The sequence below is a fragment of the Coffea arabica genome, chromosome 1c, assembly GCF_036785885.1.
Source record: "Coffea arabica cultivar ET-39 chromosome 1c, Coffea Arabica ET-39 HiFi, whole genome shotgun sequence".
Taxonomy (NCBI): Eukaryota; Viridiplantae; Streptophyta; class Magnoliopsida; order Gentianales; family Rubiaceae; genus Coffea; species Coffea arabica.
In genome coordinates, this window is record NC_092310.1 from 49,442,526 (window position 1) to 49,514,614 (window position 72,089).

Here is a 72,089-nt window from a genome sequence, read left to right on the forward strand (position 1 = left end):
AATCTTTAACCTGTTCTTGGCTGCTTTCTGCTCATACTTGGTCTTTCCAATGAAACGTTCTAATTCATTTTAAATTTCTTTAGCAACTCATCTTCTCCAAAATGGTCGTTAGTGAATCCCTAAAGTTGATGGACAGTCTTTAAATTTGCCCAATAGAAGAAACGAATTAGTCAAAAGAACTTAAACTTGCATTCTACTTTGTGATAAGAACTGGTAGAAAAATATTTTACCTAATAATACAAAATGATAGATATTATGCAGAAATAGATAAAGCACCAAAAATATAGTGTGCCAGGTTTTTCATATCGTGAAGTAGAAGGAAAGAGATTTTGAAATTCTAGAAATTTAAATATCAAAAAAATAAAATTGAAAATAGACAGCCATATATATACCTAAAATTCACCTAAACTACCATATATATACCTATGTTTTCAGAACCGGACCGGATATCGATTTGGTCAAGCTCAGGGGTCAGGGGTCAATGGGTTCAACCGGGTTCGATAGGGGTTGAATCGGATGACATCATAAATAAAATTTATTTAAAAATTAAAATATTATATGTAAAATACTTAATAACATGTTAATATTAATAATGGTATATTCATATATATATATATATATTTGATATTTCAAATATATTTAATAAGAAAATACAAATAAATTAGAGCAATCAAGTAGCAATTTATATTATTTAATAAGCATTAACAAGTTTAGAATTAAAATTATGGACTTAATTAAAAAATAACACCAAACTTTAAGACAACATTTATAAAGTATGAAATATTTGAGGTATTTTAATAATTTTTAACAACTTAAGGATCAAAACATCATATTAAAAATATTCTACCCTTTCAAAAAAAGTAAAAAAAAAAAAAAAAAGACCGGGTTCATTTTTCCGGTCAAACCAGATCAAAACACGGTCAAACCCTGGTTTTGACTTGGTTTGACCCAGTTTTTTATTTCCCGGTTTTAAGGATTAACTTGGACCGGCCAACTTGCCGGTTCTCGGTTCAACCTGTCGAACCAGCCAATCCGGTCCGAGTTTAAAAACAGAGATATATACACATAATAATAATTTATTAGCCTCTCTTGCATTTACATAATTTTTCTAATTAATCTTACCTACCCTTCCTTGTACTTATTTACTTTTCCTAATTAATCTTACATTTTCAAAAATATGACTCCTGAAATATATCACAAACCTTAACAGTTTTAGGAATCTACATGTTCTCTATCAACAATCACTTTCAAGAAGATAAACTTGAGGAACTAAGCCAAGTTTGATTTGTCTCTAATACATCTTCTTCTTTTTTTCTTAAATTATTTTCCCCCCCTTCCAAATGGGAATTAGGAGATAGAATTGGTAAGATAACATAATAGATTAGCAGCTACCAAGTGCTTGGTCATCTTTGCAGCACAATACACTCTAAAGACTTGGTGTGGTTAAGATTGCTCATCTTGAAACTGTACTAGTACTTCTGCTTGTACTAGGTCTTGCGGTAGGAATCTTCTAATACAAAGCAGTTGTTCTTGGCATCTATTCATCTCCCAATAGTGAATTAGCGTACTATATTGAAAGGGTTTGATGGATAAAAATAAATAAAGGTTCCATTCTAGTTTTCCTCGCAAGACAAAGGATTTTGTCAAAGACATCTTGACTTAAGATATGGGTGAAAATTGTTATGAATTAGTAAAACAGAAACTCATACCATCTTCTACAAATTAAATTCTGAAGTCCACAAGATACGTAAGATTGTTCTTAATCCCAGAAACTTCAAATCACTAAAACTTGAAGTATTTAATGCTGAAATATAAGTTCATAAAAATCTATGTATTATATTAATACCTGTCCGGGAACTCAAACTAAAGCAAATGTTTAAAATTTGTTTGTCGTTTGACCTTTTATTGATTTTTCTCATTGTTGAATTGGAAATCTGGATGGTGAGAAACTGAGAATCGAGTTCATCGAAAGATAATTAATTAATCATTAGTTACATCAATTTCTTATTAGCTTTTACCAAGTATTTTAACTATTACTACTAGTTCTTTTCGAAAAATTCAATGCTCCCACGTATTTGGTCATCTAGGCAACAAAAGTCGGTCCTCGGCCAAATTGTTAATCTTAATTAATGACAAAGACCGCGGTCACATGTCATGATAATCACATACGTTTAACCAAAGTTAGTCAAACAAGATAATACTTACTATAAGTTAATTAATCCTCATGAAGTGATAACAATTGATTAAAATGTCAAGGAGGATTTAATCTAATGGTTAAAATTGAAACTCCAGAAATTAAAAATTCTGAATTTAAACCTCCTACTTTCTCCTGATTTCTTAAATCTCACCCCTTTTTATTAGAAAAAAAAATTTGGAAAAAAAACATATCTTTTTTTTTTAGATCTCATTCCTTCCATGCTGAAAAGAAAATTGAAAAAAAAAACCCATGTGATTTTTACTGTAAGATGTCAAACATCAGTAATAATTTAATTCCATTAATGGTAAAGGACGAGCCTTTTTTCCTCTGGCAAAATGCTAATGGATGAGCTAAAGAACCACATAAAAGAGTGGTAAGCACTAAAACCCTCATGCAGCAGCCAAGAAATGCGGGTGAAGCGCACTACGACTTGTCGACGCTGGCAACTGGCATGTGGCACCATATATGACCATATCTATCAATATACAGCTTGGACACACAATATTTGTCAATAGAGAAAGTCAGAGGGGCTTATAAGTAAAGGAGAAATTACGGTTCTTATCCCTGAAGTTTAGCATAACTAGGATTACTTTCTACCAAAAAAGAAACAAAGAGAAAAGCATAACTAGGATTACCTTTATCACACCTTGCAGACCTACATAATTGTCTGCATTCCCTTATTAACCATTTTCTTCATACTAAAGAAAATTGTATTTCTTCTCAGTTGTTTATAAATATTGATGATCATAGTTTTTAACTATTTCTAATAGGAGAGTACAAGCAGAATGAAAAGTGAACTTTAACATATTATATTTAATTTGTAAAAAAAATTGGAATACTGGAAAGAAAAAATGAAGACTTGTCAGCATGATTATCGATTAGTAAAATTGTTATTTCAGTCAAATTCAAGCTCAATTATTTTAACCATGCAAATTGTTCCTTACACTCCTAGGGTAAGGATTCTTACAATACCAATGGGTGTTGGTGTAAGTAGAAGGGCCTTGTGTTCTTTAATCATGAGATTTTAGATTCGAAACCCATAGGAATATAAGAACAATGTTGGAAGAGTTTTCCTTGCAAGAGACTGGACCTAACTCGAATAGAATTAGTTGCAAACTATAAACGAATGCAAACATTTGTGGGTTATACCAAAAAAAAATTTTCTTACAATAACATGTTTGGATATATGACACTCAATTGCTAACTAAATTTGAAGTTTAGTTTTGTAATTTGGTGTACATCCACACCTGCTGATGTATAAGAGATAGTCACACAAAAAGTGTAGAAAAAATTAATTTTCAACTATACGCTAAAAATTGAGAATTTCACTGGTGGATTATCATCCTAAGTTTTACCCCATCATATCATTTCTTGTAAACATTATCAGTTGACCCTAGTTTAGAACATAATGGAATAGTATTAATGTCATTTAAGAGGTAAATTTTATACTTCAAATTATTATGTACTGAGCACATGCATTGATAGGGGTACCAGTGCAAATTGAAAAACTAAATGAGAAATTTCTGTAATTTTTCCCAAGCTCATGGGATGCGACCATAATTAACCTGAGCAGTCAGCACGCAATGCAACACCGACTGTGATTCTCAACTATGTTCCTCGTGCATTAATTCATCCATCGAACAAAGTCATCCTTTGAGTTTTACTTCTTCCAATATCTATACATAAACCTTAGAAAAAGTCCAATATGAAACCCTTTTACTATTATTTTTTCCTAAGTATGCCCCCTCTTGGATTTTCCGTGTTTTGACTTCCACATCTCAATAAAGCAACTTGCACTGCACCATCTTCACATGATATATATAAATGGAGGAGCAGAAGCATACGGCTCTTCAATCTACAACAACCAATTTCTTCAACTCTATAATCTTCAACCCAATTATAGATTGTCAACTCCTCTCCCTACTAATTCATTACTTCTGAACTATTTATAGCCCCTTTTCTTGATTCAGTTTTTGATAGTCTTAGCTTACCTTTTGCTAGGATTTTAGAGCATTTTCAGCCATGGATGAAATTGAAATCCCTTCACAATTTCTTTGTCCAATTTCTATGCAACTAATGAGAGATCCAGTTATAGTTGCAACTGGAATGACATACGATAGAGAGAGCATAGAAAAATGGTTGTTTACTTGCAAAAATTCCACTTGTCCAATGACAAAACAAGAGCTACAAAGCACAGATCTTACTCCAAATCATAATCTTCGACGGTTGATTCAGGCGTGGTGCACCCTCAATTCTTCCAATGGGATTGAGCGGATTCCAACTCCAAAGCCACCAGTTGAGAAATCCCAGATTTTGAAGCTCATCAATGAAGCCAAGAATTCAACAAATACTCAGATCAAATGCTTGCAAAGGCTCAGATCCATTTCTGAAGGAAGTCAAAGTAACAGAAAGAGCTTGGAGGCTGCTGGTGCTGTTGAATTCCTAGCTTCAATAATCGAGAAAAATGATGAAGCATATGATGAAGCATTGAATCTTCTATATCATCTTGATGCATCAGATGCAGATTTGAAGAAACTCATGAGCGATGATGGCAAATTTGCGGAGACATTAATGCCAGTCTTGAAATGTGGAAGTTGCCAATCTCGAGCTTATGCAATAATGATGCTGAAGTCTGCTTTCAGGGTGGCAGATCCGGTGCAATTGATGACTGCTAAACCTGAGATTTTCATCGAAATAGTCCACATTTTGAAGGATCAAATCTCACAACAAGCTTCGAAGGCTGCATTGAAGCTCCTTGTGGATCTTTGTCCATGGGGAAGAAATCGAATAAAGGCAATCGAGGCGGGGGCAGTTTTAGTCCTGATTGAGCTACTTCTTGATTCATCAGAAAGAAGGGCTAGTGAACTTATACTAACTCTGTTGGATCAGCTTTGCAGAACTGCAGATGGACGAGCAGAATTGCTGAAGCATGGGGCCGGATTAGCTATAGTTTCCAAGAAAATCTTTAGGGTTTCTCAAGTCGCAAGTCATAGAGCTGTGGGAATACTTTTTTCAATCTGCAAGTATTCTCCAACTTCTAGGGCTCTTCAAGAAATGTTGCAAGTTGGAGTTGTTGCAAAGTTGTGCCTTGTCCTTCAAGTGGAGAACAATCAGAAGACAATTGCGAGAGCCAAGGAAATCTTATATTTGCATGCTCGGATTTGGAAAGACTCCCCATGCATCCCACCTGCTTTGCTTTCTTCTTATCCAGCTTGAGAAAGTGCAAAATTTTTCTTTTTTTTGGCTTTATTTGTATAGTTTTCATTGGTACACAGCAAAGGACTAGATGTAAATTGACAGCAAAATTATCTCGGAAAGAACCGATTGAACACATTGGCAGTTGTGTAGTGCTTTTTTTTTAAGCTAAAATTTTGTCCTTTCCATTTCTTGATCTTTGCACTTGTTCTTGTTTTTTTCCCCGATTTAGTTGTTTTGAATCCTGTCATCCGATATTAATTATTGGCCTAGTACACCTTACTCATGTAGATTGAAAGTGATCTAGATTTATCATTTTCATTCCCTTGGGAAAATCACATTTTTGCATTCTTTTTTGGTCGAAATCATTTGATTAGTTTGTAGTAATCATGTTTCCATTTTCCAATACATCTTAAAAATACTGAAAATTGGTGAAGCTCTAGGATTTAAGGATCAATAATCACGTAAGATGCCTGACATGATTTCAATAAGAATTTAAACTGAATTGCAATTTTAGGTTTTAGAGCAAACGTTAATCTTAAGTTGCCTTTTGTTTTGATACTTTAGTTGAATATTTTCTTATAGCCCAATGTTTTAAGCTGATGAATGAAGACACATTAAATGCTTTAAAATCTTGACTTTTATGCAATAGCTACAACATATATCATGTAAGCCAGAAATTACAAAACCTGGCCACTAGGCAACCAAATTATTATGAAGATTGACATAGACACTTGCATGTCCATAACTAACCAATTTATGTACTCTGACATGCTTTTAAAAAACGAATAGGATCTTGTCGAGAAAATGTTTGTTCTGCACAAATATTAGAAAAGTATGTTCCTTTTATCTTTTTTATGTGAACATATAATAATTTTTGTTTGAACCTTTATTTTCAGAAAAATTCAATCGGGATCATGAACTCTCTGGATTTAGTCCTGTCCCTACTTTGACCAGTATAGAGTGATGATGGATGCCCTTTAATACCATCCACTGCTTGTCGTTGGCCCAAAATATGCCATATCGCAGACTTCTTTCCTTTCATTGTTTTCCCGGTTGAATAATCCTTTTCTAGATGCACATAACTACAAATCTCAAATGGTATTCTTTTTTACACATCTTTTTCTCGAATGAAGACCTGTTAAACAGGGAATGGGACAGGTACGGTTAGAAATAGGTACAATTGGTGAGGTTATTATATATATATATTTTTAATGATTTAGTATGCACTCACACAATAATGGCCTCGTTTGATAAGTGAATTTTTTAGATATTTGTCTAAAATTTTACTGCAACTTACTGTAGAAGTTTTTAAAAAATTTTTTGAGTTGTGTAAATTTTTGAAAATTTTGAAGTATTTAGTTTAACAATTTTGAGAAATTTTGTGAGATTACTGTAGCTAAAATTTTTAAAAAAGTACTTATGACAGATAAATTTGGCAAAAAACTCAAGTGCCAAACAGGGCCAATTGTATTTCATGATATGATATACACTCGTATAACTTTTTATTGTACGTTATAAAGTACAATAAAGACGTGTAAGTGTACACAAAATCATTAAAAATGTAAAACTAACGCACCAACTGCATCTATTCCTAAGTGAGTTTCTTTAAAACCTACCATGACACAGGTGAATGGTTATTTTACTCTAAGGACAGAGAATAATTTTATTAAAAATAGGAGTAGGCCAATTATAATAATAATAATAATAACTATTATTATTGTTATGAGAGTAACTTCGGTCCCTAAATTGCTTACGTCTCATCATAGAAAATTAAAATTTTAGTAAACAAATAAATATCGAGCCTATCTTTCATCATGCATCTTTTAGGGCAGAGGATAGAATATCACGAATAAATTAAATTATTTGCAGACTCATCACCAGTTTGATCCTTTGCCAAACGTATAAGCAATTGGAGGATGGTAATGAAGAAGAGAAAGATGAAATCAGAATAAAGAGATAAAGAAAAGGTCCGATCCTCCCTAAAGGTACGTAATTAGTGGAGCGTTGAAAATCCAGACGCTTCAAAGTTGAATTTATCTCCAAGCCACAAATTTTTTTTTGTGGACATCTTTGCTTCCACAGTAGTCGACATTTGTGCGTTCAATGTTCTTTAGATTTACTTTTCTCAAATTGAAGCAGCTGATTATTAGCATTTGCCCCATGTTTCAAAAAGTCAATTTGTTTATATCAAGAAGGAAAAGCAAAATGAAAGAGGGAAGAAAAGTCCTTTTGCATGGCTGCCAAAAACGAATGATTTAATACTTTTTGTGCTTGAATTGTCTAAACATGATTTTTTTTAAGGAGAAAAAAAAACGTCTAAAAAGTTTAATTAAAGGTGAGAAAAACTAAAAACTTCAAGGAAACTACCAAAACAAGGCAACGATAAATTGAGTTTCTAGCAATTTATATGAAACCAATGTAAAAATTTATTTAATACTGTTCATTTTAGGCTTCTTAAATCAAACATAACTTATTGTGTAAATTAATATACACGTGATTATTTCCTTTATATTTATAAACATTTCAATTTAACTTTATTTTAAAAGAAACTTCAAAACTTTAATTCCATCTCATAATGATAACCATGATGAACCGATTTCTACTAAAATAAAATAGCACTTAATTAAATATACTCACATGAAAAATGCATGAATTGGCATCATCTTTTGGGAAAGACTCGTTATAATAATTCTGAATGGACATAGCATGCACTTTTTGACCAAAGAAACTTTCAAAAGAAACTGAAATCCACGTAGGCTCATTGCAATTTCCCTGCCGTTTTAAAATAATTCGTATTTTTTTTGGTCTCTCTCAAAATATAATTTCAAATAAAGATTGATAATGATGTGCCACTTTTTTCTGGGCGTCCTTGAATTGGATTGAAACAACTCGAGCTTGGAGGGACCACGGGCAGGAACGGTTATAAGTGCAATTGTTCTTAGTGATTTTGTGTATTTTATATACCGTATAATTTTTATTTACACACGATATAACTTTATTTGCACAACGTGTAATTATAGAATAAATTTTTGTGAATTTCACACATATTATTAAAAATAAGATACAAAAAATGAACTGAACGATATAATTTTTCTGAATCAAATTCTGACCGTTAATTGTTCAGGGACGGTCATTCCGCGGCTCGAAGGTAGCATAGACAATAAAGTGGTACAAAGATCCAATCAGAGGGAAACGCGTATAGCACCACTCAGCCATATGTTTCTTCAACAGCCACATTAACTCAAAGTCTACTGGTTGAACATTTGCAACTGGAAAAAGTTATTATACATTGATAAAAGAGGAAGTAATACCCGGTTTTGAAAAGAGGAAGTAATACCCGGTGTGAAAAACATATCGAGTTTAAACAAGTTATTTCCAGAGTTTACTTTGTTAAAACAAGTTATATATATATATATATATATATATATATATATATATATATATATATATATACACATATATATATACACACACACATAGAAACATACATAAATATATAAAGTGCTCAGGGTGAAAAACAGACCGAGCTCAAACAAGTTATTCCCAGAGTTTACTTTGAGTGTGTTTGGCTAGAAGAAGCTTATTTGGGATAACTTTTTAAAAAATTACTGTAATATTTTTTTGATGTGATATATGTGAAATAAAAATATGTTGATCATATAAATAAATCAGTATATATAAATAAGGTATAAATAATGTGCGATCCTAATTAAACTCATTTTGATTCAGTTTCAATTGAGTTTAAGCACTTCGAATCGAGTAACTTGACGAGTTCCCTACCCATCTTTCTTGCAATAATAAACTCAAGGAACAAGCACTTCTGTGCTTGCGCGAATCCTACCCATTTTCCGAAAGCTCCGCTGGACCACCTACCACAAGTCTCCGGCTGGAGGGGTTTATTCTATGTATGTATGAAATGTCTACCTTAGCCCGAGTTAGAAATTATATATAATATTAACTTATATAATTTGAGCTGGATTAAGCTCGAATAGTGCATTATTTAAGTTCATCTCGACTCGTTTATACTGCTATTTTAAGTATTTGCGACTTAATTGACATTGTGGATTTGTGAGAGAAGGAGAGACGAGGGAATAACCATTATTTTGATAAAATAAAATTTAGAAATTGATACTGTGTATATATAAAGGTCTTCGATTGGTCTAAATCTAAATTTTGGAGGCTTAAGCTGAACAAGAATTATAGGCATGCATATACATTATACATATTATATATAGAGAGGGTGATATTGTATGGAGTTTCTCTATTTTTCTTTTGCCTTTTTGATCAAGTCTATAGTCAGAAGATTGATAAAATAAAATACACGTAATTGAAACATCCCCCCTGAGTTTCATTAAATTCTGACAGCAAAATTCCAGTCCAAAGTTACAAGATAAAAGCTCCAACCGAAAATAATGCAACTGTTGGCCATCACATTAATTATAGAGTGGGAGGTTAAGAGTTTAAACCTTCCCTTCCCTTCCATCAATGTATCTCTATATGAGATTTGTTTTAAATGCATACAGGTGTGTGGTGCATTCGTATGATTTGATGGTGATTCAGTTCCATCAGATTCTCTCGGATCAGTTGGGCCATCCCATTGAATAGGCTCCCCCTCCCTTAGGAGTAGGAGTAGATTAAATTAGGTTAGACGTGCTATTATGTAAAAAATTAAAAATAAAACAATAAAGAAGGCATGATCCCTCGTCCAACAATCCAAGTCATTAACTACCTCGTCTAACCTCATTAAAGTTGATGAAACCTATACATTGTCCCCACGGAAACTCCAGAAGTAATCAGCCAAAGGACCACATCTTGCCCATCTATCACCACAAAAGCATCCCAAAAGTGGAGGGACTTTGGCCAAAATTAAATGCACTTCAATTTCCAAACAAATTTGAGATGACCATTTCGATTGGCTAGAAATGGTGTTCAAAGGTACAATGACTTGTATTGATTTTGCGGGAGCAAATTTAGTTTCGCTATCACTATTGCACCACATATATGATTTTGTAGCTAAACAATTTGCTTTTTATTTTATTTTTTGTTCTTGGGTCTTGACTCCACGAGTTTGACGAAAGGATGCACAGGAGTAGTTGGGGGCAGAAAAAGTGCCGCGGCCAGTACTTCACTATACACCCCTTTAACTACGTTTTCATTCCATATATCACGTCACAAAATTATTATTCTCTCCGTTCCATTAAAAATATCATATTTTTTATTTTAAAATATCCCAAAATAATTATCATGTTAAAAAAGTCAAAACATATTTTAAACTCTCTTTCCAATAGAACCTTCTTTTTAATCATGTGCATGTTACTATCCAAATTTAAAATTTGAATTTGTGAGAGTAAAATTGAAAAGAGAAGTACAAATATCACAATCAAACAGCTGTTCTTAAAAAATTAAATTCCCCAAACATGATCAAATAAATTGGATGGAGGGAGTATGAGTTTAATAATACAAAGAAATTTAAAAAAAAAAGAGAAGAATATCCAAATTCCAAATAAACTTTGAATCTGAATTGTTCATTTTATCTGCTGTTCGTGAAGTTTGCCCAACACGGTTAATAAGCTTTGTAACTAGGCCAAGATCGAGTTACCGCCTGAGTTCTAATACTTCTTGCATATGAGCGTGCCATAGGCGTCTCAAAATGGGTAGATCCTAGCTACGTAGTTCCCAGTTCCAGTCCTCGCAGCTGATCGAGTTATCTTAGTACCTCGCAGCTGATTTTTTTTTTTTTTTTGGTATAAGTTCGAAACTTACTATCTAATCCATTATTCTTCCCCAATGGTTAAATAGTTCCATTTGAGTTCTAATTGTTAGTATATTTTTTTTTTCAATTTTATAAAGTTGTTTGAAATTAGATAATTACCCTCGGGCATGGAAAGCATTCATACATTTTCTCCATTTTTTCCCTTTTATTTTTACATTTTTTTCCTTCTTGCTCCAACATGTGATACACGAGTAACAGACAAGACAAGAGAAAGAATTCCATGATGAAAGGAAAAAAAAAAAGATGTGAGGGATAGACAAATTGAAAATTGGCCAAACGTTTATCTTTGCAAAGTTAATAAAAATGCGATGAAACAATTTAAATTGCAGACTGTGAACTATGGAAATTGTGTAAAACACCTTCTCTACTTCCTTTTTTTTTTTTAAGTTGCTTGAATTATTTTTCAAAAACTCTATTCTCTAAGAAAATTTTAACATGTTGTCCAACCACATTGTTATCTCACATACACCTATTTTAGTAAGTTGCTACGGTAAAATTTATTTCTCAAAAAAAAAAATCCCAAAACTAACTATCCAAGCGGAATATGACAATAATGGGCGTTAACATCTCCAAAACATGAACAGTAAACACAAACTCAAAAAGTCCATCAACAATTCATTCCATTTCTTTTAAGCATCGTTGCAGTTTTATTTAGGATTTGTTATGCTCGTCTGATCACTTTCATTTCTTTTAAATATCCCTTGAATAATTTGAATAGAAGAAACTGTACAGTTGGTTGAGATCCAAGGAAAAATTATTTCTGTCAACTATCATAATTTTCAAAAAACAAATATATTATCCTTATATAACATAATTAATTATGATAGTTGATTAATTGATTAATTAAACATTTATGGGGACATAGATTTCAAGTAAACGCTAGAGTTAGTAAACTTATCATAAGTAGACGGTTGTTGGTTGTTATCAATTAATTATATATCGGAATAAGTAAGTTCAAATTACCCCAATTGTACGGTACAAGAAAGTATAGAAACTAAAAGCTTTCTGCAAAATCCACGGGCAGTCTCTCATATTCAACTAACTTCAATGAGTCCCATTGTTTGGAGAAGTTTAATTGCACATTTTAGGTTTCCAGTGTTTTGTAATTTAGTACATTCCCTTTGTCTATTAATGCTCAAGTTAGGCCCTGTTTGATAATCTAATTCAGTATTTAAACTTAATGAATTCATATCTTAATATATTCAGACGCATTTAATAACAAAAAATTGAATATCTGAATTAATTAAGTGGTACTGAATTTTCTAGACAAAGTTTATTCTCAAAATTAAATGATAAACTATTCACTTATCACTAAATGTGATATACACTCAAATATTCCTCTTCTCCAACATCTCTCTACTGTTCCTTTTTTTTTTAATCCTTTCCTCTTTGGAAGTGGTCTCCCTGATCTTCCTCTCATAGGTTTCGTTCTTGTTATTTTTCTAATAAAGTCTCCCCTAAATTTTCTTAGTAGGAGATCTCTGTTTCTCCTAGGGTTTCTAGTGAAAATTTCGGTTTTCCTAGGAGTTCCTAGTGAGATTTTGTGTTATTTTTCCTTGTTTTGTTGTTTAAATTTGAATTTACTTCAAATCTGGTTGTCATCAGATCTGAATTTATTTCAAATTTGGGTCCATGTCAACAGATCTTATCATCTTTGTTGGAGCTTACAACTGTTGATTAACAAATCTGATAATTGCAACATACATAGAGTGGGCTGCAGCGATTTATTCAATGAGAAAATGATTTTAAAATTGATGACACTTTTTAGATATGTTCTTAATTTATCGGGTCTTTTGTATTTGTTAAATTACAGATCTAAAATTTTAGTGCTTGTTTTTATTTGCCATCAAGGCAGTGACTCAATCGTGCTGGACGGTTTCCAACAATCCATTAATTAAATATATTTTGTTATCAAAAGATATATACTCAAATATATTAGATTTAATACTTACCAATTAAATAACTTAATGGATTTCGATTTTAGTTTTCAGATTTCAATTTTATCCAACACACCCCATTAATTAATGCTTAGTTTAGAGGGTAAGCAAGTAATTTTACGTCAAAAAGACTACTCAAAGCCTAATAATCACTCACGTGTAGTATAAACCAATTACATATGAGAGGGTACAATAGTCAAACTCCATTGAAGTACATATCACAATGTCGTACACTTAGATTAACCACTTGTATTTGGCTTTTTTTTTTTTTGCCTAAATTTTCAATAGTCATCTATATACTCTTTTTTATATAAGAATAGGGTGCACTGCTGATTATTTTGGAAATACGACAGTATTTGGAGCATCGTTGGATCAGTAGGCACAGGTCATGCTAGCTTTAGTCTTACTATTATTACTAAGATGTCCTTTCATTCATTTAAAGGCTGTGGGGTCATCTTTAGAATTAAATTAGCAGTTATTACCAGCTATTCGTATAAGGATTTCAATACATTACCTTGTGCAAGGATTTAAATTAGCAGTTATTACTTTGTTTCTTGGTTAACATTTTATTACCCTCATATGAGTTGTTTTGTTTTCTTCCCAAAACAAGAAAACACTTGGTTTTTAGAAAAGTTAATGATTTAATTAATATAAGTTTTATGTTCGAGTAACAGTTTTTAGAGTTACATAGACTTGTCTGAACGGCTGCTCTTCTAACAAGCCTTGCATCTCTACTCGGCTTGACGTGAAGTGAATGGTGTGTGCGTTTAACTTGATTCCTAATTTGGCAAGCAATTCACTAGTGGATGATAATCATTGAGATGAACCATTTCGAAGGTGTCGAATATTTGACAAAGACAAACCTTGGCAAAGGCATTGATTACCACTTAAGTGCTAGTACTAATTTTTGGTTTTCAATTGCATTAAATCAGTGACTAAAGCAAATTAAATAATAATAAAAAGAGTAAATTTTATATACATTGACAGAGTATCCATCATCACGATTGGATGCATGACACATGAATAAAATTTAAATTATAAATTAAAATTCAGATAAATTGTCATACATCTAATAGTGATGATATATATATATATATATATTGTCAGTGTATAAACGATTAATTCTAATAAAAATATCAAAGCCCCAAACTTTTTGGTTGGCATCTTTGCTTCCATGTTAAGGATAAACTTAATCGGTGTTAGTCAACACTTCAGCGTGGATTTCTACGTTAGAAGTTCTTTAGATTTACTTTTCTCAAATCGAAGCACCTGATTTGCGTTCCCACGTCTAAAAGGTCAATTTGTCTTTTATCAAGAAGAAAAAGCAAAATCAACGAGGGAAGAGAAGTCCTTCAGCATAACAACCAAAAAGAAGCAATTTACCTCTTTGTGCTCGTATTATCTGAACATGATTTTTCAAGGGAACAAAACAAAAAGAAACGTCTATACAAGCAAAGCTTAATCAAAGGTGAGAAAAACTAAAATCTGCAAGAAAACCGTGAAAACGGGGTTGCGAAAGGGTAATACAAGTGTCGTGCTGCTAGATATCAAACTTGTGCATAAAGGGCGCTAGTTGATAATAATGTTTATCTAGTAGACTTCCCGCCAACTGCAGTAAATAGGAATCCCATAAAAACTTCTTTTGAAATAAAAAATACTATATGAAATTTCAATTTTTCCTCTTCTTTTATCTCTATCCCATAGGTGCACTGACCAAAGAACTTTCAAAAGAAATTGACATCCACGTAGACTTATTGAAATTTCCCTGCCATTTCAAAATAATTTGGGTTTTTTAGCCTCTCTCACAATTCAATATCAAACAAAGATTGAAAATGATATGCCACTTTTTTGGGGCTTCCTATTGACAATTAAAGTGGTTGAGGGATCCAATCAGAGTAAAGCACGTGTACTTTAGTGTAATCTGACTCCTAGACATTTGAAAACGTATTTCCATAACTCAGCCATCGTCCTTTCAAAAGGAAAAAAAAAAAAAAGACTCAGCCGTCGTGTCACCAGCAACCACATTTGACTCGTTGAATTAGGGTGCAAATAAGTCCAACTCAACACAAGTTATTTGTAAGTTTGTTGGCTAAAGTTTGAACTTAAGCTCACTTTGATCAAGTTTGAACTTGGTTTGAATAGGCTGAATAACTCGACGGGTTTGAGTTTAAGTTATATACAAGAAATTAAAAATCACGAGTATATATATATATATATATATATATATATATATATATATATATATATATATATATGCGCGCACACACACACGTGAAATGTCTATTTTATTATACATGTTTAAACTTATATAAAATATAAACTTACATGATTTATGCTTGTTAAATTCGATTGAACTCGAACTCAAGTTGGAATAAGTTGAAATAAATGGGAGAAGGATAGAGACAAAGGAACACTCATTTTTTTAAAAATAATTTAGCAAAATAACTGAACTCATCCATCTTACTTTTTTAATAGTAAGATTAAATAAAAGTAATAAATTTATAACGTGTATAAAGGTCTACAATTGGCGTAAATCTAAGGGTGCGTTTGATAAAACTGAAGTTTGAATTCATTAACTTATTGAATTGTTAAGTATTAAATTTAATACATTTGAATGCATATCACATTAAGTGATAAGTGAATAGTTTATCACTTAATTTTGGAAATAAGTTTTGCCTAAGAAATTCAATGCCACTTAATTAATTTAGATATTTAATTTTTGGTTATCAAACGGTCTGAATATATTAAGATCTGAATCCATTAAATTTAAATATTGAACTGGGTTATCAAACATGGCCTAAATCACGGAGGCTAAGCTGAAATAGAAATATGGCATAGCTACATACATAAATATATAAACCATAATATCATTGACTTTCTCCATTTCTCTTTTGCCTTTTCGAGAAAGTATACAGCTAAATGCTAAAACAAATTATATATGTTAATAAAAAATCCCCTCTAGGTTCATTAAATTCCGACAACAAAATTCCATGCGAAAGTTACTGCGTAAAAGCTCCAATGATCGTGGAAATAATGCAACAATAAAGGAGGTTTGATCCAAAACATCAACTAAACCAAACCCATATTGTCCCTAAGGAGACTTCCGAAGTCATCGACCAAGGGCCACATCTTGCTCATCCATCACCACAAAAAGTATCCCAGAAATAGAAGGGTAGAAGCCAAAAATTAAATGCAAGGGTAGACTCCATTTTCAAATAAATTTGAGATGACCACCTCAATTGGATAAAACTGATATTAAAAGGAACAATAACTAGTATTGATTTTGCCGGACCAAAATTAGTTCGATATCACTATTGTACCAGATATATGACACTGTATCAAGTCAATTTTCCTTTTTTTTTTTTTCCAATTTTTTACTCTACGAACTCTAGGAAAGGCTTTACAGAAGTAGTAGAGGGCAGAAGAAGCAACTCAGCGCACGGCGGCCACTATGTTTACTGTACACATCTTTAATAAAGGATCCCGGTTGGAACTGTTAGCAGTGAAACCGTTCGGAACAGTTTCATGTATTTGAACAAAATGTACGTGTATTTGTTCAAAATGTAAATTATTTTGAACACAATGTACATTTAGTTCATGTTTTGTGGATTCCACACACATTATTATTAAAATCGATGTACAACTTGTAATTTGAGCCGCATAATTTTTTCTTGATCAATTAAGGTCGTAGCAACCGTTCCTACCCTAAATTCCTTTAATAAAAGTGATGTATTTAATGTCATGTTTTTAACTATGTTTTTTTAACCTTTTAGCTACGTTTTTATTTCATACATCACATCACAAAATTGTTAAAAACTTAACAATGCAAAAGAAAAAAAAAAGAGAGAAAAAAAATACCCAAATTACTTTGAATCTGAATTGTTCATTTTATTTGATGTTCCTTAAGTTAGCCCAACAGAGCTAAACAGCTTTTGTTAAATAGGCCCAAAATACTTCTTGTATATGAGAATATCATAGGGCTCTCGAAATGGGTAGATTCTGATCAGGTAATTCCCAGTTACAATCTTGGCCCGAATATTTTTGTTAATAAGCCTCGCAAAAGATGACGTGGATGCCTCTCTTTGATTTATTTATTTATTTATTTATTTTTTACTTTTTTGCTTCTTACTTCAACATGGGATGGGAGACAGAAGTAACGGCGAGACAAGAGAAAGAAGTCCATGATGAAGAAAAAAAAAATGCAAGTGATGGACAAAATTGACAATTGGCCAAAAATTTATCTTTGCAAAGTTAACAAAATGAGACGAAACAATATAAATTGCAACCTGTGAAATATGGAAATTGTGCAAAACACCTATTTTTTTAAAAATTTATTTGTTTAGATTATTTTTCAAAAACCCTATTTTCTAGGAAATTTTTAACATGTTTACCAGCCATTTTTAATTAAGTTGCTAGAGTAAAGTTTATTTCTCAAAACAAAAATCCCAAAAACAGTTATCCACAGAATTGAACAATAATGGCGTTAACATTTCCAAAACATGAGATCGAGAGTAAATCTCAACCATTTTAAAATTCTGTCAAACAATTCTTTCATTTTAGGATGTGTTGTATTCATCTGATCACTTTCATTTCTTTTAGATATCCCTTGAATAATTTGAGTAGAAGAAACCGTAGAGTTGGTTGAAATCTGAGGAGACATAATATTATTATTTCAGTCAACTATCATAATTAAATACTGGCATGGACTTGGTTATGGGCATTTCTTGTGATCAGTGGCTCTATCCATCATCTAATTTATTGGAAGCCAATTAAGGACCAGTTGAACTAGTCGAAAATACAGAGATCAAATTTAAGATAGACTCCTAGTTTGCCAAACTCTTAAGCCTTGATGATTTTTCAAAATTGAGAAACAACTAACCGAAAAAAAAAAAGAAAACAAAAACTTAAGGTTTGATGCTTTGACGTTTACTGGATCTTTGTCGTAGTTTCTACTTCACTGTAGGATGATGTACATGCGGCTACACTTGAATTTCATGGTCAAAAGTTTTTGCAGAGTTTATTGAAATTGAACTGAATCAAATTTTGGGGTGATTGAGACGGAACCTACAAATTCTTCGTCTTCATCTTTTTGGTAAAGAGCAACAATCTCAGTTATATATGGCACAAGGGTTACAGTTTAGTAATTAAAATTGAGATTTTAGGAATTAAAAATTTTGGATTCAAATCTCTCTTTTCACTATCCGCTTCCCTACTCAAAATAAAATTTAAGAAAAAATTCACTGATGCCATAAGGGTATTACTTTCTAAAAGTAACGTCGCAGTTGAGTTTCTCTCAAGTAGAAAAAGAAATAGTAACAGTCTAGAGGGCATCAGCACATAATAAACAAACCACTCTTGGTAGGGTTTGAGAAATTCAGAACCTATCACCATTACCATGCACCCTTTTTAATAAAGAACCTTACGTACGTACATATAAGAAGAGCATTAACCTATGATTCGCTAGTCACTGACTCGTCAAGATGAAAAATATTCATCAAAGGAGAAAGCTGCATGCAAAACCAGTTCTTTTTAAGACATCACCAGTATGAAATATATGCCTGAAATGCAAATAAAATGACATGTTCTTGAAGGCAAAAAAAAAAAAAAAAAAAAAGAGACCTCCATTCTAGCTAGTACTAGAAACTGCATGAATTCATTTGGGAGCAGACCCACGACTTGGTTTATTTTCCTTGTATTTACAGATTTGAAGTACCAGGCACGGCTAAGTATAGCAGCTTCCACTTTAAACAAAGTCATTTATTTTGAAAAATTTGCACTGTGTCCACTTGGTATATCTGTTTCTCGCTTGGAATGAAATAGTACTGACTTCCACGGAGTATTTGTTCCTTCTTAGTTTTAATTTAGACCGTGCAATTTTTTTCTCCTAAACTTACATCTTCTTCAGCTTATTTTGTTCAATTTTTTCTGCTGTCAAGTATGTCAGATTCATCTAAAGTCCATGGTCCATCGAATTCATATTTAGTACTTAGCATTACGTGACTGCGGACCCCAAATAAGTGAAATCATGCAGCTTATTCAAATAGCATAATTAATTGATGACATACGTTTGCCCAAATATTTTTGTCATCCCATTTATCTAAGTTTCAAATATATGATCCTTATGATAGCAACCTTTTTCCTCTATGATAACTAATAATAAATATGTTAAAAGAGATCGATCGAGTGGATCAGTAAGCAATTTTTACTTTCTTTAATTATTATTTTAAGCGTATTGGTGAATGTTGAGTATTAGGATGGCTTTTTTGTTAACGTAGGATTTCATCCAAAGTTTTTTTAATCATAGGATTAGTTGAATTTCAAAGTTCGGAAAAGTTATATAACACGATAGTAGTCCCATATGTCAGCCAGATGCGTGCACTGAAAACAGACGGGCAAAAGTCTAATTCTCCACAAATACCGAGGAAATGATATTTGACTTCAAAAAATGCAAGTGGAGTGTATAAGAACTTTGTGGCTTAGAATTTGAAGAAAATTCAATGGTTTGAACGGTTTCGAATCCAACTCACAGGTGTTGAACCTGTGCAATAATAATTACCTACTCAAAAAAAATATAGATTTTGTATATAGTGGTGAGTAGGGTCGAAACTACAGGGATTGGGGAGAAATTTGTTTCCTTTAGAGTCAAGGTAAATGGGGGGTTTTAGGATTAAATGCTAATGAACTAAATAAATCAAATGCAAAAATAATTTAATTAACAGAAATAATTGGAGAAACTCTACCCAAGGATACACTTCAGAAATGGTTCATGCACTGATCATCGATTCATAGATAATTTCAACATTTATTAATAGATTGGTAATAGCTGTCATACACGCGATAAACAACCAACCTTTCCTTAATTTCTCGACAGTTAAGGTACGACCGTTAACTATTTCTCTAACTCGGAAACAACCCTAGGTACGACCGAAGGATTTAATTTCTAGATTGCATTAATAATTAGAAAGACTCGATCCTAACTAACAAACACGCTATGAGGGTTTGTTTATATTAGATCGTATGTTTCCCTAATATAAATCTAATTATGCTAGTTGCTACCGGGACAGGAGTAATCGAACAATTACGGATTCAACTACCCCTAATTAGCAAATAACCTATTGCGCACCTATTCAATTATACACGATAGCTATACCAACAATTAAAAGCAGAAAACACACAAATACCAACAAATGAAGGAAGTAGTTAAAATAATTCAGATCTCACGGTTATTATTGAATCAAATCTTCTGTTGTCCCCTTGACTAGAAAACAAGATTAGTTACTCTCCATTGAGAGTAACACGCAAGTCCCCTGCACAAAATTGCGTCAATGTTCGATAGTAAAAGAACTACTCCGCAGAGCAGAGAGCCAAGCAGCCGCCCCTCCTCTTTTCTTATTCCCTGGCCAAGTAGTAATCACATGAGATCCCTAGCTGAGTCCTCATCCCGCAGGATCCGGCTTTTTTTTCTCTTATTTGCTTTGTTTCCTATCAAGTACTAATATCTTGGCCTCCACTAACTAAAGGCCCGCAAAAGAATTAAAACTCCAATTCTAATTGAAAAAGGGAAACCTTCTAAAAAAATAATGCTAATTATTCCCTAATAAAACATCTAATAAAAGGTGGCAGTTTCCTAATCTTCAACCAATGCTCCACGTAGACTCCATCTTGAATTGGAACACTTGCGCTTGACAATCAACTCCAAGAAAATTACCTCTTTTTATCACTTTTTACTCCAATGCCCTGCAATTAATATAAAACACCAAATATAAGTAGAATCCGACAACTAAAATAATATTTGGCTAAAAATCAAGGGAAAAATAATTATGAATTTAGCAACAAATTATGACCCATCACCAACTGTTAATTTTTTGGTTGATAGAACCTCACAAGGTAACGTTTACAACTACAAAATTCGGTTTGAACCTCACATAGATTTGCCTGTTCTTTTGTAAGACTCAGACCGTGCTTTTTCTCGTATTTTTTCTATGTTTATTTGTTTTGATTGTCTTTTCTCCTGAAATCGGCAGTTAAATATGTCATGTTTATCCGAAGTCCATCCCTGTCAAATTCCGTATTTAGTACTTAAATTGCGTGCCCCGACCGTATTTCAGTGTAATCATGTAGCTTGTTGAAATAATATGTAATTAATTAATGAAATTTTTATGAAATTTGCCGGCTTTTGAAGTTACGGTGGGGATTAGGTTTATTTACATAAATTCTTATTTCTGTAAGAAAATGTTAGAAAAAAAATTAATGAAATTTTTATGTTTGACGAATAATATACTTGGTATCCTATTTATTTAAGTTTCTAAGAATATGATCTTATGAAAACATACAAACCTTTTCCTTTATGCAGTTGTAAGTCTCTATCATTTTCTTTTCTTCATTTGACAATTTGAAAGTTTCTCGACCACGATTACCAATTGATGCCGTAGTTGACCTATCCTTAGCAAGCAATTTTTTTTTTTTTTAAAAAAAGAGGTTATTTTTTAAGAAAATACCTTCAAAACTATGGTTTCATCGCTTTCCCCCAAGAATTAATGTTCAATTGCATCAATTTCCCTTAGTAGTACGTATTCAAATTTTGTAGATTAAGTACAATTAGCAGTTAAAAGTCCTAGTTACTCTTTCATTTATTTGCTCAAATGACATGCACATGCCAGGGGCAGAAAGAACCTCCAAATATTTCAAACCTAATTTCTTGTCCAAAGGTACCCCTGCGCATAGTGGACTTTTCTGTATACAACGACAACCCTTATTTACTCCTTTTTTGGGGGGGGGGGGGATATGTAAAAGAATTTTATGTATAGAAGTCCATTAGTTTTTGAAAGAAAACCAAGCCTGAAATATTTAGGGGCCATTAGTCTTTTTTTGCTAGTATATGCATATCATGTGGACAAATGAAAGAGAAAATAGGATTTAGAACTAATTATCTGTTAATTGTTTTTAGTTGAGAAAATTTAAGTGATGCAGGGACAGATTGATGCAATTCAACATTTATGGGGGCACAGGGAGAAAACTGTATTCTTGGAGGGGGATTTTTGGATATAACAAAAAGATTTCATTGACCGGAATCATTAAGTCTGAACTAACTCAGGACCACAATTAGTTATTGCCTACCAACATCACAACTAGTTCTTTTCAATACATCATTTTCGTGCCAATAGTAATTCTTACTAGTATGTTAAAAGAAAATAGACTGGATTGGGTAAGCAATTATCACTTTCTTTTTTGTTTTGGATCCAATCTGGAGAGACATTTGATGTAGGGTATAAACGAACCTAATTAACCCAAACACTCAAGTGTTCATTCTTGTTTGATTATTTTAATGAGTTTGAAATTTTGTTTATTAATCTTGAGTTGTTTATTTATTGAACCGAAGTTGAATGAACTTTTTTCGAATTTCAATATTATCGAACATAAAATGCTGTTCAATCTTAATTTGATTAATTGACAAACCAAACTCGAACGAACTCTTATCAAGTCGAACTCGATTTAAGTATCAAATAATTTGTTTCATCTTTTAACCCTAATTTGATGGATGTTGAATGTTATGATGGCTTGTTTGTCACCATTGGATTCATTCGCAATTTTTAATCATAGGATTTTGTAGAATTTCAAAGTCTGGCAATTTTTAATCATAGGATTAGTAGAATTTCAAAGTTTGGCAAGTTCTATGACTCAACAGTAGTCTTATTAGCCGTTAATCCGTGCATTGAAAACAGATTGGTAAAGCATAATGCCTGAAAACTGATCAAGAAAAGGAAGGTTATCTTTATAAAATGTACGCGGATATATAAGCATATGGTGGCTTAGAATTTAGCGGGTCTTCAATGGTTCTGACTGGTTTCAAACCAATTTTTAATTATTTGGTGGAAAGAATCTCACCAAGTAGTTACAACTGCAAATCCAATTTGATGTACAAGTTACAACAAGTTATGTTGGAAGTCTTAAGTATAAATTATGTATACCAAGTTTAATTAAAATGACGATCTATTTTATGAATTAATTTTTTCTGTGTTGATAGTGTACACACTATATAATGATTTAAAATGCACGTTGTGTATGCAAATTTTAAAATTCATTAATTAATATACATCCAAATTCGCTAGAAAATAAGATATTAGTGTAGACATATAAATTCATACTTTCTTCTTAAAAAAATTCCATTTTGATTGTGAAATTTTTTCTAGGTGGTTATAATATTCGCAACATACTTACCCTTTCATTTACCAATATGAAATCTAGTATAGAGATGTGGTCCTTCCCTTTCAAATGGTATTTTTTTCTCCTTATGTTGTTCTCTAGTTCGGGTTTTAAATCTATGGACTTAGTATTTTAAAAATTATAAGTTCTGAATTCAAATCTCCCTAATGCCGCCCTACTTTTTAAGTTTCATCTCTTCCATGTTGAAAAAAATTAAGAAAAAAAAGAGTGAAAACTGTAACAATTAAATATTACTATTGTAGTTAGAATGTCGATGAATTATAATTGAATATTTTGGATTCCATCATTGTGGACTTATTGTAATCTGATTAAAAAACATGTTTGTATGTACCTACAATTTCCTCAAGCATTCTGTTCAACTATTGTACATAGAATCTTCATATGCTAGCTTCAATGTGTACTTAAACCTCATAATAAACAATAATCGCTTTAAAAGGACTTTACATGTATGAAATAGTTACGGTGAGAATCTCACCAATTATAACATGATTGTACGATTAGGAATGTACACAAGAATTAAGGATCCAGGACCATTTTACTTCTCAGTCCTCAGGCAATAATAGACTGAAGATTTCTATGGTTTTTCCCCCCTCATATGATATTAAGGTATGCAGTAACCCTTTGAATTTCTCTACAACTCTAATTTCTAAATTAAATGAATTAACCCATGTTATGATGTCAAAGATTAATGAGAAGACAGTAAAACCCAAATTAACTGATAGAAATTATTACACTAAATAAGCAACACAAAAGACAAGATTTTAGGAAGAGCTAAGAAATTTGATAACAAAAAAAAAACAAACTGCTGTATGTACTTACTTGAACATGCCAGAGTGCCTGGCACGGCTTGGTAGCAACTTGCACTTTAACAAAGTTATTTAGTACTTTGAAAAAGTTGTTTAAACCTCATACCTTAGACTTGATATGATTGGACTCTGAATTGGAATGAAATAGCGTTGACTTCCACGGTCTGTTTGTTCATTATTTCTTTTGACTTAGACCATGCATTTTCTCTTAAATTTTTTTTTTGGAGCAAAAATTTTCTCTTAAACTTGCTCCTTTTGTAACTTATTTTGTTTTGATTTTCTTTTTCCGAAATTCGCCAGTTAAATGCATCATAATCATCTAAACTCCATGCCCATCAAATCTCATATTTCGTACTTATATTGCATGTGCCGACCCTAAATCAGTGTAGTCAAATGATGTAATTAATTCATGACTTTTGTGTGTTTGATGACTTATGTTCATTATCCCATTTATCTGAGTTTCCAAGATATGAATAGCCTTTCCGTTTGTTTATTTATTTAATTTTTCATCTGTCAATGGCATTTAACAAGTTAACATGTTCAAACCGACCTTGTTGATGCTTGATGGTATCTCCAATGTGGCAAGTAGTAATGCCAACTGCCAAGAAATACCGCATTTTTTTAATTTATTTTTTCCAGTAGGAAAGGGGTCGAATTTAAGAAGCGGGGAGGGAACAGAGAGATTAGAATCCAGAATCTCTACATTTTGGGATCTAAATTTTAACTATTAGATCAAAGCCTTCTTGACAAGTAGTAATGCCACAGTTGATCAATACTTAGCAAGCAAATCATTAAAAAAAGAAAGGGGTAAATTCCAAACAATCCCCTTCAAATGTATGATTTCGTCACTTTGCCCCCATGAATGTTCAATTGCATCAATCTTCCCTTGTAGTATCTAAAGTTTCTTAATCAAATACAATTACCAGATAAAGTTCTGATTGCCATTTCATTTGCTCACATGATAAGCATATACCTCTCTAGCGAACAAACTGAATAATCCGCAAAAGTTTTATGCCTGAGATTGTTTGTGAGGGTATTTTTCTTGCAACGGACTTCTATGTATACAATTCTTATCCAGGCATATTATTTTGGGGTAAATTATACAAGAGTTTTGTGTATAAAAGTCCGTTACAATCGAATTATTTTCTGAAACAAGACCAAATTTGCAATATTGAGGGGTTATTTAAGTCACATGAGCAAATGAAAGAGGAATCAAAACTTATCTGCTGAGTCCATTTGATTGAGAAGATTTAAGTACCACAAGGGAAGATTGATACACACAATTGAATATTTAGGAAGGAGAAAAGTGATGAAGCTGTATTTTAAGAATTTTTTTTAGTATGAAATAAAAAAAAAATAGTATATAAAGAGATTTAAGTGGCCAGAATTTTAAATCTGAAGGAAGTGATGACCGGCATCATTGCTTGGGAGCAACAAATCTGGTTGTTTCAACACATCTTTCAGAGCCAATAGCAATTATTACTAGCACTAAACATTTTAAAATGGATTGATTTGATTGGTGAGCAACCTGGGGAGACATTTGGTAAAATGTTGAATATTACGATGGCTTTCTTCACGCCCGTTGGGTTTCATCTAAAATTTTTAATCATAGGATTAGTTGAATTTCAAGGTCCGGTAAGTTTTATAACTGAATAGTAGTCTTATTAGCCAAATGCGTGGATTTAAAACAGATCAGCAAAGTCTTTTTCATGAAAACTTACCAAGAAAAGGATGTTTATCTCTAGAAAATGTAAGTGGATTTTGTCAGCTTATGGTGGCTTAGGATTTAGAGAAACTTCAATGGTTTGAATTGTTGTAACAGTGACAACTACAAATAGGTTTTGAAGCACAAATTTTGACTACGAATTATGTGGAAGTCAAACTGCTAGACCAAGTTTAGTTGAAAGAGCAACATATTCAACTAATACACTGGCTGTATAAGCTAATAAATTTAGATGCATGCAAATTTGAAATACAAATTTGAATTGAGATGAATTATCATGCATCTAAAACCACTAGTATTTACATTGTTATTGAACGAAACATTTTCATGTTTTGTTTTCAAAGAAAGAAAAGTTCTCTTTTTGATAATAGAATTAGTTTAGGTGTTAGTAATATATTGGATAGTGGATTATTTGCACAAATTTATTTACTTGCACCATAAATGTATTTTTTAACCATTTTTTATCTCATTTACATCACGTTAAAAAAGTGCTATGGTATTTGGTTCAACAAAATCCCAATTAGTCTACAATCCTATTGTACAAATGTGGTCATTCAATTCCGATGGGTAGAATTTTTTTTCAATCCATACTTTCTCTAATTCGGGTTTTAACTCTGTCGACCCAATGTTCAAGTGAGTAAAAACTATCCTAAATAGTCTACCATCCTATTACATCATGTCAAAAAAGTGTTACAGTATTTTGTTCAAAAAATTATCCTAAATAATCTACCATCCTATTGCAGAAATGTGGTCATTCAACTCCAATGGCTAGATTTTTTTTTTTCCTCTCCATACATTCTCTAATTCGGGTTTTAACTCTGTCGACATAATGTTCAAGTGAGTAAAAACTATATTAATTAATTGTAGTATATATACCACAATTAAATGTGAGCATATTCTAAATCCATGCTATTGTTTATCTCACCATCTATAAATTACTAACAGTGTCGATGGATTATAATCAGATTGTATTGATTCTAATATAGTGGATTAATGGAACTCTGACTACAAAAAATGGTTGCATTAATTTACCCATATTTTCTTTACTTTAAGCAATGTGTTAAACTGTTGTAATTGGAAGCTAGCACTGATATTGATCATTGCATTCAAGCTTCATTGTGTATTTACATCTGATAAAAAATTATAATCACTTTAAGAGGACTTTAATTTCCATGTCACTTAATTAGATACAGACCATACGGTAGAATATCTCCAAGTGCATGAGTTAATTAAGGATATAGATACTCTTGAGCATATTCCACCTAGTACCTACCTTATCCTTATTTGACCGCAAAAAAAAAAAAAAAGGATGCTCGACCATTTTACTTCTAGTCCTCATGCAATACTAGACTCAAAATTTCTATTTTCCACTATATTTTCCCCCTCTTTATATTATTAGGCTACATGGAGACACTTTTAATCTCTCTTTACCTCTAACTTACAAAATTGAAAAAAAAAAATAACTCATGAATTGATGTCAAAGAATGAGAAGAGTTAAAAAAAAAAGGGGTTAACTGATACAAAATATTACACAAATTAAAGAAGATGGAAAAAGATTCTATTAGAAAGGTAAGAAATTTGATCACAAGATCTTCAAATAAAATTTGGATCTGACCTACTTTTTCAGCCAGCCATTCTTGTATCTGCACAATTGCTTATACATATGATATCATATAAATTACTCTTTTTTTTAGCTACCTAGCATTTCTTGTTAAGAGATAAACTTGTATACAAGGAGAATTATTCCAAACATTGGAATGCAACCTGAGGATCCCTTGTGCTATCCTCTTCAAATGTGCTTCACAATGCGCTTGAAGAATCATGCAGAGCTTTGACACAGCTCCAACTCTCAGCATCTCAATCAGAACTTCATTTGTGGCTGAAAATTTCGTGATCTGAGCAAATATATGCATCGACAGATCATCGGTCGCAGCAGAAATCCTGAGGGTTCTTTTGGACAGCATTGCAATTCCAGCACTGTGCTTCAGAAGCTCAGCTCTTCCATCAGCACATGAACACAACTGAGCCAAAAGACGGAATATAAGCTCAGTAGTTTTCTTCTCAGGGTTGCTTAATTCGAGCTCGATCACGTCAAAAACAGCCCCGGCTTCTATGATCTTCATCTTGTTTGTCCCCCAAGGACATGATTGAATCAAGACATGCAATGCAGCCTTAATTGCTTGTGGAGAAAGTTTACCACGTAAAATACTAGTCATAACCATGAAGAAATCGAGCTTTAGCTTCCCGATTAGGCTTGAACTCGCAACTTCTGTGGTCATCTTCAGGATCTTAACAGCATGAGTTTTTACCACGACATGATTGTCAATATCAATCCTTAAAACCCATGTTAGAGATTCGAAAAGATCATTATTTTCTGCAACCAATTGCTTATTTTCCGCTGTAGGACTCCATATACGATACAGTATGCTCAAAGCTTCCTCAAGGCCTTTAGTCTTACCTTCTTTGAAGCATCTAATGATCAACAAAACCATCACTTTCGTCACGCCGGCTTCCACCATGCATTTTCTATTCCACTCAATATCCTCATTGGCAAGTTCGTCCAGTTTCTTCAAAGCATTTTGACTAAACTGAGCGATTTTCAGGTCCCGAATGAGCTTGAAAATATAAGATTTCTTCAGAGGCGATTTCGGGGTAGGAATTTGATCAATTCCATACTTAGCGTTGGTAGTGCACCAAGCCTGGATCAGCCGGCGGAGCATGTGATTTGGTGTCAAGTCAGAGTCCCTTGGAAGAGGCTGCTTTGTAACAGGACAGGCTGCATCTTCAGCTGTCTGCAGCCAATGTTCAATGCTTTCTCTATCGTATGTGATCCCAGTTATTGTTGTCACTGGATCTTTCATGATCTGAAGAGAAATGGGACAGAGAAAATACTGAGGAATATCTATGTCTTCCATGTATAAAATCAAAAGATGTTGTTGATAGAAAGAACAAAAGAAAAAAAGTAGCACTAACTGCTAAGTTTTTGGTATAGAACAAAAGCTGAGTAACTGATATATTGTGGGGTTTTGGCACAACTGCACAAGAGAGAAAGAAGATGGAGAGATGATTGGGAGAAAAACAATGGAGATTTTGAGGTATATCTAACAATGAAAATGGTAAAAGAAAGCGGCTAATTTAACAAGGCTGGGTTTGAATCCAAAAAGGACCGAGACCAGTTTGAAAATTCTAGAGGGGTCACTGTTTTTGATTAATGAATTTTCAGAAAGTAGTGTATTTTTTTTTTTTGGCTCGTTTTACCGGTCAGAGTTTCTGATTCTTCCATGATGAGTTGGACTGGTCAACACACGATAAACTTGTTATTAGATTGGATTGACTTTCCAAGTATGGCCACTTCTTCAGACACAGCCTCGTGGGGGGGCCTCTCCGGATTCAAGAAGAATAAATCAAGGCCGGACTCAATTAATTGCCTGACCACTTTGGAGGGGGCCAATTGCCTGTCAAGATTAAGCAACGTGAGTATTCTTTTTGTTGGAGGTTGGAACTTTTGGAGGTGTTCAAATACCGGAGAATATGTATACATCTATCTACCTGCCGCCAAGCTTGCCATAATGGATCTTATGTCAAAACATTTTTATGGTTTAATCTTTATGGCACCACCAAGTGTCTTCCAAGGTTTATTATTATTATTATCATTTTGGATTCTATGATAAACTGTCTAGGTATCCTCTAAATTATTTCGACTCTCAATTAATTGTTGGTTCTTCATCTATTTCAGCTTTTAATTAAATTGACTCCTAAACAATAAAAAAAAAAAGTCAAAGTTTGATCCCTCCGTTAATTTTCACCGTTAAAGCTAACGAATCTAAGGGCAAAATTTGATGGATGTAAGCATGAAAATTGATTAAAGGACCAAAATTTGATTCTTTTTTTTTGATTGTTGAGAACCTAATTTGAGACTTAAAATAGATAAAGAGCCAAAGGTTAACGATTGAAATAGTTTCAGGACGCCTAAAATAGTTTACCCTTCTCATCTAATTGTAAATTTGGCATGTTTATGAATATGGATGTGTTACCATGTCGAGGTGATGAATATATTTATATAGGCAATAAAACGAGGAATGGCTATTAATTTGACAAATTTTCAGCGGAATTTCACTGAAATCTGGTGAATATACCAAAATACAGGCGTTTCTCGGCATTAACTTTTTTCTTGTTCTTTCTTTCTTTGTTTGCTTTGTTTAGAAAAGAGATTATAGTAACTCTCATAATTAGCTTAATATATGTACTGAACTTATCTTTATTTATACGTTAATAGATGGTTTTACATCTTAGTGAGTAACGTCAGTACGCGTGTGACGTGATATGAATACTTTACATATATAGATAATAAGCTAATTTTGCACTTTCATAGTATGTATTATCTGGAGGTGTCAAAATGAGTTATTCCGACGAGTTTGGATAGATCATAATTGGGTAATAGGCATAATTGAGGCAACTCATTTATATTTATTTAAAAAATAAATGGGTCAACTTATTCATACACATTTAATAAATTGGTATAGTATACGTAATTATCCATTTATGACTTATTTGAAATTCTACTCTTTTTTTTGCATGTTATTTGACAAGAAATAATGATATTTTATTGTTATTAGATCGGTAGAAAATTCAAATTTATCCAACTTAATGCCCACTAAAAATTGAGTTTGAATGTATAATTATTTTTAAATAGGTATAAATTGGTGAGGCGAATCAACCACTACCCATCAATTAAATGAGTTTTAATTAGATTACCTATTTACACCCATTCAAGGTTCATCTTGTATCCAAATCCTCTTCTTAATGGGGAGATTTTGACAGGTCAACATAATTGGATTGTAGTTGCCACCTCGAGTATTATCTATAATAAATTTAATTTACTTGATACTCTATAAAAAAAAAAATTTCCATTTCTGAATAAGTCCTACATTTTACCCCTCCAATCTACACCAACCTTTGAGTATTTTCTGTTAATATAACTTTTAGTTTTTGACTGAAAGATATGCAGTTACATGATTAAAAAAAAGTGAGACTCCCATATGAACCTATACATTCTATCCCAATGTACCAAATTTCAGACCATGATAAATTTGATTTACTCTGTAACAGTGCATCTAGCCAATGCATCATTCACCTTTCCTGGTTCGAATGCAAAATTTGGTTGACATTTCCATTCTCATAAAGTCATTTTACCAAACCAAATACACAAATTCTTCGTATAATTTTGACCACCTGCCCCTTCTTTTGGCTGTTGATAAACTGGCAAGTGTTTGTAGGCCATAAAGTAGTTGAAAAGTTCTACCGCGTGCAATTTGTGCTTCTGCAGCTATACGCCCATTCCTATTCTAATGTTTTTCTTCTATTACCTTTGCTGCTTCTTTCATTTGTCTGCTGTATTTATTATACCTACTGATGGTTTTCATTTCTTGATTTCTTTTTTTCTTTTCGAGTAAATCACACTCAAAGCCCTCCAACCTTATAAAACCTTCTACATATTTCTTGTACTTTTACAAAGTCATAGTATGCGTCAAACTCAGTTTTTATTGTATAATAAAATCATAATTTATTCATGAGATCTGCGCTAATGACAAAAAATGTATCATAAGACATGTCACGGATACTATAAATTTGTAAGAATCAACAGATATACCAGATTCGAAACATCTACAGATATGAGAAAATAACAAATGGAAGTATCACATTTTCAATCTCCAATCTATTCCAAACTTGAACAGATCAAAACTTGATCCCTTGCTTCGGTTACAAATTTTATCTTATCTCAGCCAATATCCCATGAAACGTCATAAAAATACATGCATGCATGACGAAAATGATTGATTTGGGAATTCATTTTGGATTAAGAAAACATTATTTACATACTAATTTAGTTCGATTTTTTTACCTTACTTGCAAACCTAAATTTTAGCGTGAATCAATTCACTCATCATCCTAATTATAGACCTTGAATCAATTGTAACAGAAAAATACACAACCATGTTCACAAATTAACCAAATCCCATTTAGATGTGCATTCAAAATCGCTTAACACGTGTGCATGGGGTCCTCCAAAAAACTTATACGAATGCTAATAAGAAAAAAAAATAATTTCGTGCATTAAATTAGAGGGGGAATCTCGCAAAACACGATGAATACTATATTCTTCAGGTTTGAATATGACTTAAAAAGAGATTTCTTCTGCCTGGCATAAGATGCTTACCCTTCCATACAAGCAAACATGAATTCATACGATTTACTTTGAATCTCGTTTTTTTTTTTTTTTTGGAAGGATATTAAATCTTGAAACTTTTCCATAGTACAAAACAAGCCGAAAGATTTTGCTTTTAGTTGGTCATGACCGGCAAATTGACTGAATAAGCCGAAAACACGGAATATCTCTCAAAATCTTGAACTAATATCCTAAGAAATTGTTTGGAGTTAATTCTTTAATATTGAGCTAAATTTGAAAATAGACAAGAAAAATGGGACAAAAACATATGCATTTTATAGTGTTTGACCACCCCTCTAGAAGGAAGGAGATGGTTCGGAAATGTCCCCAAGTGGAGACAGTTTGTTTCTTAAATCTATGGAGAAAGTTGAAGATTGAATTTTGATCACATAATTGTTCGAACTAGTTGGATAATTGCGATTTTGCCAAGTGAGTGTTTGGTATTTACTAATTTTATTGATTTATTTTTAAATATAAGCCAAGAACAAGACAATTGAAGCTGCAAACTTGAAGCAAGTTTAGGATGTGGCTACAACCCACCACAATTTACAAGAAAATTGAGTCTTTTTTGGAAATATTTTTCTTGATAAAACATCTTAATTTCATTAAAATTTACACTAATGACAGAAGTTATATTACTGTCAAACATGTACTGTGATATCTAAAAAATAGATATTACAGAACTGAAGAACAGAGAAAAATTACCGATACTTTTACGTAAATTATAAGTAGAAAGGCCGTGGGAACTAGAATGAATAGTGCAGTAGCAATAAATGCAAGAATATTTACTTCCATAAGCTAATCTTTTTTTATTTCGCAATAACTCGGGATTTAATCCCATAGAGATGTTAAACCTTTCGCCTGTAAATTCAATGAATGAATTACCTCTCGATGGTTTTGAATCGGATCAATATCATGAATAACAATATACTATCCGATACCATACCATTTCTGCAAGTTCAAAATACATGGCTCAAATTGATCTCACTTTATGTGAATTTTTTTTTTCTTTTTGGTATAAGAGAAATGGGTCGTCTATTCCAATTGAAACGCACAAAGATGGAACACGAGTTCAAATGAATTGCATTGGTGAAAAACGAAATCAGGATTTCGGCTTGCTGATTCCGTATTCGATCGAATTCTTACGAAATGAGATTGCGGGCGTTTCCATGTTTCAGACGCTGTTGAACATATGGAAAGTGGATAAGACAAAGATGGCTGAGCAATTATAAGAATAGGATATGAATCCTCAAAATCCAACATTTTTCACGTGCAAATCTGGCTGTAAAATAAACAACAGAGAATCTGAACAAAAACAGAGAATCATTATTTGCAACCACGGAAAGATGAAATTGGAAAGCGATACCGTGTGGGGGTTTCGCGGCTTGATTGTCGATAATAATGCATCCTATTTGTTCTTATCTCATGAGATGAATGGACCATGTGTACACTTTTCCTGAGAGTAATTCTATGGAAAAATTAAATTTTAAATTCAAATTTTACATAGTTATTATTCATTTAAAACTAAAAGATTACAATTATTATCCTTCTATAAATTTATGCATTTATTCTGACTAATTTTAATTTTTCAAAAAATTAACACTTGAAACACATCTTAATCTTAACGAGTGCTAATTGGGCACCCGTTAAATAGCCCGTAAGAGTCGCGTCTCAATTCATCACTTCCATTGGACTAGATATTAACGAAGAAGGCAATAATTTGGGAAGCGACAATCAAGCTATCGCTAAATGAAATATAGTGATTGTAGGTAAGATAACATAAATAAACGGTTTCAATCGTAATGATACAAAATGTTTTTGTAAATCTAGTAGAGTTAATTTTAAATCTGTAGAAAATGTGTTGCTCATCCCTGCTGAGTCATTGTTACGAAAAATTTAAGTAAGTAGTATATACATTTCACCTAAATAATAGTGTCAAAAGGCATAATAAGTTCAGAAAGCTTGCCTAAGGTACGTAAATGATCTAAACGACTGTAAAAGTTCAAAAACATAGAGTAAATTGAACTTTGTTTTTTTTTAATTTTACTTTTTTGGGCAGGAAAAGGTTCAGGTAAGTTTGTCTCGGGTCACCACATCGATCGTAGTCTGGCATTGCCAATGCGATGTGGTGTGTTCTGTCACCACATCGATAATGATCTAAACTTTTAGTAGGAAAAAAAGTTTAGATAAGTTTGCCACAATTTGTTTACAGGGTTTTTATAAATCGTTCGTCAATGCAATAATCAGATCGATAATGTAACTCAAACACAAGATTTTTTTTTTTGAAGAAGTGGTTCGGCATTACCAACTTATGTTGACAAGTTATTAAACAGTTCCGGTCCATATGAATAATGAACTGATTGGTACAGCAAGAATGCAATTTTCATTGAATATTTAGTGCTATTAATAGGCTTGACGCTGATGTTGTTGCTTACAAATACAAGGAAATATGGAAATATGCTAATATATCATACATTAAGTTGACACCTAAACCCAAAAAAAAAAAAAAAAAAACTCAATTCATCAAGTAATTTGATCAAGAATTATTGAATTAACTCATGTATCACATATAACTTTTTTTTTCCAACTAGCAGGGGAGGTTTGAGATTTAGGAGATGAAAAGTGACAGGAAAATTGATATCTTTAACTTGCACTTATTTTAGAAGTATATTTGTTGGTCTTATCTATTAGTTTGATGCAAGTGCAATACACATGGTAGACTTAAATTTTGTTGGCATTAAGACCCATAAATGGAAGCCTATGCAAGTCATGCATTGAATAGTTGCATTATCAGGACTTGGCAACAAAAAGTGATTCCCTTTTTCAAGAAAACCATGCGGTGGTATAGGGAATTTTCTGTTAGGTGGTAATTGACCTTCGAGAAAATTTGAAACCATACCTTTCAATTTGATAAAAACAAAGTAGAGTTCATGATTTGAACTACTTACATAATGGATTTCATGCCAAACGAAATAAGCCAAAGAACTTTATTAAAATTGACAACCACACTTACAAAAACAAGCTTAGCAATCTAGCTTTCATCGATCTACTCGCATCAAGAAGTTGTACCACATATGTTACATTTTTGACCAAACCAACCTTCCCACATATGATACAACTTCTTTATGACTAGATCAAGGTAAATAAAATCTAACCTAATATTTGCCATGCATGATCAAGAAACAACCTAATTTTCCAAACGGGCTTTTTTTTAAAAAAAAAGATGCATGAAATAGTCTCATCATCACCCAGTGTTACTTTTTCTCATGGCCTCAATTCCATGGCTCTAAAGAACCATAATAATTTCTTGCACAAACTCCTAGGACCATTGGAGGAAATATTGGGTCAATTGGGAGATTTCTGAGCCTGCACGAATTCACAATCTTGATCACAGCTTTACAACATTTGAGATTGATAATGCCATCCCGAGGTCCCACGAGATACTTCAGAATGTCAGAAGTGCAAGCACCACTGATTCCGGGAAGTGCTTTCAAGCATTGCTTCACTTGATACATCCCAATTGGAGGTGGAAAGGTAGTTGGATATTCACATTTTACTGGAGAAAGCATGATAGATGATACCAGAATCACTAACAATAGTGGGAGTCCATGTACTTTGGACGAAGAGAATGCAGTCATTCTAGTGCTTTTGAAAAACTAAAATCTAATGCTGAAGTTGAGATTTTTTTTCTTGTGGAGGTTTAATCATGACGATAATAGAAGTGGGGTGATGATTTGTGGTTCCAATTTTTTGGGTCTAGAATTTATAGAATGCCGGCATATGGTTATGATCAATTATGGCATAGGATATGAAAACTGATAACATTATAACAGCCTTTTTTTTTCATTTCTTTCCTTGTATATGATTCCTTTTTTTTTCTTGGTAAAATACATGCATACATATTTATTTCCATGTTTTCCTATAATTTCTCCCGCTTTTACTCCTCAAATTTCTCCACTGATATTTACATATTTTATTGTCGGTTACCAATCCTACTCTCCTCTTCCAATTGTCTCTTTTTCTTCTGCATTCTAGCCCTTTGAGCTTCTTGTCTCCCTAAATTTAGCCTAATGACTTAGCAACTGTTCCTTGTATGTTGCCCTCAAAAAATTCACCTCCTGATGTATGGATTTCTGGGTTCTTTTTTTTTTTTTTTTTTTATCATCACTATATTTATGCAAAATACCCCAATTCATTAAAAATTCTTTGACATTTAAAAACCAACACTTTCCATGTATTGAGTTGATATATCTGATAGCCTGCCTATGTTCTGCCAAACTCGGAAGGTGCTATAGTAAATTAGCGAAAGAGAAAAGACTATTGCCGACATATAACTTGGCTCAATTGGTAAAAGATTGATCATTTTCTCATGAAAAAAGACATGCCTTCAATTCGGTACAAGGATAGCATGCCCTGACCTTTGATAATGATCGGAACCGAACCACTCAAATTTTATTCATACAAGAAAACAGAGAGAAAGAGAGAGAACTATTAGTGTCATGCGTAGCCACATGATTATTTTTCCTTCAATCCATAGAGCAACAAAATTGACCAAGAATATTAGACTGTGTGTGCATTGGACGTGGAATCGAGGGTATTAATTGGTGCCTTCGTAAACCCATTAAGCATTTAGATAAAGAAGATAAGTATAATCATAATCAACTAACTAATAAGCTGCTCTGACTATTATATGAATTGAGATCCTTATTAGTTTTCTGATGATCTTTTGTATTTAATCAACGCCCATTTAAAAGATTCTTGGATCACTTCTCACTACTCATCTGTTCCGCTAAAAGATTTTTTTTTTTTTAATTTCTGATGATCATTTTGTACTAAAAAAGCTCTTCTTATTAATTGTCTACTCTCTTGTACTTAAAGAATTTTTTTTTTTTGGTCAAGTTAAATCGGCTGCAATACGTTATAATCCAAAATGATTCCTAAAATCATTGTTGTATTATAATCCTGTCAGTGAATGCTTGGGTCATGTCTAAAATATGAGTAAATTGCTCATGGAACATTGTGACAAAAGAATAATAAATTTTTTTTATTATAAAATTTTGTTCGTGTCTAAAATGTGATTATAGTGGACGACCAATGATTTCTTATTACTTCCTCAACTCTTGCAAGGCTCACTCAACAAACCATTTTAAATTGGATCAGTTTTCAGCTAAATGGAAAATTGTTTAATAGTTTAAAGATAACATAATCAATTAGTTGTGTAATTACTATTTAAGCTGTCCATCCATATTAAACTCAAAAAAAAAAAAACGAGAAAAAAAAAAAAGCAATGATATTCCATTGATCACAACAAAACTCATCAATCTTTGACCATCACTATATAGAATGCGTAACATTTGCAATCTTTCCTTCTTTTAGCCCACAAACCATGAATACAACCAAATAAATAGATCAAGTTAACACATAGAATCCGCCAAATTAAAGATTTGAATGAAATTCACATGGCAAATTCTGAACAAACTCTGCATTTGAATCAATCCCCCCTTTGCTGGTGACTGGTGAGTAACTTCATCCACCAAAATGAGAAGTCTGAAAATTCAATTGATGCAGAGACATGAATTATTGGGCGCAGAGAAAGTTTCAAAATCTCAACCACAAAATTCTCCTAGTTAGCTGGTCCAAGGTGCATGCTCAGACTATGATTCAAGATTGGGACTGAAACTTGTCCTCTATTCTTCTATATGTTGTTTTTCTTTGTCCTATACAGGTCATCCCTGTCCTGCAATACATGCATGGGTCAGGGTCCTCCACTTACTGCACAACAAAGCCGCCAAAATAGGCGCCATTCGTTGGTAAAAGGGGATTGGAAGTCTTCCTAGTCCATGCATGCAATGGCAACCAAACACGTTATTGGATGTATATGGACAAGTAATTCAACAATAAAATAAAAACACTACCCATTTTCTAAAAAAATATAAAAATCACCTCCAAAACTTAAGAAAAACCATACCTAATAAGTGTCTAGCTTTGAGTTTGCCATCCTTGTCTCATTCAGTCCTAGGTAGCACGAATGGACCGATGATGAAAACTGAACTATCATCAGATTAAACGGATATATCTCTAAGCAACCTCTGAATTTTAGCAAAAGCCATATACTGATGATAATTGATGAGAGACAAGGTTCAAACCGTCACAAAACTAGAATCTCGAAGCATGTTAACGGAGCATTCAAAATTTTGTCATCAAATTGCTCTACAATGTACATCGAGTTGCACGTGTAATACCGACCTATTCTATCTTCAGAGTTGGATGGTCAAACTCACGAGTGAAGATCACCTGGGGAATTGTCTAAACTTTATTTGAAGTTTCTGATGCAGCGTCTATTCAGATGATGACAAGAGTAGGGCGGCGGCCAGGGGAGGGTGGAATGTCAAACTTCGAGCGAATAGAGAAATGAAACTCTGAACTTTGACATCGATGTAATTTCAATTTAGTGCATTGCTAAACAACGCGAAAGTACATTGTAAAATTTAGAATTGTTAACTAACGCGAGAATATATTGTTTGTGAGATATCTTTAGAACAAATTAAAGCCGTTAGATTTATCAGACAAAATGTGTAGAGTTAAAAAAAAGAAACAAAAAGTAAGAGCTATAATCTTTCTATCTTATTAGCTTACAGTAGAATGTCATGGTTGTAATCACTTTGCTAATCATTGGTCATTCCAATTCCAATTAAAAGCTTGTATCATTGAATTTGTACGCTAAAGAAGCAAAGAGCAAATCGATTTTCCCCCACAAACTGGAAGAAGGCAAAAGCAGAAGGGATGGTCTGTGATGAAATTGGTTCTTCCATGGGGGGAGGACAAAGAAAACACAAATAATCTACGAAACAAATCTGCAGCCACCATTAAAAACCCATGATGTTCTATAACAATGATGATAAGGTGCAGCAAAATGTTGCTACAGTAAAGAAGATGACTTATCAGTTCAAAGGCTATGATTAACAAGTTAGTTATCATCATCCCCCCAAGCATCATCCTTCATGTTTTTCCTGTAAACTATACGGTTCCTCCTGGCTTCTTCTTGTTCCCTCAGTTCCTTGGATCCAAATGTTGTAGAGGACAACTTTATTCCCATACTTTGAGCAATAAGTCTTTGAGCAGTTCTTGCTGATGTCTTGGGCCTCAGACGAGGAGGTTCCAGATCTGAATTACATGAAGGTTTCCATTAGCATCAACACGACTAAGAATAAAAGTAATTGTATTTATGCTTTGCTAATGTAATCGATCGCAACGCCAGAAAGTCGGAAGTTCAGCTAAGTCAGCACATAAGCTTTACTCAGAAGCCGCAGTCAGCGGAAGAAAGTTTTTCAAGAAATGCAAATGCAAATTATCCTCCACAAACAAATCCCTCTCACCCTCTCTCTCTCTCTGAGATAGGCTTCTAGACAGGCCTCTTCAATAGTAACTACCGTCCAACAATGTTAAATTTCTTAGTGAACAGCAAAAGAAAGTCAAATTTGCACCCGTCGTGCTTTGGCAACCCATGTAATTTTGAAATTCAAGCTGGCTACCAGCCAACCAAGGATCTCATATATACTAGGAAAGTTTCTTTGCTCCATACATGCGAAAGCTTCAAATCAGACTTGATTTTGAATAATATCAGCAGTTGTACTGTGCTTCCCAAAGTAATGTTTGGGTCCAGAGAAAGTAGCTGGTTTTGAAGCCAATGAATGGATGCTGACAGTCGAACGAGATGACATGCTATGCCTATCAAATTTTACAAATTATCAAAGAAGAAAATATGCCAGAAGAAAAGATAGAAGAAGGTTGAAAAGAAGAGATATCATAGGGAAAAAGACAATTGAAGATGAGTTACCACTCCTCATATTTCATTGCTCCACAAGTTTCACTATATCTTTCATTAAACATCGATCAAATCTGAAACTCTGGATTTCTTAAGCCAAGGTAATTTAGTGCAACAAATTGCAAAGGATTCAACATCTAGTGACCAATGATCCAGATCTCTATTTCAACTATAAACAGTAACTTGATGTTAATAGGCAGACAAACTTTGCAGACTTCAACCATAAAGCATACATGTGATATATATAATCAAGCTTCAAGCATAAAGAAACCAGATCAATTTATTTTTGTGTTGCCAAACATTAACAATCAAATAGATTCTTCGCTTGCCTCTAAGGGATAGCCAACAATTACCTCTCAATGGAATGGACCTCAAGAGTTCATCAGTCTCATCAAGTACACGCACTGTAAATGGACACTGCATGCACATGCTTGCCTCAAGAGCTGTTTGCACAAAAGTTCAAATTAGAAAGCACAAATATCAACAATAATCTAAGTTCAGCAGATGAGGAAACAAACTTAAATCTGTGTATTGAGAAATTTATAGAGAAGAATTTGAATGGGACTAGATTCAACTGTAAAAATATCCCAAAAATCAGAATAGAGACTGAATAAACAATATCTGCATTTACACATGCAGAAAAATTATAAACCTCTGCTGTATAGGAAAGCTACCAGAGGATTAGCGTATTGTCTGAGGAAACAAACTATAAAGCAAATATTTGAAAATTTAAGTAATACCATGGGTAGTGAGAGGGTGTGTGTGTGTGTGTGTGTGAGAGAGAGAGAGAAGAGGCACATGCCCAGCTATTGGCTCTTCTTTTTGGAACATTAAGGTCGTATAAATTCAAGTTTTACTTTCCTATACAAGGTGGACAAATGTCAAAAAAGTTTACCCAATTCTGGCTTTCTTAAGATTAGAAATCCAGCACAATTACATGTATCTTACTCAAAATAAACATCCACTCAAAGATTAAAAATTCTACAGCACGATACCGCCAGCTCTAAGTATTGTTTTAGGCTTTTGTATATATAAAGATTTTACGATAACCATACTGCACATCCTAATATGCTGTAATCAGATTCACGAATGTAGCATTAATAGATTAGAATCCAGCAGTTTTGAGTAAAAATAATGACATGGGCTCCGAATGGGCCTTCAGCTGCTAAAGAATTGAAAATGAAGAACAACTAAGAAATTCCTCAGTACCAAGTAATCAGTTCCAATGTGGTGCACACAATATTTTTCTGATATAAGCCATATAATCAAGGGAAAATCTTATCTATGTTTGCCCAAATGCACCTCAAAACCTTAGGTATAATATGGGGGAGTCAATTTTTTTCTCCTTTTTTGTTTTTTTTGGGGAGTCGGGGGGGGGGGGGGGGGGGGGAGATGGAGAATTCCACTGATAAACAAATGAAAACCAGAATGTGACAATTTACTATGGCTTCTTATTTCGAGGCGCAAATTCTTACATGCATGTTTAAGTTGGCCAAGCAGAAATAAGACATCAATGCAGATGCCTGGACTCCAAACCTATTAGTCACCTTCTGCATTTTTCCTTAACTAGAGAGCGACCAAGTACCTGTTAATAGCAAAAACCTATTTGCTTCAGGACATTCAACTCATTAGCACCAGTAAAGTCTTGGATGATTTCGGCTTGCCTCCTTAAAATGAAAAAGACTTCTTCAAATATTAACCAATAGAATTACTGCGCCTTAGATAAAGTTGGTTGTTGCTGGATTTTCTCTGAAATCAGACTTGTAGAATCAACCCAGTCAGCCTCTAATTTATCCCTAGTATTTATAGCCTAGCATCCCAACCATATGCAGTCAAACCCTAGGAGCAAAGCACACAATTGGTCATCATTAAAACCCCACAAGGAGGAAAAAGGGGAAAAAACAAAGTCATCAGCATGTGATAAATCGGATTCCGAGTGCTTAAGCATTGGTATACTAAAAAACCATCAATTATGAAACTACCAAAAAATCTAGAAGCACAACAACATCAAATGAGCCACACATGTAGGTGTTTCAGTTCGATGTGTCAACTGCAAAAAGATGTTAAAAATAGTTTTTAATGCAGAAAGGGGGGAAGAAAAAGAAAAGAAAAAGTTCTTCATTTACCAGTTGATGGTGATCTGAATACTGCAAGTGCAACTGTATCATTAACCCAACGAATCGCAACTCCTTGATCCCTGAATCTCTCCAACAACTTCTCCAGGTCACTGGTGGTTGTGCTTGGAGGGAAGTCAGCCAGCACAAGAACATGCCTTGTACCATAATTCCCTGAAAAACATTAACAGCACAAATGATAAGCCACTATGAGAACTTGGTTGTAGTCATCAACCAAAATCTTCAGAAGGGAAGTTTCAGAACCAGAAATTCCCAGCCACATAGTACATAACCTGATAGGAAGAGTTCTAAATATCATGTTAACCCAAAAATAACTCATAGTTAAGATCAAAGTGCGAAGTATTATTAGCTAGTATATCAAAAATTGGTTCTAATCTTCAATTCTCTAATTACAAAAGAAGTAAATATGAATTGCTATATACACAGATGCAGGCAATATTGACAAAAGGAGCAAACATGAATTTACAATCTTTTTTTGCATTTTCCGCTGTTGATGACCGGGAATCAGCTTTGTCTTCTGCATCGTCAATCACTGGATAATTTGATTGCTTATCACTATACATGCCATGTCTCCCATATGAAAATGTTCCCCGTCCACGTCTCTTCAGACCTTGAACTTGGGCATCTTCCAATGAAAGCTTTGACACTTCCAGCAAGCTTTCAGGTGAAAGTAATTCATCCGGAGCACGATCTGCAGCAACTTCCCAATCTGTACACAACGGCAACACTTTATCATATATGCAAACTGAAAGCGTAAACAATATGCCCTTGAAGCCAAAAAATAGAATACGGCAAAACAAACAAACCTTAAGAAAAAAAATGACCCTAATTTTTATCTAGTACATCAGGAGAATTGATCAAAACTGTAAAGCCTAAGCTATATCTCACAATCTTGTTTCAATCAGTTTAAACACAAAGGTGCAGATGAAAATTAAATTACATAATCCAATTGCTCAAAATGTTGGTTGACTAACAACACAAAGATGCAATAGAACCCAATAAAAATTCTATAGCACATCCTTTTTCAACCTCATTTTATGTCATAGTCATTGTCGAAAACTTGTTGTCTATTTTAGCAGCCATTAGAAGCTTAAATGAGATGAATTTAACATTTTCTTAAGTGATTTTAATGACAAACAACAATGAGAATCACAGGCATCCAGGTAGCAACTTTGTATGAAAATTTTCATGTGACTTTCTTCTTGCTCTTTCTTTTCCCCTCTTCTTGCAATTTCTACCAAGTGGGTGGTTTCAAAAGCACACCTATGCCAACAGAGAATTCACAGCTACAGGATTAGAAAGAGGAATAAACAATCAAGATAAGAACCACATTGTCAAGTTAGATAAGCAAAAGAAAAGCAACATGAAACTTTGTCAAACTAACAAGTAGAATTTCCATCAGTACTTTTCTAAAAATTACTTGCATCTGACAACCAATGTGACAACATGGTTTTTCAAAATCATGGCACATACCAAATTCCAGGGTACGAAAGAAAGTTCCTGTGGGAGTTCACAGATAACAATTTTCTTGCTTGTCTTTATTAAGACAAAGAAAAGAACGGAAAATTACCGCATGGTAATGCTACCCCACATTAGCTTATTTTCTGCTGTGGATGGTTAGAGAAAATTTTTATTTCTGTATAATGTGACATATAATATCCAAACAGAATATGCCACTATTACCAGAAAGAAGACCATGCTTTGTAACACATATCATCAAATGAAGAGAAAATCTATTTGCTATTCTACTGTCCTTCCAAATGGCACGCCCATCACCTTTTGGAAGACGCAAACCACATAAACAAGTCTCCATGTTATTATCTGTTGCAACTTGCTTTTTTTTTTGCTATCAAGACAAATTCACCTCCATATAAGCTCAACAAAATTGTTTTAGCTAATACAACTCTGAGCTTAAAACCTCCCATGAAGGGCAAGTTGAGTGCTTGTATTTCCAGTCAACTACTACAGGAATTCTTATACAAGGTAGTGAATCGTGAGGAAGGACTAATTTGCAATTTATATGGTAAACATTTCCAGATATACCAGTGAAATACCACTACTTAATAAGGGCAATTGTATATCAAGCTTCACCCCGAATATCTAAGTGCAACATGCCAAATCCAAAAAGAGGAAATTTGCAATTTTGACATGTATGCTTGTGCCCCTTGTTATATAGGATACTCCCATCCAGGCCCCAATATTTCAGACTTGACTCTTTATGATCACTTAGTTTCAAAAACTATGCCATTTTCGACTATTGAGCTCTTACTAACTCCACCAGCCACATTAACGTAAACAAAGAAATGTACCAAATAGGGAAATGGCAATTCTAATAGCTTTAATACATAACATAGAGGGCCAAAACTGTTGGTCCCTTCAAAAACTCATTTCTACAGTAAAAAAGGAACAAGGGGATATATGTGCACATACCATCATCAGAACCGCCTTCTTGTGCTGCCACATCCTTCAGCAAGCTTGAAGATTCCTGCTGATATTCTTGAAAACAGAAAGCAGTCCAATTAGATTTTGATTTACACAAACTAATATCAATGCAAGCAAGAAGAGAAGAAACTTCTCCTATAACTAATTGGAAAATTATAGAACCAAGAAAACTAAAAAAGCAAAAAGAAGGGAATACAAACCATCTTCAGAAATTTGACCACAAGTCGAAGCCTCATTTCGTTTATTATGGCCTTCTGTAATTCCATCACAAGATGACTCCTTTACTACATTTAAACCTCTGAAAATGAAATCTGACATCAGTACACCTTCTCCAATTGGCCTTAACCAAAATTTCATTCAAATTAGAGTAAAAAAAAAAAAGGAAAAAGACCAAACTTCCATTGTAAAAGGTCCAAATTTGCAGGAACTCAATGAAACAACTACATCCCACGGGGCAGGGGCACGACATTCCTTATCATTTTGCATGTTAGTACCTCAATTTAATGACAATAATTCTCAACAAAACACCAATCAGGACGCGGGTCTGACTCAACTTGAACAAACAACAAAAACCCTTCCTGCCCCTTTCCCAAACAGATATCACAAAAATCCGAAAGCTACGATTTTTTTATCAAATAGTCTATCAAACACCAATGAGGAAAACAAGGTAAAGCAGAAAAGAATCTTACCCTTTTGTAGGCAGTCCAGTAGATTGAGATTGTAAATTGATTTGGAATGCAAGAGAGCGAGTTTGATCAGCTTTGAGAGATAGACCTTTAGATGAGTAAAGTTTAGACAAGTCCAAAAGAGCAGCGGCCAATTCAGAAGAAGAAGAAGAGCCCTTTTGGGGTTTCTTCTCTAGCTTTGACATTACAGTTTCAAGAACAGAGATGGCCTTGTCTATCTCTCCGCCATGGACCAGGTCCTCCACTTCCTCCGTCCAGTTCCCATTGCTGCAATCACTTTCCATTTTACCCCCCTCTTTTTCACCGGACCTCCAGCTCAGAAACACAAACGAAACAACAACAGCTATACAATGTTTGAATGTTTAATAAATTTGTAATATATTTGTTTGTTATTTTTATGAAATCGTCTTTTAAGACTTTTCCGGATAATTTGTTTGAATGTGAAAAATATTTATTGAGCATTGTGTGGATTTACTTTAAATGTTAGTAGTAAAATTCAGTGACTACACAACCTAATTAATTTTAACATAATGGTGTTACACACGAATAGGGCTGCAAACGAGCCGAGTTGAGTCGAGTTTTGAACTAATCGAGTCGAGTCTTGAACTAATCGAATCGAGTCGAGTGTCAACTAAATTTTATCAAGTTCGAGCTCGACGAACCGGTAATTTTCAAACTCGAGCTCGAGTCGAATCAAGTCGAGCCGAGCTCGAGATCGAAAAAAATAAAATAATTATTTATTTTTTAAAAAATAAATAAAATAATATTTTTTTCTTAATAAATAATAAAATATTAAGGATATATACATAATTTTACTATGAAAATAAAAAATAAAAAAATATATATTACATATACGTAATTTTATTATTAAATAAAAATAAAAAAAAATATATATATATATATACTCAAGCTCGCAAGTCGGCTCGCGAGCTAACGAGTTTAATATTCTGAACTCGAGTTTGACTCGAGCCGATCGCGAGCGGTTCGATTCGTTTGCAACCCTACACACGAACGTAAAATGACTCTATCAAAGTTTGACCCAATCCCAATCAATAATGATGAACTACAGTCGATTTCTAATCGATTTGACGAGCCAATCGAGTGAAGCAAAGTTTGAGTTTACATGATTTTTAATATTTTTATTAATAGTGACATGTATGTTCCTATATTTTTATTATTTATTAAGAGAAAATTTCAATTTTAACTACATTAAAAAATATAAAAAATTTATTAGGTTTAAACTCTAGGTGAATTATATTGAAAGCTTGTCGAATTCAAACTTTATGAAAATGAACAAACTTAGATCAATTAAACCAAAATTCGATTTGACATGATTCGCTTATGCCTCTTGTTACCCATGTAAAGTTCCAACTCTTTTAGGGAAAATTGTCAAATTAATTTATCACATTTTCGAAAAAAAAAATCTGTTTAGTCCCTCACATTTAAAACCAGCCAAAATAATCCATAAATATAAAAATCTTGCGTGTTTGGTCCTAAAACTTATTTTAGATCAATTTTCCGACCAAAAAAAATGCACGCTTATCTCATGTGCCTATAATTTCAAGGTAAAAATTATGAACAAAATTTGTTTCCTTTCACCAAAAAAAAAAAAAAAAACCTCCCCTTTCCCTCAATTTTCATCCACCAAAATTTTTTATGCATAAGACCATTGCTAATACAATATTTTAGAATCCTCAATTTGGTCAACCAAGTGTGGAAGCTTTTAATCGGGGGGTTGCTCCTGACCCAATAAATATTACATATTCTGTTGTTTATCAGTAGTTGTACATAATCAGTTCATGCACCAATGAAAATCTTAATATTGGAGCTCCTTTCTACCATCTCTTTCAGCCATATTATTAATAGGAAGTTGGTTACATCTACAATCAAAAATAAATATTGAGTGTTTCATTTTGCCTTAGCAATTATGAATACACAAAGTAGGCTTATGTTTTTTGGCTGAAACTTTGAGTAAAAATGAGCTCTGGGACTAAACCAGCAAAATTTTTATTTGATAGACTATTTTGGCTGATTTTATATGTGATTGACTAAAACTTTTTTTTTTTTTTAAATGTGAGGGACCAAACTGGCGGTCTCCCCAATCTTTTCAATGTTGTTTACGTTGAGATTGTTTGTCACCAATTCTATAAGAATTATATCATTTTTTTTCTACAATTACACGGAGGATAAGAAAAGAGATGGGTTGAAACTTGAAACAGGGATGTCACGATCATTTAATTAAGATTAATATTTCTACGAGTTAAACAAAGTTTTAAGACAAGAATTATATCACTTACGAGATTTTTATCTGTGAATTAATAAGTGAACATGTGTTTATTCTTTTTTTTTTTTTTAAATGTAAGCAGGGGGACTCGAACCCGAGTACAGTACTTTTATTTTTTATTTTTTCTTAATAATGCAAGCTTTTTAAAACTAATCTTATTTTCTTTTAAGAATTAGTTTTTTGTACATTGATGGTGTATATCCTTTAATCATTAGATGCATGATACATAGTTTGAATTTGAATTTGAAATATACATTTTGCATATCTATATCTATATGTATTAAAGAACAGGTTTTTGGCTAAGAGCTTTCACAGGCATTAGAATCTGAATCAATCTGAATCCCTTTATACTATAATTTTAGATTTATTTTAATTCAATAATCCTTATCTTCTCCTTATCTCTTTCCACTCTTCAATTTACGCGACCCACTAACCCATAAGATTAAAACTCCTAAATTTTAACTAACAAATAGCAACCACCCTTGCAAAATGATATCTGCAAATTATAATTCACATCTTACATTTACTACTGACACATATCATATCACTGATATAAATAACTAACCGTTAATTTAAGAAACTCACAACTACAAAATTCACATATCCAAAATTTAGTAGCTTTGAATTACAATTTTCACAATTCTACGTATCTTATTGTCATAATGTATTTTACTCTCATAATCATTCACAAAACTGATGATCACTGACCTATTTTACCCATTTTCATTTGTCATCACACAAATTAAATACAGTAAAAAAAAGATTATGTATTTTACTCTCGCCATGGATGAATTCCACTTACAAACATTTCAATCAGTGACAAAGACAAGATTTTTTTTTCTAGAGGGGCTAAAAGTTTTCTTAACATAATTATTTATATGTGCTATGTTCAAAATAATTTTCATCTATTTAAATATATGACATCTAAAAATATCAAATTTTAATTTTAATTATAAAGGAATGTGAAAAATAAATAACTTTTTTAAGAAAAAATTAATTCAAAGATAGTTAATTCACACACACACGTACACATATATACATACATATATATATTCTCATAATATAAACTAAAATTGTAAAAAATTAGGAGGGCCAACTTTATTTTACACAAATATTTACATAATATGAATTAAAATTTTTAAAACTTGGGGTGGGGGGACTATGGCGCCCATTAGTGCCCCATTGGTTCCATCATTGATTTTAATAGCATTTTAATTCCAAACCTGCAAGATTATAAAGGAGAAAATAGCTGATCACAAATCGAATCTTACACTATAGTGATCCCACTAAAATATTTTAAAAAGATTAAGCAAGTTCACTTCTAAGAAATACAAGTCTCACTGAACATTTTTTTTTTTTTGTAGTATGAGCTCCACAAAATTCAACAGAATTAATTAAATCATCAATATTGATTTTTAATATTGATTTTCATATTAAAAATTGATTGATTAAAAAAATGTTTGCATCTTTATACAAAATTATCAAACCGAATGCATAATATTTGTAAGTATTTCATTTTGAAATAATTTTCATCTATTTAAATATATGATATCTAAAAATACCAAATATTAACTTTAATTATAAAGGGATGTAAAAAAGAAATAACTTTTTTAAGAAAAAAATTAATTCAAATGGAGTTAAATCACACACACATGCACACATATATACATATATATATATATATTCTCATAATATAAAGTAAAATTGTAAAAAATTAGAATGTCCAACTTTGTTTTATACAAATATTTACACAATATGAATTAAAATTTTTAAAACTTGAGGGGGGGAGGGCTATGGCCCCTATTAGCCCTCATTGGTTCCATCATTGATTTCAATGGTATCTTAATTCCAAACCTACAAGGTTACAAAGAAAAAAAAATACTGATCACAAGACAAATCTTATACCATAGTGATCCCACTGAAATATTTTAAAAGTTTCAGCAAATTCATTTATAAGAAATACATGTTTCGTTAAACAGTTTTTTATAGTACGAACTCCACAAAATTCAATAGAATTAATTAAACCACCAATATTAATTTTCATACTAAAAGTTGATTGGTATAAAAAATGTTCGCACCTTTGTACAAGATTGTCAAATCGAATGCATAATGTTTGTAAGTATTTCATTTTGAAATAATTTTCATCTATTTAAATATATGACATTTAAAAATATAAAATATTAACTTTAATTATAAAGGGATGAAAAAAATAAATAACTTTTTTAAGAGCAAAATTTAATTCAAATGTAGTTAATTCACACACATACACGCGCACATATATACATATATATATTCTCATAATATAAACTAAAATTATAAAAAATTAGGAGGGCCAACTTTGTTTTACACAAATATTTACACAATATAAATTAAAATTTTTAAAACTAGGGGGGCGGGGGGCTATGGCCCCTATTAGTCTCCATTGATTCCATTATTAATTTCAATGGCATCTTAATTCCAAACCTGCAAGATTACAAAGAAGAAAATAACTAATCACAAAACGAATCTTACACCATAGTGATCCCACTGAAATATTTTAAAAAAGTTCAACAAATTCACTTCCAAGAAATACAAGTTTCGCTAAACTTTTTTTTGTAATACAAACTCCACAAAATCCAATAGAATTAATTAAACCACCAATATTAATTTTCATACTAAAAGTTGATTGGTGTAAAAGATTATCAAATCGAATGCATAATGTTTGTAAGTATTTTATTTTTAAATCAAATAAAACATGCAATTACATTTATTTTTATCCATATATCATTCATTTTCTAATATAATTTTCTATTATTATTTCAAGATCCATCTTCCGTAAAAATGCAATTCTTGAATGATCTACACATTTTGTCATATATTGAACTATTGTTAGACAAATATTAAATATTAATTATGTTGATATAATTTTTTTAACTTTTTTCAAATTTACCCTCTCTTTTAATTTCTTTGAATAACGTAAGCTCCGTGCGTAGCACAGGTATTGACACTAGTGTATTATACATCTAATTGTGATGGTGTATATATTGCCGATATATATAAGATTAACTGTTCTTTTAATACTATGACATTATTTATAATTAATCTTGTTATATTGTTCACGTACAACTATTCATGAATGAACTTAATCTACTTATAAATTATAAGCGCCTAGATGAAGGCTTAACAATTACTATCCATAAAAGCACACAAAAGGGAAATTACACCTACTATTAAATCTTGACAATTACTACTAACCTCCAGAATCGTAACTCTTTCATAAAAAAAGAAAAAAGAATTCACAGAGCATCTAGATTTAATGCTGAGCCTAGTTTGGGAAAGGATTGGATTGGATGGAAAACGGGAGGGATTGTAAATAAAAAATCCCGTGTAAAAACCTCCCATTATTTATAAAAAAAAAAAAAAGCCCAATCCTTATCTAGTACGAATCAAAAACTTACACCAAGAAGTTGAATGAATAAAAAGGGGAAATCAAACCAAAGAGGATTATTGTAGGCTAGCACAAAATGACAAAATTGACATTAAACTCATCACATGATTTTGATTGGCAAAATGGTCAAATTATTCCCAGTCCATTGATAACTTTGCCATTATAGAAGTAAAAGGCACAAGTGAAAAAGAACTTTACTTTTCATTATTGCACTCCTATATTATTTTGGTTCAAATATGAGAGTGCCCATGGATTTTATAGAAACTTCATTTTCATTTGAATTGCTATTTTTCAAAATTTTGTAAAAAAAGTGTATCGTAGCGACTTGATACATGTGAGATAAAAAGGTGATTGAAAAATACTCATACAAAACATAAAAAGTTTTTATGTGAAAAATCACAATCCAACAAAGGTCTATGCTTTCTTGTACCTCACAATTGGTGCAATTGGAACTTACATGCAACTTCTTTTGAAATCACTCATAGAATTGTTTTTTTATTGTATTTAATTTGAGCTGAAAAAGGTAATTTTATTTCATCCAAAGAGTTGCATTTGTATTAAAATTCCTTCTTGCCTTTTTTTTATTTAGCTATGGATCAAAGGACGAATATGTCATTCCACAACCTTCCGACACCCCTAGGAAACTGATCCTAAACCGGACTGGATAATCTCCTTTGAACTAATATATCCCTGTACTTCGTAAAATCTCATACCTTCCTATCATTACGTCCAAACTACTGATAATGGCGGAGGAGCCAAGCCTTCCATGTCATCCCCATCTTCTTCCAAATCCATATTCAAATTCAACTCCATACCCAAATCCAGATCAAGTGTTTCCTGATGAACTGATGAGAGAGATCTTGTTATGGCTTCCGGTCAAGTCCCTGATGCGATTCAAGTGCGTCTCAAAGCTTTGGCTGTCCATCATCCTAGATCCTTCCTTCGCAAGGGCGTACTGTCGTGGTTTCCGAGGCCTCCTCCTATCTGATCCCTACTTCGAAAGATTGGCACCCACCAAGGATTTCTTCTATGTGAGCCTTGATAGTGGTCAAAATTTCCCACCACCTTGCCGTCGAGCACGACGGTGGGAGGAGTTTGGGCTACACTGAAATCGTCAACAGTTTGGTGTGCTTCTACTAGGGCAATAATTCTTGCTTGTACAACGTTGCAACCCGGGAGTCGATGGAGCTTCCTCGGTCGGAATATGGGCATAGCTCTGCTACCTATCACCTGGGTTTTGATCCAGTAGATAAGTTATACAAACTGCTAAATATATGCCCGGTCTATAATGATAGGGTTTGTTTAGATAGAGAAATTATCTCAAATAATATTTCACTTGCATCATAAATACATTTTCCAACTCACCTTTTTATATTCCCAATCACCTTTTTATCTTACATATATCATATCACAAAAAGTGCTACAGTAATTATTTCAAATAATATTTCAAATAATACCCTATCCAAACAAACCCAATGATTACGATGGTGAGGATTTACGCGAGGCGACTTGGCTTTGTAACTTGGATTACTCGGAGATTCTCACCATAGGTACGGATGCTTCTTGGAGACGTATCGCTCCGGCACCTCGGGAGATAGTGGAACGAGCCGTCTGCCTTGATGGAGCCTTATATTGGTTGGAAGATCGGATAAAAAATGTTGGTGGATTCGATGGCTTTCTTATTGCTTTTCATCTTGCTCAGGAGAAGTTTGAATTTGTTCCCACACCGGGAAGACAACTCCCCTACCGTCTACCATATTTTGGAATTCGTCTGTCTGCAATAATTTCGTACTCGAAGGATGGGGTAATTTATAGTCATGGTGATGGTAGGTGGCGGGTTGAGCACCGATTTGATATGCCGCAGGAGCCTGACCACGAGTTTTGTGCTGTAGGTATACTGCCTGATGGCAAGGTTATAGTACATGAGAGCACTGGTTTTTTCTACTTCCTGTCTCCATTTTATTTATATGACCAAGTGGAGAAGAAGTTGACGAGGATTGTGATTTGCAGATCCCCTTCCTCCTCATCGTTTGAACAACGATCCAAACTATTGTTTCAGAATGGTATTTGTGGGTACTTGTCCTATTATGAGGAGAATATCATCCCACTGAGTTATTTTGCAACTCCCTACCCTTAAACAGACAGCAGTACTGCACTTGTTTTTGATTTTAGAGTTGTTTAATGAACTAATTACTGAGAACAGACTTTATAATCAATAATTTATGTTATTTTTCTTTCTTTTTTTTTTCGTTGAAGTAATCACAGAGACAGTAGAGTTTTTACTTAGTAGATGTGACCCTTCTTGCTGCAGATAACCACTTTCCTGGGTAAATGGAATTGTTTGTTTTGATAGACTACAGGAGTACACCAGAAGACTACTAGTTCCGAGACAATCAGATCCTTCTGGTCGTCTAGGATCTTTTTACTTCATAAATGGCGCTCTGGAAATGGTTGAGAAGTCACAATTGCTTGAAATGTCCAACACAGATCAGATCCTTTTGATTTTAGAGTGCCTTACTGTACTACAAGGAGTACCAATGGCTTACCATTATTTCTAAATGAAATTCTTGGGGGTTTCTTTCCCCAGCTAGGAACTGTTTTGTGTGATGATTTGAGGGGTGTTTCTTTTCCCACACAAATATGTGATGTACTGACTTAATTATTTTTATTTTATGCAATCCTTTCATTACCAAAAAAAAATGGAAATTCTTTGGGGCTTCTATGTTTTATGCTTCTCATTCTGTAACAAGAACTGAGATAATTTATTAATCTTATCTCCAAGTATAAACACAAGTATGATACACCACTTTCACAGAGTTACAGGATAAGGCCTGACTTTATGCATGTAAACCCATCCTCAGATATCCCCCTCAAACTTAGCTAAGAAATACCAAAATTCACATAAAAAAGTCAGAGCAATAGAGCTACAAAGCTAACTGTTTTCATGTTCTCACTCATTCATCCTTATAGGCCCTCATAAGTTGGCTGCTAATGTAAAATCATTGTTCTTGATCAGAAGCATTCTTTTTAATCAAACTGATGCAACCTCTCCTTTACGAAAAGCTATATCCCAGAACTTATCGTTTCTGAATGTTACTGCTTTATATCTTGTGATGAAGAATCTTGTTTCTTTTCTCCTCAATACCAATTCTTTCACCATTTAGTCTACCACATCACCAATGAGCTCTCCTATTCATCCAAGAAAGTGCTGCCTCTGCAAAGAGAGTGGACCAAAGATTTACCTGGGTGGTTCTCATGAATAATCCAGCTACATCCAAAGTAATAATAAGCTCATCTTAGAAAGTACAAGCAACCAATGTAGAACTAATCTTCTCTATCAGCCTGCTCACCAGACAGTTCTCATTTTCAACAAAGATATGAATCAGTTCCTCTAGCGACAAATTTCTTGTATCTGCAGTAAAAGATATAAATATCATTGGCATAAGAACTCTAGGGTACCTATTAGGTAACATAAAAGTCAGGAGTAGAGGAAGAAACAAACAAACTGAATCTTCAACACAAACTGATGTTACCTTCTATTCTTGCAGTGATCAAATTCATGTGCAAATATGAAAATACCAAAATAGTGAACTACACTTTTCTTTCTAGAATAGTTTTCATAGCCTGAGATGTTGAAGACAAGGGAGTTCCCATTAACAGGATAAGATTAAGACTCATTCTATTCCTGATGTTTCTCTACCAATCCCCACTATTAATGTCAACAAATCTATAATTGCAAAGGAGCAAATTGTTTGTACAGTTGGTAACCAACTCAGAAAGGCATAACAACATAATTATAGCAAAGAGATCTCCATGCTCAAGTGTCTTTAACTACTGATATTTGGCTTAGTGAATCATGACCATCATATGACCAAATTATCTTTTTCCCATTGCATACTGGATATTCACAGTCCTTTCAAGAACTATGTCATTCTTGGTAAAAAACACTACTTATTTACAACCTTACTTAATGGGTAATGCATTAAGCACAAAAAGGTAATAAGATTGAATTTCATAATATCACAAGCAAATATTTAATTCCTGACCTCTCTGCAATTCTTTAAAACAAGTTGCAAATACAAAATTGAATTATAATTCCTCCCTAACTTAACATTATCAGAACGTTATGAAAGACTTGCATGAGCCTTTTCTGCGATAACAATTTCCCTTGCAAATATCATCTTACCAATAGATAATTGACCGTATTACATAAAGAAACCATGAGTCTGTTGCAAGTCAGTGATAGTAGCAACAGAAATCACCAGATATCGATGATCAAGGCTCAACCCTTATCTGCTTTAGAAGTTCTTTTGAACAATTAAAACATCATTCCCTACCAGCAAACAATCCTATGAACCTGGCAATTCCAACTAAAATAAAGAAAAGGACAAGGAAAACAAACAAGTTATTCTAAACTGATAAATCTGCACAATCACTAAATCCAATTGAAACTTTGTAGCCACATAAAGATGAAGCTCACATCATAACTTCCAAATATTGAATTTAAAGCCTACCATCTACAACAAGAACATGAATCTTGTCACTGCCTGAAAAAGATCAGTCCCACAATGTAAAGTGTTCACAACACTATACCAAACATTAATTCGTATCATTTTTGCATGAGTGGTCTAAAATCCCAGCATTGACACACACTAAATCTATTTTTCTAGACCTGATAAATCAAAATTCTTTCTTTTATATTTTAAAACCCAACAATATCTGTTTTAGCTATATATAAATATCTCTCATGCCGAAACAAAAATTTTAATTTTTATCAAAAGGAAGTATAATTAATTACTTTACTAATTGTCACATTATCAAAGACATTTAAAGAAAATTGATGAACTTTGATTAGTCTGTGAAAAATCCAAAAGATTGAAACCTTCTCACAAATGTGAAAATCCATGAACAAACAAACAAGAATATAACTTAGACTTTCATAATTAAAAAAGAACAAACAATAGAAAAAGATAAGCAAGAACTTACCATTTATACATGTTAATGAATGACTTCAAGAAATCTGAAGACACTTACCAAAAAATTGCATGATAATATGCATTCTCAGGCATATGCCAACTCTGAACAAAAATTCCTTTTTGAAAAGACACTATGTTAGACAAATTTCTTGTAGAATTTCCAGAAACATCCTTTCGTTATTCACTTCCCAACTCAGTTGCACTTTCCTTGGATTGATTTACTTTCTCCCCTGCATATCAAACTCCTTTTCATGAATTTCTTCAGGGTCCAATGGTGGCTTTTCGGGATTTGGCCATAAATGCTAACATCGGTGGCAGTATAGAAGTGTCTTGGAGGTCTTGGAGTAGGTGGCTTCTAGGAAAAAAACACAGCGAAGGAGAATAATCAGAGAAAACAAAGGCATATTAATATTATAAATTTGGGAAAAACAAAGAAAAGCCCTAAACCAAAATCCCAAACCTTGAGCCGGAAATGATGCCGTCCATACGCTCCGGAGGATTCCAACACCAATTTTTCGAATCTACATCTCCTTCTTTTAATTCAATTGTTTATTCTCTCCCACTTGTGGTGTTGAAACTAAGAGCAAGGAAGCTGCAAAGTTACAAGAAAATAAGCAAAGAGCAAAGAGGCTTTAAGAATAGTGAAGATTTTGGCATTATAATTTTAGAAAGGAAAGCCAGGAGAGGAGAAGTGGCGGAGAGGTTTTCGTGTTTTATGAAGCTAGCCCTATGGAGATAAGCCAGAAGTGGAGGCAAGAAATGAACAAGGGAAACAGACAACACCAGTGCATCATGCAAAGAGCAAAAATCACCAGGAAATCACGTGTTCGACGATGAAAAAACATAACATCCTTCGCTCTTTTACTACTTCTGTAGACAAGCAGAGATGTGCAAGTGAGAGATATAGCAGTTTACTAACAGGGGATATTACTAATTAACCTCAGTTCCTATGTCCCTAACATCTTCCAGAACCATATTCCAATGCCTGTCAAAGAGCTAGCATATGACCAAGAAGCTTCTTGTTGTTCCAACAGTTAAATGAGAACCAAATAAAGCAAGAAATATGGCATTTTGACATGCACACCATTGGAAAATGCTACTTAATTGGATGGAAAAGGTGACCGATGATTTCCTCATACAAAACTTTAAGGACATATTATTTGTGCACAGAAATTAACAATCTGGATTTTACCTTGACCGTTAATCATGAAACTCATCACCAAAGCAAATTGAGCCTAGTGTGAAATTCTTCTTTGTCATCCTGTTACACAACTAGGATAGAGCAACCAGGTATAGCACTTAAATTCAGTGCCATCTTCGCGTAAGCTGTTCATTGTACTTAAGCAACCTATCTCAGCAAGTTGAGGGATAACAAACGTTTCTAAGTTATTCCTCACAAACTTCTGACCAGAGATTTTTCACCATAAATGCAATTTCTACATTTGTAAAATTGATATCAAGGAAGCAGGTGCCAATCTTTCATCCAGTCCTCTCAATTCACATGTTCTTTCTTAGCTTCAGCAAACTCTGTCCAGCGCTTCCACGCACACATAGATAGAAAAATCCAGCCTCAAAGCACAAGTACAATCATTTTTGCCAAAAAAGAACCAAGTTCAGAGGTCACTCAGAGAAGCAGTTCACTTGTTATCCAAGGAATGTGGCACAGGGATGAAAAGAACTCTTAGACTTGGCCATCAACCTTAATAGCTCAATGGATGATGTTAAACTACCAAACCTTAAATGCTATAAAAAATTGCAAATCTGTTGAAATTAAATTACAGGTTAAGTAAGACAGCATAGGTCGAGATAACGTGAGGCTACTAAATCTACCACACAAAGCCTGCCAAGCATTCCAATTTTTCAACCACTTACATTTTCAATTATAAAGATCACAAGTTCCTCTCACACAACTCTCTCGATTCTCCTCATAATAAAAGAATGCATATTAATTGGACTCGTTATCCCATTTTTCTCAGTACATGAAAACCCCATTTGTTGCGTAAATCGATGCATATGATATGTATGAAGAAATGCCAAAGACATTCACTCAACTTATATGTATAACCCACTTTCTTCAATTTCTCCAATTCAAGTTTCTTAGGATCAAAGTATCAAATTAGACAAAATTTCATATACATAAGACCCTCTAGTACGTAAGACCCTCTAGTTCTCTTTTAAGTTCAGGTCTCCATAAAGTTTTGGCATAAATTCTCTAGAAGGGAAGAACGGAAATTTTTTAATAGAGACCCAAAACTATTTAAATGAATGCAGAGGAACACACTAGCCACTCTTGATTAATATATAGACTAAACCAAAAGATTACCCACTAAAACAATGCAAAAGGCAATTTGAAGACACTTATCTGCTACAGGCTACTCAACAAAGCTTACCTTAACTATTCAATAAGACTTGCATATTTATTCCTCATCCGGCAACTACAAACACTCAAAAAAAACAAATCTGCCTCTTCAGCTTAGCACCTCCCTCCACAAATCTTTCGAATGGGACTACTATCAGATGCACGAAACCACATTATTAAACCCATAAAAAGAAAAAATAAAGGAAAAAGTCATCTCAAAAAGCGAATTGATTGTATTGGACCACGGGGAAAGAGGTCCGTATAAAAGCGGGTGGGTTTTGAAAGAGGCAAAAATACGAAAAAGGACAAAATCCATAATAACCACCATAAACTTACTGTACTCTATTCCTGTTTATCAGCGTTAACTGTAATCTCGCCTCCGCCACAATTCAATTACTTCCAGTTTGAAGCTCAAAGAACTGTACCAGTGTCATGGCTTTAAGATCAGACTATCATTTTTTCTTGCCTCCGGACAATGCCATTATTAGCGAATTTCTATACCGGAAGATTCTTGGACTCGATCTCCCTTCTCATCATGAGATGAGGGAGAACGTATTAGTATGCAGCCTTCATCCCCAAACGAGAAAGTGGCTTCTAGGAAAAAAAATACAGCGAAGAAGAATAATCAGAGAAAACAAAAGCATATTAATATTATAAATTTGGGGAAAACAAAGAAACGTCCTAAACCAAAATTCCAAACCTTGAGCTGGAAATGATGCCGTCCATACGCCCCAGAGGATTCCAATGCAAATTTTTTGAATCACCATCTCCTTTTTTTAATTCTATTGTTTACTCTCTCCCACTTGTGGCGCTGAAACTAAGAGCAAGGAAGCTGCAAACTTACAAGAAAATAAGCAAAGAGCAAAGAGGCTTAAGAATAGTGAAGATTTTGGCATTATAATTTTGGAAAGGAAAGCCAAGAGAGGAGAAGTGGCGGAGAGGTTTTTATGTTTTGTGAAGCTAACCCTATAGAGGTAAGCCAGAAGTGGAGGCAAGAAAAGAACAAGGGAAACAGACAACACTAGTGCATCGTGCAAAGAGGAAAAATCACGAGGAAATCACTTGTTCGACGACGAAAAAGCATAACATCCTTCGCTCTATTACTACTTCTGTAGACAAGCAGAGATGTGCAAATGAGAGATAGAGCAGTTTACTAACAAGGGATATTATTAATTAACCTCAATTCCTATGCCCTTAACATCTTCCAGAACCATATGCCAATGCCTGTCAAAGGGCTAGCATATGACCAAGAAACTTCCTGTTGTTCCAACAGCTAAATGAGAACCAAATAAAGCTAAAAATATGGCCTTTTGACATGCATACCGTTGGAAAATGCTGCTCAATAGGATGGAAAAGGTGACCGATGATCTCCTCATACAAAACTTTAAGGACATATTATTTGTGCACAGAAATTAACAATCTAGATTTTACCTTGAGTGTTAATCATGAAACTCATCATCAAAGCAAATAGAGCCCAGTGTGAAATTCTTCTTTGTCATCCTGCTACACAACCAGGATAGAGCAACCAGGTATAGCACTTAAATTCAGTGCCATCTTCGCATAAGTGGTTCATTGTACTTAAGCAACCTATCTCAACAAGTTGAGGGACAACAAACGTTTCGAAGTCAATCCTCACAAACTTCTGACCAGAGATTTTCCATCATAAATGCAATTTCTACATTTGTAAAATTGATGTCAAAGAAGTAGTTTCCGATCTTTCATCCAGTCCTCTCAATTCACATGTTCTTTCTCAGCTTCAGCAAACTCTATCCAGTGCTTCCATGCAGGCATAGAGATAAAAATCCAGCCTCAAAGCACAAGTACAATTGTTTTTGCCAAAAAAAAACCAAGTTCAGAGGTCACTCAGAGGAGCAGTTCACTTGTTATTCAAGGCATGTGGCACATGGATGAAAAGAACTCTTAGACTTGGCCATCAACCTTAATAGCTCAATGGATGATGTTAAACTACCAAACCTTAAATGCTATAAAAAAAACTGCAAATCAGCTGAAATTAAATTACAGGCTAAGTAAGACAGCACAGGTCGAGATAACGCGAGGCTACTAAATCTACCACACAAAGCCTGCCAAGCATTCCAATTTTTCAACCACTTACATTTTCAATTATAAAGATCACAAGTTTTGCTCACACAACTCTCTCGATTCTCCTCATAATATAAGAATGCATATTAATTGGACTCGCCATCCCTTTTTTCTCAGTACATGAAAGCCCCATTTATTGTGCTAATCAATGCATACGATATGTATGAAGAAATGTCATAGACACTCACTCAACTTATATGTATAACCCACCTTCTCCAATTTCTTCAATTCAAGTTTTTTAGGATCACAAGTATCAAATTAGAAAAAATTCCATATACATAAGACCCTCTAGTTCGTAAGACTCTCAAGTTCGTAAGGCTCTCTAGTTCTCTTTTAAATTCAGGTCTCCATAAATTTTCTGGAAGGGAAGAACGAAAATTTTTTAATAGTGATCCCAAACTATTTAAGTAAATGTAGAGGAACACATTAGCCACTCTTGATTAATATATATGTAGACATCAAATTTTTGTTAAATTTTAATGTTTTCTTGAATATTTATCTATTTAATGAGTTATTTATTTTTTTGTATTTTAATGTGTTATTTATTTATTTATTCATTCATTCATTTATTTTTAGGTTTGTTTAAAAAAACAAACAAAAGAAAAAGAAAGAAAACAAAACAAATCAAGAAATAAAAAAATCATCCTAATCATTTTTTTTACCAAATGCACTATTAACCCATTTTTACACTTCATGTTCCTATTCACCTTTCTTTTCATTTGGTAAAAAGCCATCATTGGACAAGAACCAAACTCCCCACTTTGGAGAACCTTATTTTTTCTCCTTTTCGGCTGACTTGGGCAGAGGCATGCGAAAGAAAAAAAAACACAAGAAGAAGAAAAGGAGCTCTCGGCTGGGGGCTTCTTCCTTTCTTCCAAAAAGGCCACACCTACAAAAAAAGAGGACTCTAACTTAACTCCCCAATTTCCACTCTCGGCTATCTCCCTCTTCTCTCAACACACTCACACACAACAAACAAAAAGAGAGGTAGCAACCGGTTGGATTGAAGCTTGGAATTTCATCAAAATTTTAGTCAAAAAAAAAATTACAACCTTCATTGAGGTATTTCTTTTTCCTTTTTCTAGCTTTTCATTTCCTCAATTAATTAGATTAAATGCATGTTGCTGCTTATTTGTCTCTGGCTTTCGTTTTGTTGTTGCCACTGATGTTGTTGAAGTTTTTGGGGTAAGCTATGAATAACATTAAGAAAAGGGAGATGGTCTTGTGAATGCGTGTTGAATGTTTGAGAAAATGCTTAAATGAAAAGTCGAATTAAACGGGTTATTTTTTGTTCGTTTAAGGTTATGGTTGGATTGTAGAAGTCACAAGTAGTGTATTGGTATAAAATTTACAATTTTTGGGTGAGATTTGAGTGATTTTGGGAAGCAAAATCGTGACTATTTTTTGGCCATTTGAACACTTTTCTTTCTTTTTTTTTTGTAAAAAATAATTCCGAAAATGGAATCTATGCGAGAAATCGAGTTGGGTGTGAATTTTGGTAATTTTTTGCAACCGGAGAGGTCGCCGGCGACCGGTAACAAAGCCGTCGGCGGCTTTCATGGCCGCTAGCTAAAGTGGAAGAAGAAGAAAAAAGAAAAAGAAGAAGAGAAGGAAAAAGAAAAGAAAAAGAAGAGAAAAGAAAATGGATTGGGCCAATTTTTTTTTTTCTGGTTGGCTTGTGATTATTTTTTATTGGGTTTTGGGAATAGGGTTTTGTTTATTGCTTTAGGGTTTCGGCTAGGCTTAGGAATTTCTAACCCAAGAAAAAATAAAAGAAAGGCCCAATGGCCTTTTTCTTACCTAAATGAGAAACCAAAATTTTCACTTTAGCCCCTGATCTTTGGAGTAGTTTTACTGTGGCCTAGAAAATTTTAAATCTCTTTCACTTAGGCCCTTAAAATAATTTTACTTTGGTCCCTAAACTTTATTATTTATTAAATTTTGACCCTTTAACTTTAGAAAATTATATTTTTGACCTTAAAAATTTTCAATTTTGCAATTTTGTCCCTAGTAGATTTTGACTCTTTTTTATTATGATTGTTTCTTTTCTTTAATAGTTAATTATGTTATTTTTGAATATATTTAACTGGTACTTTTTAGATGTTCTTAAATTTCTTTACGTTTGACATATTAAGGTGAATTTCATTTTTTTATCATTATTATTATTTTTCAATTAAATTGGTGCTATCATTCTTTTGTTCATTTTAATTATAAATAGGGCAATTTGACTCCATGAAGTCACCACTTCAAAAGGGAGATACCCCTATTATTATTATTTCAATGTCAATTACGTGCTCTTATGTGCTCGTATGTGTTCTTATGTGTTTATATACTTTTATATGCTTTATTATTTGATTTAAATGTTCATTCAAATTTTCTTATATTTGTTTAGCTAATTTTTATAATTATTTGAGAGGTATTTAAATATCTCAAAAAAATTAATAGATAGGATAACTAGATTTGTTTTATTATATTTTCCCATTTTAGATTGTAATTAGGTCCCCTATTGTAATAGATAGGGTAGATAGGATTTTTTATTTTCCCATTTTAGATTGTAGTTAGATTCCCCACTATAATAGATAGGTTTTTGTGTGTTTATGTGGCTTATGTGTTATGTGCTTTATCCGTTTTTTTTAGAATTTTTGCATCTAAATATTATGTTTGTGTGTTATGTGCTACGTGCTCTTACATGTTTATTTGTTTTAATTTATGCTCTATCTTACTATGTATTAAGAATGCATAACGTCACCACACTAGTCCAACGCTAGTTGTGATTTTTTCCTCCGCTTACTTGCTAATGCAATACTAGTAAGAATTTTTAGAAATGGGTTAGTCCAATGCTAGACCCTCAGATCATTCGTGCGTTAGATTCATTTTTGTGTGACATTCATTACATTTTCATGCATATTTTTATTTTAGAATTTTTTTCATTTGCATGATACTTCCTATTATATTATTCCATATCCTCTATATGGGTTAATCATATCATTTAGGATTGCACCTCATTTAAGAAATTGTGAAATAAGTTAATTCATTTGCTTGTTCATATTAGGAGAATTATTCTTCAAATATGGGAAATGGGTGATTATAACTTTTTAGTTTAAATACCCCATTAATCCCTGTATAAGAAAATTATGTCACGAGTTTTTGCCTCCCATACCCATTATATTGCATTCCCTATTCTTTGGCCACTTATACCTATATATATAATTTAACTTTCTTTTCTTTTAATTTCATCATTCACATACTCGTGACCTCTTCAAGGAATTATTTTGGCTTTCGCAATTAATGTGATTTGTATCAATTAAACTCTTGAATGGATATTTTGTCCCTCTCGATATTTTTATAAATTTAGATTTGTATCAATGTAGGAAACATTCAAACGTGATAAATTTAAGGGTTAGATTAGAAAAATTTTTGACTAAACCTCGCAACTAGTTTAGATTAGATTGAAAGGGTGCCTTAGGTTTGAGTTAATCGAACCTCTGCTTTCCCTTTCTTCAACCGTAACTCTCGAACTCATTTTCTCTTATTTTTCAAAGAACTGGAGTTGTAGAAAAGGGTTTTATTTTATTTCATTTTAATCAAAAATATTTTTGAGGTGACTTGGTACACCCAAACTCAATATTAAATGGCGACTCTTCTTTTTCTTAAAAACCCTTTTAGACTAAATTTTGGACCCAAACAATCACATTTTTTGAAGTCCCATTCTAGGTCTTTTTTCACATATTTTTATATAAAATCACATCTTTTATAAACACTTATTTTTTATCTCGAAAAAAGGTGCGAGACAACTTGGTGACTCCACTGGGGACTCTAGAGAGTCCAAACATTTGGTTTAGTTGTCTTTTTTCTTTCTAACCCTTTCACTTATCATATTTGGATGTTTTAGGTTGCATTTTTATTTTTTAGCATGTTTTGCATTTCACATTCGTATTAGTTTCTCGTTTTTTTCGTGTATGTGATGAATGGTTTGCCTATTTACTTTTGTTTATTTACTTATTCGTATCTTGGGTGGGAGGAATATCACCTTAGAGGTTTCACGCGTGTTTTAGTGATAATTCCTCCCCTCAAATGGAAGCACCTCATATGTACATGCATTACTTTTACCCTATTTTTAATTTTTTTCGTGGGCGTCATCTCACATTTTCTTGTAGGATTAGGATCGATTTTCTTAGGTATGCGGATGGTGTGCTATGCGCCCATAGCGATGCCTAAGGGATCACTCGAGCCACCGACCGAAGGCCTTGGGATTGATGACCCTTTGCCTCTTGGTCTGAAGGTTAGGGAGCCTGAAACCTTATCAAGTTTAAATGCATTAGTAAGTCAAGTCTTATGCATCCATATTAGAAATCGCCTAGGATAGAGTCGATCTTACCCGAATAGGAGCACTAGACACGAGGGGAGGGGTTCTACCCCTCTTTCTTTACTTTACATTTTTGTATCATTTTCTTGTTCCAACTTGTTATGTGTTATTTGCTGTACTAACCTCTCTTTGTTTTCTCTTCTTGTGCATTCACCAACTTTAGATAATAAGAGTTCTGGCATGATACTCTTTTAAGAATCCACCTAATTAGATAGTTTATTGCACGCCTAAATCACAAGTTATTGCATTTTAGTGCCATAATATTGCACTTCATTTTAGGCCTATCCTAGCATATAAAAAGGGTTTCTTTAAGTCATATTTAATCTGCGTTACTACATATTTACTTATTTTAATAAACTGTCATCATATATCAACCATAGAGGGAATACCATATAAGGAATCTTATATTAGAAATAAACCACCTTGTGTCTCGGTTATGTAATCCAATGAGACTTGCACGTTTATATTTTTTGTACCATCCAAAGGGGTAGTGCACAAGGTAAGGTAAGATTTGATCCCTTCCATGATGACATTGGTCTCAAAAATGATAGAGCAACTTTTGCACGTTAAAATATGAGCATCTAATAATCATATTTTGGCCATTTTATCAAAATTGATAAAAATTCCTTGCGTAAAGGACATTAAGTTGAAGAAATAATTCTTCATTGTTGAGATGATAAATATATCGAGACCAAATCCTGATTTTAGAAGGTTCATAGACTAATGCATCGCAATAAAATTTCAAACTACAATGAGTTGGCAATCCATTCAATAGTTGATTGAACCGTCCATTCTATTCAATTTATTTGATCAGTTTATCCTCTTTTGGGGTTTCGATCCATGTTTCACTAAAGAAACTAGTTGAAACATTGCAATCTTTTCAAGAGTAGAATCTTTTATACTAAATTGATTTTTGGCATCTCTTATTGTGCCATCCAAATCAATCAATCCATTCGAACTTTGTCCTCATTCTGTTAGCTCAAATGTTTCCTGCCATTTCAATTGGCCAAATTTTTAAATTGCTTTTCAGACGAATGCCAGTAAATTGATTGGATCCATCGGGTATTGTATGGTGTTTGCTCTAGAGGATTGCATTTTTTATATTAGGCTAACTCTTGGCATAAAAGAGCTCTCCCATAGGATATGCATACAGGATTTGCAGTTTTGTCTACTAACGCTGGGTCTTTTTCTTTTTCTTATTTTTCCCTTCCCCTGCATTCATAAATGATATTTCAAGAAGGCAAAATTGTGTTTTGTATATCTGACAACAATTCTGGTTGGATAAATAGTCATCTCAAAAAGTGAATTGATTGTATCAGACCACGGGGAAAGAGATCCGTATAAAAGCGGATGGGTCTTGAAAGAGGCAAAAAGACAAAATCCATAATAACCACCATAAACTAACTGTACCCCCATTTGTCCATTCCTATTCATCAGCGTTAACTATAATCTCGCCCCCGCCACAATTCAATTACTTGCAGTTTGAAATTCGAAGAACTATACCAGCGTCATGGGTTTAAGATCAGACTATCATTTCTTCTTGCCTCCGGACAACGCCATTATTAGCGAATTTCTACATTGCAAGATTCTTGGACTCGGTCTCCCTCCTCATCATGAGATGAGGGAGAGCGTATTAGTATGCAGCCTTCATCACCAGACGGAGAAGGTGGCTTCTCGGAAAAAAATACAGCGAAAAAGAATAATCAGAGAAAACAAAGGCATATTGTATTATAATTTTGGGAAAAACAAAGAAAAGTCCTAAACCAAAATTTGAAACCTTGAGCCGGAAATGATGCCGTCCATATGCTCCGGAGGATTCCAACACCTGTTTTTTGAATCTCCACCTCCTTCTTTTAATTCATTTGTTTATTCTCTCCCACTTGTGGCGTTCAAACTAAGAGCGAGGAAGCTGCAAACTTACAATAAAATAAGCAAAGAGCAAAGAGGCTTAAAAATACTGAAGATTTTGACATTATAATTTTGGAAAGGAAAACCAGGAGAGGAGAAGTGGCGGAGAGGTTTTTATGTTTTATGAAGCTAACCCTATGAAGATAAGCCAGAAGTGGAGGCAAGAAAAGAACAAGGGAAACAGACAACACTAGTGCATCGTGCACGAGGAAATCACGTGTTCGATGATGAAAAAGCATAACATCCTTCGCTCTTTTACTTCTTCTGTAGACAAGCAGAGATGTGCAAGTGAGAGATAGAGCAGTTTACTAACAGGGGATATTACTAATTAACCTCAATTCCTATGTCCCTAATATCTTCCAGAACTATATTCCAATGCCTATCAAAGGGCTAGCATATGACCAAGAAGCTTCCTGTTGTTCCAACAGTTAAATGAGAACCAAATAAAGCTAGAAATATGGCATTTTGACATGCACACCATTAGAAAATGCTGCTCAATAGGATGCAAAAGGTGACCGATGATTTCCCCATACAAAACTTTAAGGACATATTATTTGTGCACAGAAATTAACAATCTGGATTTTACCTTGAGTGTTAATCATGAAACTCATCACCAAAGCAAATAGAGCCCAGTGTGAAATTCTTTTTCGTCATCCTGTTACACAACCAGAATAGAGCAACCAGGTATAGCACTTAAATTCAGTGCCATCTTCGCATGAGTGGTTTATTGTACTTAAGCAACCTATCTCCGCAAGTTGAGGGACAACAAACGTTTCTAAGTCAATCCTCACAAACTTCTGACCAGAGATTTACCACCATAAATGCAATTTCTACATTTGTAAAATTGATGTCAAAGAAGCAGGTGCCGATCTTTCATCCAATCCTCTCAATTTACATGTTCTTTCTCAGCTTTAGCAAACTCTGTCCAGCGCATCCATGCGGACATAGAGATAAAAATCTAGCCTCAAAGCACAAGTACAATCGTTTTTGCCAAAAAAGAACCAAGTTCAGAGGTCACTCAGAGGAGCAGTTTGCTTGTTATCCAAGGCATGTGGCACAGGGATGAAAAGAACTCTTATACTTGGCCATCAACCTTAATAGCTCAATGGATGATGTTAAACTACCAAACCTTAAATGCTATAAAAACTGCAAATTAGCGGAAATTAAATTATAAGACAACACTGGTCGAGATAACGCGAGGCTACTAAATCTACCACACAAAGCCTGCCAAGCATTCCAATTTTTTAGCCACTTACATTTTCAATTAGAGAGATCACAAGTTCCTCTCACGCAACTCTCTCGATTCTCCTCATAACATAAAAATGCATATTAACTGGAATCGTCATCCCTTTTTTCTCAGTACATGAAAACCCCAATTGTTGTGCAAATCAATGCATATGATATGTATGAAGAAATGTCAAAGACATTCACTCAACTTATATTTATAACCCACATTCTCCAATTTCTCCAATTCAAGTTTCTTAGGATCACAAGTATCAAATTAGACAAAGTTTCATATACATAAGACCCTCTAGTCCGTAAGACCCTCTAGTTCTCTTTTAAATTCAAGTCTTCATAAAGTTTTGGCATAAATTCTCTGGAAGGGAAGAATAGAAATTTTTTAACAGAGACCCCAAACTATTTAAATAAATGCAGAGGAACACACTAGCCACTCTTAATTAATATATAAACTAAACCAAAAGGTTACCCACTAAAACAATGCAAAAGGCAATTTCGAGACACTTATCTGCTACAGGCTACTCAACAAAGCTTACCTTAACTATTCAACAAGACCTGCATATTTATTCCTCATCTGGCAACTAAAAACACTCAAAAAGAACAAATTCTACCTCTTCAGCTTAGCACGTCCCTCCACAAATCTTTCGAATGTGACTACAATCAGATGCATGCAACCACATTATTAAGCCCATAAAAAATAAAGGAAAAAGTCATGTCAAAAAGCGAATTGATTGTATTGGACCACGGGGAAAGAGGTCCGTATAAAAGCGGGTGGGTCTTGAAAAAGGTAAAACGACAAAAAAAAGGACAAAATCCATAATAACCACTATAAACTAACTGTATCCCTATTCGTCTATTCCTATTCATCAGCGTTAACTGTAATCTCGCCCCCGTCACAATTCAATTACTTCCAGCTTCAAGTTCGAAGAACTGTTCCAGCGTCATGGCTTTAAAATTAGACTATCATTTCTTCTTGCCTTCGAACAACGCCATTATTAGTGAATTTCTACACCGAAAGATTCTTGGACTCGATCTCCTTCCTCATGATGAGATGAGGGAGAACGTATTAGTATACAGCTTTCATCCCCAGATGGAGAAGGTGGCTTCTAGGAAAAAAATATAGTGAAAAAGAATAATTAGAGAAAACAAAGGCATATTAATATTATAAATTTGGGGAAAACAAAGAAAAACCCTAAACCAAAATCCCAAATCTTGAGCCGGAAATGATACCGTTCATATGCTCCGGAGGATTCCAACACCTATTTTTCGAATCTTCATCTCCTTCTTTTAATTCAATTGTTTATTCTCTCCCATTTGTGGCATTGAAACTAACAGTAAGGAAACTGCAAACTTACAAGAAAAAAAGCAAAGAGCAAAGAGGCTTAAGAATACTGAAGATTTTGGCATTATAAATTTTGAAAGGAAAGTCAGGAGAGGAGAAGTGGTGGAGAGGTTTTTATGTTTTGTGAATCTAACCCTATGGAGATAAGCCAGAAGTGGAGGCAAGAAAAGAACAAGGAAAACAGACAACACCAGTACATCGTGCAAAGAGGAAAAATCACGAGGAAATCACGTGTTCGATGATGAAAAAGCATAACATCCTTCGCTCTTTTACTACTTCTGTAGATAAGCAGAGATGTGCAAGTGAGAGATAGAGCAGTTTACTAATAGGAGATATTACTAATTAACCTCAGTTCCTATGTCCCTAACATCTTCCAGAACCATATTCCAATGCCTGTCAAATGGCTAGCATATGACCAAGAAACTTCCTGTTGTTCCAACAGTTAAATGAGAACCACATAAATCTAGAAATATGGCATTTTGACATGCACACCATTGGAAAATGTTGTTCAATTGGATGGAAAAGGTGATCGATGATTTCCTCATACAAAACTTTAAGGACATATTATTTGTGCACAGAAATTCACAATCTGGATTTTACCTTGAGTGTTAATCATGAAACTCATCACCAAAGCAAATAGAGCCCAGTGTGAAATTCTTCTTTGTCATCCTGTTGCACAACTAGGATAGATCAACCAGGTATATCAATTAAATTCAGTGCCATCTTCGCATAAGCGATTCATTGTACTTAAGCAACCTATCTCAGCAAGTTGAGGGATAACAAACGTTTCTAAGTTATTCCTCACAAACTTCTAACCAGAGATTTTCCACCATAAATGCAATTTCTACATTTGTAAAATTGATGTCAAAGAAGCATGTGCCAATCTTTCATCCAGTCCTCTCAATTCACATGTTCTTTTTCAGCTTCAGCAAATTCTGTCTAGCACTTCCATGCACACACAGAGAGAAAAATCCAGCCTCAAAGCACAAGTACAATCGTTTTTGCCAAAAAAGAACCAAGTTCAGAACTCATTTAGGGGAGTAGTTCACTTGTTATCCAAGGCATGTGGCACAGGGATGAAAAGAACTCTTAGACTTGGCCATCAACCTTAATAGCTCAATGGATGATGTTAAACTACCAAACCTTAAATGCTATAAAAAACTTCAAATCAGCTGAAATTAAATTACAGGCTAAGTAAGACAGCACAGGTCGAGATAACGTGAGGCTACTAAATCTACCACACAAAGCCTGCCAAGCATTCTAATTTTTCAACCACTTACATTTTCAGTTATAAAGATCACAAGTTCTTCTCACACAACTCTCTCTATTCTCCTCATAATATAAGAATGCATATTAATTGGACTTGTCATCCTTTTTTTCTCAGTACATGAAAATCCCATTTATTGTGCAAATCAATGCATATAATATGTATGAAGAAATGTCAAAGACATTCACTCAACTTATATGTATAACCCACATTCTCCAATTTCTCCAATTCAAGTTTCTTAGGATCACAAGTATCAAATTATACAAAATTCCATATACATAAGACCCTTTAGTTCTCTTTTAAGTTCAGGTCTCCATAAAGTTTCGGCATAAATTCTCTGGAAGGGAAAAACGAAAACTTTTTAACAGAGACCCCAAACCATTTAAATGAATGCAGAGGAACACACTAGCCACTCTTGATTAATATATAGACTAGACCAAAAGATTACCCACTAAAACAATGCAAAAGGCAATTTCAAGACACTTATATGCTATAGGCTACTCAACAAAGCTTACCTTAACTATTCAACAAGACCCGCATATTTATTCCTCATCCGACAACTAAAAACACTCAAAAAGAACAAATTCTGCCTCTTCAGCTTAGCACCTCCCTCCACAAATCTTTCGAATGGGACTACTATATGATGCATGAAACCACATTATTAAGCCCATAAAAAGAAAAAATTAAAGAAAAAAGTCATCTCAAAAAAGCGAATTGATTGTATCGGACCATGGGGAAATAGATTCGTATAAAAGTGGGTTGGTCTTGAAAGAGGTAAAAAGATGAAAAGGGACAAAATCCATAATAACCACCATAAACTAACTGTACCCCTATTCGTCTATTCCTATTCATCAGCATTAACTATAACCTTGCCCTCGCCACAATTCAATTACTTCCAGCTTCAAGTTCGAAGAATTGTAACAGCATCATGGCTTTAAGATCAGACTATCATTTCTTCTTGGCTTTGGACAACGCTATTATTAGCGAATTTCTACACTGGAAGATTCTTGGACTTTCTTCTTGCCTCCAGACAACGCTATTATTAGCGAATTTCTACACTGAAAGATTCTTGGACTCGATCTCCCTCCTCATCATGAGATGAGGGAGAACGTATTAGTATGTAGCCTTCATCCCCAAACACTGTTTGGTATTCATTTTAATTTGTAATCTTGCTTATTGATTGATATTTTTCTTATTTAATTTGCCATATTTTTTTCGTATTCATTTATAATATCTTTTCTTGTTTAATTTTCTTTAATATCTTTTCTTGCTTAATTTGTAATTTTTTCATGTTCATCTTTATTGATTGATGATTGATGTTTGTTAGATAGATTATTAGTGAATCTGTATTTGTCTTTGCTCTTGTATTCTTATCCATTATTTGTTGGATTATTAGTGAATCTCTATCCCTTGTATTTCTCTTTGTATGCAGGTACTGATCTTTAATACTTATCCACTCTAAATTTCCATTGTTTTGAAAAATTTTGCTCAGAGATGGAGGACTCCAACTTCCACTAAACCATCCAACATTCTTTTCTATTATTTTATCTTTTATGTTATCTTTATCTCTTCTTCTTTAGCTCTGATGTTTTCATTCATTTGTATATTGTGTTACTAATGAATTTATAATCTTGATCTTGATGTTTGTT

At 33.4% G+C, this 72,089-nt stretch overlaps 4 protein-coding genes and 1 long non-coding RNA gene across 6 annotated transcripts; 2 read left to right on the forward strand and 3 right to left on the reverse strand.

Moving 5' to 3' along the window:
* The first annotated feature begins 4,034 nt into the window (after positions 1 to 4,034).
* Positions 4,035 to 5,584, forward strand: LOC113726029 (E3 ubiquitin-protein ligase PUB22-like). Its single transcript, XM_027249499.2, has one exon. It carries the CDS (start codon positions 4,220 to 4,222, stop codon positions 5,411 to 5,413), a length of 1,194 nt encoding a protein of 397 aa, XP_027105300.1. The 5' UTR covers positions 4,035 to 4,219; the 3' UTR covers positions 5,414 to 5,584.
* Positions 5,585 to 27,399: 21,815 nt separating this feature from the next.
* LOC113726038 (E3 ubiquitin-protein ligase PUB24-like) lies at positions 27,400 to 28,912 on the reverse strand. Its single transcript, XM_027249511.2, has one exon. It carries the CDS (start codon positions 28,771 to 28,773, stop codon positions 27,553 to 27,555), a length of 1,221 nt encoding a protein of 406 aa, XP_027105312.1. The 5' UTR covers positions 28,774 to 28,912; the 3' UTR covers positions 27,400 to 27,552.
* A 10,014-nt stretch (positions 28,913 to 38,926) lies between these two features.
* LOC113726045 (uncharacterized) lies at positions 38,927 to 45,528 on the reverse strand. 2 transcript variants are annotated; one of them, XM_027249525.2, is made up of 7 exons: positions 45,176 to 45,527; positions 44,687 to 44,784; positions 44,475 to 44,540; positions 42,511 to 42,753; positions 42,036 to 42,197; positions 40,263 to 40,352; positions 38,927 to 39,248 (listed from the first exon to the last, which is right to left on the reverse strand). In XM_027249525.2, exons 1-7 carry the CDS (start codon positions 45,454 to 45,456, stop codon positions 39,052 to 39,054), a joined length of 1,137 nt encoding a protein of 378 aa, XP_027105326.2. In that variant the 5' UTR covers positions 45,457 to 45,527; the 3' UTR covers positions 38,927 to 39,051. The 2 variants fall into 2 exon arrangements, with proteins under 2 accessions (XP_027105326.2, XP_027105336.1); XM_027249535.2 differs by lacking the exon at positions 38,927 to 39,248 and adding an exon at positions 39,377 to 39,812 and having other exon boundaries at positions 45,176 to 45,528.
* A 6,098-nt stretch (positions 45,529 to 51,626) lies between these two features.
* On the forward strand, positions 51,627 to 53,020 carry LOC140005912 (putative F-box protein At3g52320). Its single transcript, XM_072047162.1, has 3 exons — positions 51,627 to 51,914; positions 52,024 to 52,117; positions 52,434 to 53,020. The coding sequence occupies exons 1-3, from the start codon at positions 51,627 to 51,629 to the stop codon at positions 53,018 to 53,020; spliced, it is 969 nt and encodes a 322-aa protein (XP_071903263.1).
* A 671-nt stretch (positions 53,021 to 53,691) lies between these two features.
* LOC140006615 (uncharacterized) lies at positions 53,692 to 56,575 on the reverse strand. Its single transcript, XR_011814348.1, has 3 exons — positions 56,320 to 56,575; positions 55,918 to 56,214; positions 53,692 to 54,295 (listed from the first exon to the last, which is right to left on the reverse strand). It is a non-coding gene; the product is annotated as an uncharacterized lncRNA (long non-coding RNA).
* Between the last annotated feature and the right edge of the window lie 15,514 nt (positions 56,576 to 72,089).

Coding starts and splice junctions, on each gene's coding strand:
- LOC113726045 (XM_027249535.2), bottom strand. CDS start 45,456: ATGGAAAGTGATTGCAGCAATGGGAACTGGACGGAGGAAGTGGAGGAC. Junction 44,785..45,175: donor ACTGGACTGCCTACAAAAGG/GTAAGATTCTTT, acceptor TTTCATTTTCAG/AGGTTTAAATGTAGTAAAGG. Junction 39,813..40,262: donor GAGGTCCATTCCATTGAGAG/GTAATTGTTGGC, acceptor AAAATTTGATAG/GCATAGCATGTCATCTCGTT.
- LOC113726029 (XM_027249499.2), top strand. CDS start 4,220: ATGGATGAAATTGAAATCCCTTCACAATTTCTTTGTCCAATTTCTATG.
- LOC140005912 (XM_072047162.1), top strand. CDS start 51,627: ATGGCGGAGGAGCCAAGCCTTCCATGTCATCCCCATCTTCTTCCAAAT. Junction 51,915..52,023: donor CCACCAAGGATTTCTTCTAT/GTGAGCCTTGAT, acceptor TGCTTCTACTAG/GGCAATAATTCTTGCTTGTA. Junction 52,118..52,433: donor CTCTGCTACCTATCACCTGG/GTTTTGATCCAG, acceptor TTCTCACCATAG/GTACGGATGCTTCTTGGAGA.
- LOC113726038 (XM_027249511.2), bottom strand. CDS start 28,773: ATGGAAGACATAGATATTCCTCAGTATTTTCTCTGTCCCATTTCTCTT.